This window comes from Aythya fuligula, chromosome 3 (assembly GCF_009819795.1).
Source record: "Aythya fuligula isolate bAytFul2 chromosome 3, bAytFul2.pri, whole genome shotgun sequence".
NCBI classification, from domain to species: Eukaryota; Metazoa; Chordata; class Aves; order Anseriformes; family Anatidae; genus Aythya; species Aythya fuligula.
The window spans coordinates 81671311-81743141 of NC_045561.1; the positions used below are offsets into that span (position 1 = coordinate 81671311).

Sequence of the window (71831 nt, forward strand, 5' to 3'; positions counted from 1 at the left end):
TGAGGCATAGAAGGCATTAAGCACTTCAGCCTTTTCCTCATTTCTTGTCACTAAGTTTCCTCCCGCATCCAGTAAAGGACAGAAATTCTCCTTAATCCTCCTTTTTGTGTTTATGTATTTATAAAAACCACTGCCACCTCTGGAGCTGTTGTGGCAAAACTGAAGACCTTAAAAACTGTTTGCTTTATTCTAGCGTCATCACATTCCTTATTTCCTGTGCTAGGTGCCATTATCTGCAGCTTGCATCCCAGACTTTCTTTAGACCGGAGTCATTACATTATCATCTCACTGCACTTAAATGTCATGTACCTAATGTGCCAGTGACAGACCTGTCCCTTGCATTTATCCCAGAGGCTCTCCCAGTTGCTTCTCTTTAGCTGTATGTGAGTTTCCAATAGCCTGTCACCAGCAAATATGCACCTGGAGGGAATGTTTGCTCCTGAAATCAAGCAGGTAAGCCACCAGCCAGCCTGTTATCCACGTGCCTCACTGTTTGGCACCACATGCCTGAAGCAGAGGTCAGGGCAGCTCACCCCACACCACAGCATTCCAGCTCCTCAGCTCACCCTTCCTCACCCTGGGATCATTCTGTTTATTGATCAAAGCAGTCTTCATTTTTAATCGTTGACTTCAGTTCCAATGTGTTTTTTTATGTCATTTTCCTTTTTTTTTTTCTTTTGACATTCTAATAGTTGCAGCATTCTCATTTAGAAAAAGTTTCCTGAATAGTACGAAGCAGAGCAGACTGCCTGCTTATGTCCTGCTACCATGGCAGAACCATCTCCTAGGAAGAGCAGAAATCACAGAATCACAGAATATCACATGTTGTGGGTGAACGTAAGCACCAGAGTTCCCTGCAAGAGCAGTGCTGACCAATGGCTTCAAGCATTAAGAACATCAACTTGCACCTACTAACATTCACCATCAAGTATTTCTCTACGTGCATTGGTAGATAAGACACAAGGCACATTCGTGAGCCTTAAATATGAGCATTTAAAAGGGTGCAGTGGAGATGTTAGTGGTAATTGAAGTAATGTAGCTTGGGAGACTTTGTTGTTGTTGCTCTGATTTTCTAAACAAATGAAACCTGTCTGGGTCTTGTTAACTGCAGTGAGCCATAAGTCTGAAGGAGGAAGTGTTAAACTCTGCTGTGTTTAGGGAGAGCTACGAAAACATTCAGCCCGGAAGGGTGACTACTGCAGCCAGGCAGGCACAGAGGCACGCAGCTGACATCGGCCTGCCAGAACGGGGTTTCTACAGCAACGTTGGGTGTCTGGGCCTGGGCCAGCAGGCACCACCGCCAGCTGCCTGCAGAACTGGGAGCTCACCCAGCACCAAGGAACTAACCTGAGTTAAAAATAAATAAATCACCTACATATCCACTGAGTCAACCCCCTGCGAAACTACAGCAGTCCAGGCTATACACAACTACGGGCACTGTGAGAGGATGTTTATCTTAGATCTCCCTCTGTTTTTCACACCTCCATTCTCCCAGCCCACTCTCCTCCTTCCCTGCTACCATGTGAGGACAGTGGTTACCGAGGACTTACTTTGGTGACACTGGGTGCAACTCGGTGCTGTCAGCTTAGCCAAAGAGGCAGTCTGCCTTCAGATCGTAGTCCTGCTCCTTGTGCTGAGAGAAGCTGCCTGGAAAATGACTCCTTATGTGCTAATCTTTGCATGGAAAAACCTGTGTGAAGGGACACACCTGAAACCACGCAACCCTGGCAGAGCAGCCAGGTCAGGTGGCCAGGCTGAGATCAGCCCCCTCTGCTGTTTTAGCCCAACACAGTGCTGTGCTGCTTGGCTGTAAAAGGACACTGTGTCCAGGGGTGTACACACACATGCAGAGATAGAGTACTTTTTTTCCATGACAAGTAAAGTGTTTTCCATTACTTCTGTTGTATCCATTACATAGGGTTACCATTTAATGGATCTACAGACTGTAAAAAATCTTGTTTTTACAATGTTCATTTTGTTCAAAGTATTTCACACCCTGCAAGTATATTTATTTATAATTTAATTATTCTATGACTTTGGTCAGATTAAATGTGAATGATTTTATTTCAAAACAAACCTGCTAAACAAACAACAGAATTAACCTCACATAAAAATCAGCCAAATACCACACAAAAAAATCCAGCACACTCACTTGGCACACACAAGTGTATTCAGTCCATTCAGGCTATTAGCCAGCCTTTGCCAGCACCTGCTTACACTTTTGACTCTCCTCACATCAGCATCAGCAACCATTTCAGCTGGGAAACAGGTGTGCCCCTGTGAAACTGCTCATTTTGAGAATTTTTGATATGGATCCACCTGACTGCTTGAAAAAGGTGACCCAGTTATCAATAGTTATGTGGAATGGAAATGTACCACACTGTAAAACTGTGGTCACGAAGATCAAGTAGCCTTCTTCAATTGCAACTTAGGGCACGGCATGCTGACATATTACCGTGTGTGCTGAGCTGACTATCTGATTTGAAGCTGCATTTTTAAGAGGCTTATTTTCTTTTTGAAAGTAAATGATAACTTCAAATTTCAACCTTCTGACTCCAAAGTTTCTGTTAATTTTCTCTGGTTTAGAACAGGGTGTATTCAGAGTTGGAGCTGAATGATCAGTTCTGGAACTGACTTCTGATTAAAAATCATAGAATCATTAAGGTTGGAAAAGACCTCCATGGTCATCTGGTCCAACCATCCCCCCTACCACCAATATCACCCACTAAGCACTGCATGGGGTTGTTGTGACCAAAGTGAAGGACCTGGCACTTAGCCATGATGAACTTCATCCCATTGGCCTCTGCCCATTAACCCAATCTGTCCAGGTCCCTCTGCAGGGTCTTCCTACCCTCCAGCAGATTAACGCTTCCCCCCAGCTTGGTGTCATCTGCAAACTTACTGAGGGTGCACTCGATTCCCTCATCCAAGTCACCAATAAAGATATTAAAGAGGATGGGCCCCAACACAGACCCCTGGGGAACACCACTGGTCGCCAGCTGGATTTCACTCCGTTCACCACCACTCTCTGGGCCCTGCCATCCAGCCACTTTTTAACCCAGCAGAGTGTACCTGTCCAAGCCACAGGCTGCCAGCTTCTCCAGGAGAATACTGTGGGAAACCATGTCAAAGGCCTTGCTGAAGTCTAGGTAGGCTGCGCCAACAGGCTTTCCCTCATCCACCCGGTGGGTTACCTGTTCATAGACAGAGATGAGGTTAGTCAGGCAGGACTTGCCTTTCATGAACCCCTGCTTGCTGGGTCTGCTCCCCAGGTTGTCTTGCACATGCTGTGTGATTGCAGTCAAGATGATCTGTTCCACAACCGTCTCCAGCACTGAGGTCAGGCTGACAGGCTTGTATTTTCCCAGGTCCTCCTTACAACACTTCTTATAGATGGGCGTCACATTGGTAAGTCTCCAGTCATCTGGGACCTCTCCAATTGATTATGACTGCTGATAGATGCTGGAAAGCGGCCCAGAAGTCACATCTCTTTCAGCACCCTCAGGTGGATCCCATCTGGCCCCATGGGCTTGTGACAGTCCGGGTGGAGCAGCAGGTCTCTATTTCCACATGAATCATGGGGGGTTTGTTTTACTCCCCACTGCAGACAGGTCAGGAGGCTGAGTACCCCAAGGATAAGTGGTCTGACTATTAAAGACAGATGTAAAGATGGCATTGAGAACCTCAGCCTTTTCCTTATCCTCAGTAGTCATGTTCCCCACTGCATCCAGTGAGGGATAGAGATTCTCCTTGGCCCTCCTCTTATTGTTAATATATTTGTAAAAACATTTTTTGTATAATAATATAATAATAATAATATATTTGTAGAAACAGCAGTAGGTTGAGCCCATGCCTGGCTTTAGCCTTCCTGATTTTGTCCCTGCACATGCTAGCAACTTCCTTGTACTCTCCCCGTTCAGTCTTGTCAGTCTTCTTCCCCACCAGCTCATCTTACAGCACACGAGGACAGCCATCTCATGTGCCTTGAAGACTTCCTTCTTGAGGAGCATCCAGCCTTCCTGGACCCCTTTGCCCTTCAGGACTGACTCACAAGGGACCCTCCCTACCAGTGTCCTGAACAGTTCAAAATCCTCTTTACTATGGGTCTGTATCCCATACCACTAAAGCCAGTGGACTTTATTTTCTATATCTCTTGTTCCCAGTGGGATAAAGGTCAAGCCTATGACAATCCAAAGCTATCGTATAAAAACAGATACAGAACTGTCTAGCAGAGTAATTTATTTTTGTTGCGAAATTAAGTAAACAAATCAATGTGCAATGGCTATGTTGTTAGTGCAACCTGAGAAACAGAATGCCATTACAATTATGTGTATTAGCATTAACATTAATGTTACGATTAACTAATATTATGATTAATTAGAAACAAGCAGACAAGATCTTAAAGCATCTGCAGTGAAATCATGGTGAAGCTTGCTCTGTGTGTGGGGGGTCCTTTTCATACCATCTCCCGAAGAGCGTTATACTCAAAACTGGCTTAGATGTACCAGTCCGGCTTATCACACGTCCATCACTTAGTACCTAGTTATGGAAAAGCATAGTAAACGGGAACATAAACAAAGTAATATTATTGTATGACAACCACAAAGTAACATTTATTGATGATTGTTGAGAGAAGTCTTAGAAAAAAGTTGAGAGAAGTCTTAGAAAAAAGACAAAGCACGGCATATATGAGTCTTTTACACGGAGCTACCATGTTTGAGGCCATACCAATTCTGTCTTCGGAAAGATTTTACTCTAGGAGAACTGGGGGGAAATATGGGCGGATCTGGGAATTTCCTGACAGCCTGTAAGAGTTCCAGTTATTTGTTCAAGTGATAAGAGAATTGTGAAATGGAGTTGCTGTACTCAGGCCAATTACTGAAACTGAGGACAGTGATATCTCCCAAGTTGCTTCCATGTCTCACAGTGGCTTTTTAACTATTTGTTTTACAGGGCTGATAACTCCCAATGGTATCTTAGTACCTCAAATTCCCCAGGGGCCAGCTGCACTCCACTATACAAGACCTCTGGAAAGACATAGTTAGTGCCAAACGTGCCACTGAGAGAGAACATGTCAAACTTGGTCTGTGCAGTCTCCACCGGCTGTCCACACGTGCTCAGGTCTGTGTTCCTACACTTGAGCAGTGTGCATACCTGTGGTGAGAGGGTATAGAAAAATCAAAGTACCAGTAAGCTTTCAAAAAATCAAGAGTTGGATTTTTAATATTTTGATTGATATTATGATTAAAATTACAGTTAATTAGAAAGAAGCAGACAAGATATAATATTAACAAAAAGTCTAACTGCAAAACTTAAAAGAACCTGACAAATATACTGACAAGCCATTTGGATGCAAAGGTTATATCTGTAATTTAGTTTCTTCTAATTGCACATTAGAGAATAACATCAGCACAATGGCAAAATCCACGTCTCTCTTTTGTGACATGAGCATCCCTATGAAGACACTGAGATCTCTTACATCTTCTCTCCCTTTTGTACACATATATGGAAACCTTGAAGTGTTAGAGCATAGGAGATAACTCAGTCTGGATTTTCATAATTTATAATATACACAGAAAGGCAGGATCAACATCAGTAACAAAGTCAAAATACCTCATGAAGAAAACAAATGTTTTGAGAGGGGCATAAAAATGCTTCCTTCTGAACCACCTCAATTAAATATGGGACAAATGCAAAGGGGCAGCAAAAAGAACATTCTAGCCTGTCCAAATAAGAATAGAAAACCTTTACCTGCAGATAATACTCTCCTTCAACAACATGTAGTCCATCAAAGGCACCTAGAACATAAATGTCATCTTTCTGCTTCTCTGTCATCTTGTAACTCAGGTGGCAACAGAGGTCCTTCTGGCAAATAGCACGATTTCCCTCAGGCTCAGTGAGTTCAGTAAAGGAGAAGAGATCATGATAAATGACACCACTGAAATAGTGGTCATTTGATGGAAGCCATTTGATACTGCTGGCATACAACTTCCAGTTAACGGCAGGAGGATAGCCAGGAGACTGACGTGGATGTGAAATCAGCTCTTTCACAAGTAGGTGACCATTTTCTGTTTCAGTATTATAATAATATGTTCTTGGACCATCTGGGGCATAAATACCACTCCCTGCAAACACACAAAACCAGGAAGCAATCTGAAAGCAAGTGTTTATGGTACAAGGAAGCAGTCTTCACTAACTGAACATGTGCCAGATTTTATTCTAATGTTTACCAGACTCTTCTGAAACTAAATTAAGCCTTCATACACTACAATCCTGATCTAATGCTTTTTGCAATCAGCAGAATGTAGACCAAACTCTGATGTTTCTTGTAAATGACAAGATTAGTACACTATGCTGTTATACAGGATTTAAGAGGTTGAAAATACATATTCCTCGTGAAGAGAGGAAATCATTTCATCAGAAATCAGTATTTCTGATTAAAGTGAATTGTAACGCTGTCAATTCAAAACAATCCTGTAAGGGAAAGAAATCACCAAAAGTCACACTTCTATGCAAGTTATTTACACAGGTGCATCTTTAAATCCCAGAATAAAACCTATCCATAAAGAATATGAATTATCTATCTTAGGATCATCAATGACTGACAACAGTAATGGCCCATATTTGCTTTCATTTGGAAAGTAAAGTTCGAAGATGCTTTTCAGCAACACCAGCATATTTCTCTCAGTTGTTAGAGTTAAAAAATAGCATTAAATTTGCGCTTGACTTCTACCATCTGTTCAGTAAAACTATACATTGAAAACTTCACAAGATCACCAGTCCAGAAGCAGTATTTGCAAGACTTACAAGAGTATTTCTCAGCACTAGGCTTCCACCTAGTGGAGGAAAAGAGTTTGGCCCTTCGCACTAACAAAACACAGATAAACACCAAGGTCTGGGTCAGAAGATGTAGAATCACACGCGTTAAATCTCAGAACTGAGCATTTAACAAACTAAAGGTGTTCCAGCTATCTTAAAATATTTCTGAGCTCTTACATATCGTATTTTGATTTCCTCTTTATCTGTACAAGTTCTATTGTCCTAATCCACTCAGAAGGCGGTGAGGCACTGGCACAAATTGTCCAGAGAGGTTGTGGATTCCCCATCCCCGGATGTGTTCAAGACCAGGTTAGATGAGGCCCTGCACAACCTGATCTCGTGGGTGGCATCCCTGCCCCTGGCAGGGGGGTTTGAACTAGATGATCTTTAAGGTCTCTTCCAACCCGAGCCATTCAATGATTCTGTGATAATCTTGTTGACATGCACATGCATGCCTAAAGCTTATGGGTATTTCAGCCCAGGTCAAATGGACTATGTAGATATAATAAATATAATGTTATCCACATGAACACGGTCAATTAGACCAATATCACATTACCTGTCATATCTAAAGTGGAGTTACGTGTATTTGCCGAAAGAAAGTTGACACCCATTCCCATAGCCCATGCTGAGTGAAACTGGACAGCCGACAAAAGTGGAAGTGTATTAACCCAAGCAGTTGGGAATAGAATTGTGTCAACCTGAAATCTGCTTGCCAGGACCACAGCTGGGTCATGAAAGAGTATGTCTGCACAAGTAAAAATGCCGAAATATCCAAATGATGTATTGAAAGTCACAAATTCTGGATACTTGGGATAATTAAATTGTTTCTCTGTCACAAAAAGGTTATACTGTTTGTGGAAAGAAAGAAAAGAGAAAACAAAAACAAAACATTAGAAATCAAATTATTTGATTCAGAATAATATTCATTACGATACTTATTCACTTAAATACAAATAATGGAAAATATATTCTGTGGACATGTTACTACTTAATTTTTAAAATAATTCTTACCATTGTAAGAGTAGTTAAGCACAAATATTCGTGGTTCTGATTTACACCAGCGAAGGGGATTTGTATTTAGTTAGCAAGAATTTAGGATGTTAAAGTTTTAATATTTCATGCGTCACTTCCTACTGAGAAACAGTAAAAACAGAGGTCTGAGTTTAATTAATTTTATTTAATTACTTGCTATTAATTTCAGAATAGCAGGAGTGAAGGTATCTTAAGGCAGTGACTTTTACTCACCATGTGAAACCTGCTAAATAACGACTCTAATACACATAAGCCTGGGAAGTAGCCTTTGTTCCAAATCTTTAATCACCCGCGGATCATATGCTTCCTAAACTTTGTAGAATTGTTTTACCTTGTGATAACGAGCCACCAGTTTCCCTTCTGAATCAAAGACAACGTTGGTATTGTACTGGTAGTGACCATCAGCTGGGCACTTTGGGTCACTGGAATTACATGGCTTCTTGTCTCCCATATTTGCAACCACATAGATGGAGTTATTCCTTGCCAGGCAGCTCAGTCTTTTCTGCACTGGTGAAGGAGAAAATCTAAGCAGCAGGAAAGGAAGGAAATAAGACATCAAAACCAGTGAATTGGTATAAACGCCAAAAATAAGACTACAGATCACAACAGTAGGTTTAAGTAAGATACTCCTAATACAATATAGTTGTTTTCTGTTATTAAACAGGACACGGTGTTTTTGTTTCAAAATTTAGGATGCTGAAACTCTGGCTTCATCTCACGTCAAAAAACTGAGGAACACAGCAGTTTCCTCACAATGAAAGCGAATCTTTGCACCCTCTAATTCTCCCTTCTGCTGCTGTTGTGCAGCAGAGCACTGATGTGACAGCGACATAAGGGCTAATCTCAGCATCCTGCTCCAGTTCTTGATTCAGCTGCCATCTTGACATTGCTCAGGATTTGTTTCTTCTGCATTGTGTTCCATTACCTTTCACCATATCACAGAATCATGAAACCATCTAGGTTGGAAAAAAAAAACTTGTAGATCATCCAGGACATCTGGTGAGTCCTATCACTAAACCAAGTCCCTTAGTGCCATGTCTGCACGTCTCTTAAATACCACCAGGGATGGGGAGGCCACCACTTCCCTGGGCAGCCTGATCCAATGCCTAAGCACCCACTCTGTGGAGAAATTCTTCCTAATGACCAGTCTAAACCTCCCCTGCTGGAATCTGAGGTTGCTTCCTCATGTTCAAGAGTGTCACCATCTGCACTGTAAACTCCTTTCAGGTAGTTGTAGAGAGCGATGAGGTCTCCCCTCAGCCTCCTCTTCTCCAGACTAAACAACCCCAATTCCCTCAGTTGCTCCTCATAAGTCTCAAAAAATGGTGTGATTTATTAAGGAAAAACTTTGCCTTCCTCCCCTTTACAATGCTGTGATGTTAAGAAGAACTGATTATGCTTTAATTTGATGGAAATAAAATACGTTAACAGAATAAAAAGGCCACCATGTCATACTTCTTGTTCACTTAGGGTCAAGATTAAAAAAATATAAATCTAAAATAGTGCAGAATAAGCTTTGAATAGTAGCAGTTATTTTATTCACAAATATTTGTAATGTTCCTAAATCTCAAACATAGAATCACAGAAACGTTCTACAGCATGCATGGAATGCATTATGAAATAGTAAAATCTGCAAGCATTTTTATTTGTTTTATTTATTTATTTATTTATTTTACTTTTAAATAAATCTTGACTTTCATGAGTATACTACCAAAACCCAAAAGAATTAAAGTGAGAAAGACCTATGGAGAAAAACGACAAAGGAAGCTGTCTGAAGCTACTGATGGCAACTATACGTCTAACCTGCCTTCCTCTCACAGCAGTTGTGTATAATTTTAAATGTCCTGGACCATTAGCACTGCTAAACACAGCTGTTTTTCCCACCAGACCACTCCCCCTCACACAGCAGAGACAATACCTTTCAGGATCAGCACATGGAATCCAGTCCACCTGTGGGTCTGGAATATCTTCAAGATAAGGGTATACCGTCTCTCCCTTGTGAACACCCAGCCATAAATGCCATCTTCAGGAGTCACAACAATGTGGGCACCCTAGTATCAACATACAAAAACAAAGAACATTTCCCTCCCCCCCATATCAATGATGAACATTTAACAAAGCCACGTCTCTAGGTCATAATACCTGTCTGGCTGCTTCTTTGATGGCCACTTCCAAAACATCCATGTTTCTGTCCATCAGCATCAAAGCCTCCTCAGGAGAAGTAGGTTTTTCAGTGTCCTCTGACAAGAGCACGCTGTGCTCATAGACGGCTGCAATGTAGCTGTCCAGGGCCCAGGCCTCAAGAGCAGACAGCATCAAAACCACAGCAGAGGCACGAGCCCTCAAAAGCCCCATACCTGAAGTCTGGAAGTCACCCAAGAGGAGGACAGGGGGAGCAAAGCCAGGGGACTTTAATAGGGAAAGTCTTGCAGAAACTTGGGAATTCCCCGGAGCGACAGAAAGCTGACACCATGCGATGCAATCACGGTGTCCCTAAAGACTCAAACATCAAAGGCCGGAGAGCCACAGGCATTGACCAATCCTGCCCCATGGTTACACCACCGACAGAGAAGTCGCCGCCGTGCTGCAGCTGAACAAACGCATTGCCAGCCAGATTCACCGAGTGTTCAGGCCTGGCATTACTCTAATAAGTTGAAGGCAAGCCCAGGTCACAGGAGGAAGAAAGCCAGAGGAGTTCGGGAAATCTCAGCACAGACATTGCTACGCAAACTGTAGGGTGCAGTTGGGGACTGGTCCTGGGGCCGGTGCTGCTGCATGGGCACTGCAGTGGCTCAGGGCTGCTTGGATCTAGCTGTGTGCTGTTTGGCTACACCTAGCACTTATTCACAGCTTCACAGACTGTGCAGCTGTTAGCAAAGCAAACTGGGTATTGAGACCTGCCATCTGATGAGACAGGCACAGCACAGGCTGTGGGAGTGCTCGGTCTCCCATAGGAGACCCCCCTGCTCTCCTTTAACCATGGTTTCTGGACCCCTAGACAATCATGGCAGGAGAACACGCTTGTGAATTAGTTGATCTGAAGAAAAAAATCTGGAAAACAGGATCCCAATTCAGGTTTTCACCTCCACTGTATACATGAAAGAAGGAAGAGAAAACGTAGTGCCAGAGCAGTTAGTTAAGCCTGACCAATTTCTAGTGGACTGCTGGCAAAGCTCACAAGTTGCAGGACAGCTCATTATTTTCGTTGATATTTATGTTCTGGTAATTCCTGCCACTTAAGTTCTAGCAGCACAGATCAGGTAAGTAAACAAGTAATTCCACAGCAGAGCTAATGAAGTTCATTTCTACAGATTTGCACCTTATGCACTTGGCATTTTCCACCGGTTCTCTCAGCTCCTTCGTACCTGCCTCACCATCAGCACGTGCAGGACTGGCATTTTATACTAGGCTGAGCAGTACACTCTGGATCTCAAAAAGGATACAAAAGGAAACAGAGCTACTGCCAGGATGTTCCTAGAGGAAGGTTGCTCTTTGCACCCTAATGCTTCACAGTTCAGCCAGCTATCAGAGCAAATTTTTGTGCTAAGCATCTAGAGAAGGGCAGATATTTTTTTTCCTCTGTTGGAAAATAGTAGCCCTAACTTCTCATAGATTTACTGTTGCAGATTCATTTAGTACAAATATTCCAGATGGCATTTATTAACAAAACAGATCTCTCACAGACCAAACTAAGTCTTCATATATAATACGACCATGTTTGTACATACACACACCCAGAGTGCACTGTCTCCTTCAGGACTGAAAATCAGTTCTGTGTGGAGATGCTATGTCTTCTCTTCATTACCTTTGCTTCCCATTTTCAGACACTCATATAACGCAACTGCTGGTACACAAAGACTGTTCCTTTCCAAGAAAATTCACAAAACTTAGGAAAAAAGTTGCTTTATTGAAAACAGTATTGTGCTTAAGTGCTTTGCCATTTCAAATGCTGTCTCAACATTTTATGTTATCAGTTAAAGTATTACAAGATTACCATTCTTCTAAAAAATATAGAAAAATCACAGTAGCAAAATAGTAGCTTTATCCAAGAATAATGCACAGAAGCCAGACATTTGAAAATGCACCTCTTCACATACAGTGGTACACTGCATATGGAATACAATTAAAGAGGCCAACAGCTGAGGGTTACTCATCAGTGCAACCAATCCACATGAGGACCTCCAAAAGAAAGGCAGTCATTGTTTAGTGTTTCAAAACAGTGATGCAGCTCCAAGTAAACCACAACTGGCTGTTCACTAGGGGGTCGTGTATCATGACTCCAGAATAACGAAACACTGTTAAGTCCACTCATCTCAGACACTAAGTTAAACCACAACAGTAAATGGAGAACCAAAATAATTTCTGGCTATGTTTCACTAGCCAACAGATGAGTTCTTTCTTCATTATCAACAGGAGGATTTTGCAGGCTGGAACTCGAACTGTTTGCAGAAGGAAAAGAACGGTAGGGAAGAAACAGGTTTAATATTCTCTAGATATTTCTATGCAATACCAACATTATGACATAAAACCCACATATAATGTGGAAAAAGCTACCTGGATCATTTAATTTGGCTCCCTACGATTGCACAGAAACATATACTATTGCTTTCACACACATTTCTACAGACACAGCTCACAGATATCCTCCTGCAGGAACTATAAGTAGGGTTTGCTCTTTAATGTCACAGTCCTGTTGCTTGTATAGAACTGGCATTGCCAGGTTCAGGTCAGCGAGGATTTAGTAAAGCATAAAGACAAAGTATGTAAGCAATATTTTTACTGCTCATTATTAGCTTGAAAGTGAAGAAACAAGGGAAGCACAACTTCCAAAGATTTGCTTTAAATAAAATAAAGAAAAATATCTCTGCATACCTTCGTCTTGTGGCCTCAGCAATATAGAATATTCCAATTGCAAGACCCTTTGAGGAAACAGTCAGTTACAATCACATTAACAACAAACTTATGCAATAGTTCTTAATTGCAATAGGTATAAAAAGCAAAACGTTTGTGATTACTTACACTTAACAGTGCCCATCCTCCTTGGATGGCTGAGGCCCATTCAAAACCCAGCTTTTCATTTAGAAATCCTCCTAAAGTGGGACCCATAAATGCCCTGCAACAAATCAAAATGAAGTGATGGCATCCCAAACAAACAAACACACACACACAGATTATATTCTGTGGACAAGTTTTATTGCACTTTGTGGCCTCCCTGCATTGATTCTCTTCCAAGAAAGCAGTTGTCTGCCACAGACCTGACTTGCCTATAATCCACAGTAAGTATTAATTCTTTGTTTGCCACAGCCCCAATAAACCCTCTCAGTTGCCTCCTCAGCTGGAGATAGGATCCATATCAGAGGGCAGAATGCACTCTTTTCTATATCCAGGATGGCTTAGGGGCTCCATTAAAAACAATGTTCTAACTAAGTGTCTAGACAGACTGTTTCTACCATAAAAGAAATTTAAACCCTTGTCTCTCAAAATTTAAACCTTCCAGACTTCAAGACAGAAGACTGATGGGTACAGGCAGGTAGGAAGGCACACTGCGACAGATGTGGTTCTCATTACTGTGGTCATTACAAAGCTGAGCTTTACGTAACATCCCTGCACCTCTGTCTGTGTAACAATGCCATGAAAGGTTATGCTGCTGTTGTTACTTTATGAAAGATCTTACGCGATATCAACACTTGCTACAGGAAAGGATAAAACTTTGTACAGCTAGAGAGACTTCCTCGAAACAAGCCATAATAAAACCACGTTTAGTAGAAGCAGAAAACTGTGTTTTGCTAAAACTATGCTGCATTTATCTGTACTGAACCCTACACCAAATAAAAAGGACATCTAGCGCTTCAGCTGGCTTACAAAAATGGTGCAAATACATACCATTGAAACCCACAGAGGACTAGAAGGACTGATTGAAAAAGCATCCTGACAGTGACTGCCAAGAGGGGGACTCTTTTCCCACTGAGGGACAACTCAGAGAAGTCACTCAGAAGGTAGCATCTTGCACTCATTTCTAGGGCAACCACTGGGTAAGAATCTCAGACACCCTCTGCTAAGCTAAGCAAACACAGACCCCCAAATAACAGCTGTGGTTGAAAGAGAATAGATAATTCTAACCAGGACAAATGCAGGAGGAAAAAATAAATAAATCAGAGTCCACCCCTGTCTATATTGCACATTAAAAAATCCATTGGCAACAAAACGACCATACAAAAGTGTAAGTTAACATCCACTTAATCACTGAAGCTTTCTGATAAGAAAGTCAATGCATTTCAAAGAAGACAAGGTCAGAGGCCATTACCTTTCTAGGATAAAAAGCTTTGTTTTCACATGTCCACTATGCACCTGTTCAGCAAGAACCTCTTGAACGAAGGTCAATATGACGACTGCGGTGAGCGACTTCTATTTGTAATTAGCACACTTTCGGATAGCAATAGTGGAGAACAAGCAAACACTACTAGTTTATAAAAAGGTGACTGTACACCTACCCAAGGGACCACATGGCACTGAAGAGCCCCGACACCAGCCCCAACAGACTCAGACCTTCTTCAAACCCATTCTCACTGCAGAAAGACAGCCCAGTTAGAGTAGTGCAATACATCGCTGCACCTCACTATATTCTTCTCCTGTAAAGCTTCTCCCTTCTTTTAAATACGCGTAACATGAACAGTTAACAAGCAAAAGCGTACACCATGACTGTTTACCCAATACTTTCTTCTTTCCTGTTTCTCTGGAGGACTGCAGTGCTACTTCTCATCTCTTACGTCTTCTGAGGGAGATTGCTAACAGCACACCATCACTCAGTCCCCATATTTCACATGGCAAGTGTAAAACAATGACAGGTGGCTTTTAAGAAGAAAAGACCTTGTTTCTAGAGGAGCAGTAAATCAAGATCCTTTTAGGTCATTGTTCCCAAGCTAAATCATAGACCTTGTATTTTGAGCAAGTGCAATTCCTCTACGTGCAGCTGTTAACGCAGCCCAAAAATCCATTGAAAGTTGCTGGCTACTAAATAAATCATACGTACATGAAAACACACCCAGGTCATCCCATATGACACAAAGTCAATTCATTGTGCCTGCAGCACAGATGTACACATTTACAAAATTTTATTTGAAATATAATGACCGTGCCTTATCGGGGTGCTCAGTCAGAAAACCTTAGACAAAAGAGTAGAGGAAACATTTAATTGTTACTCGCTGCCTTGGTCTCAAAAGTGGGAAAAGGCCACACCAAAACCTACTTTGCGTTCACCTCTGAAATTACAGCTTGAGCTTCCTACTGTTAGAAACGTGGAAGATGTGTCGGACAGTTACTTACTATGCACACTGCAGTATCTCTGGAAATACTGGGATAGCACTCATGCCAAGGGAAAAGCCAATCAAAACCAGCACTAGGACAAACATCCACAGCTGACTGCAAAAGAGGCATTTAAACAACAGCTGAAGACTCTTTTCAAATGAGGACACCACCTGACTGAAGGCTGTTATATAAGCTCATCATGACTGACCAGAAAACTAAGTTTATTGAAGCCAAAAAGAGTTTTATTGTACATGAACAATAAGGCTTGAAAAATAAAGCTCTATGCTTAAAAAAGACTTTGCAAAAGCTTTTAAAAATCCTCAAGCGTTTCTCTATCAAAGGCAGTTCAATTTAAGAGGAATACACAGAAGTGGACAGACAAGTTTAATTCAGCAGTACATACATCCAAGCTCCAGCCTCAGTTTGTTGCACAAGTAAAGGATTTTGCAGGTAAAATTATGTACTCTAATATAATATACCCAAAGAAAAGAATGTTGAAGAATTTACTGATTTCTTTTTCTCACCAGCTTGGTTTGAAATGCAGAAGTCTAAGAGGAAGACTAGCTTATTTGAAAAGCAGAAGTCTAGGAGGAAGGAGTTGACTAACTGCATATTAGCAAGCCTATCACCACCTTTAACAAAGTATATAACCCAAGACAGGAGGACTAATCAGTTCTTTTCTAAAGGTAGCAGGGTTTTGCCGTGAATTAATTCAAAGATTATGGCAATGCAGAGTTCAGGTGAAACAGACATAGTCTCTACTTGGCTAGCTGAAAACAAAACTACAGCTCAGTAATCTATAAAGAAAGAAGAAAAATCAACAGCACTGCATAGCCACGCAAACAAAACCCACAGTTAATAACTACTGATGAAATTGAGAAAATTGAGAAGTAAGACAGAAAGAGGATTTTGGTTTGCTACAGTGTAAGTGTCAGAGAATGGGGAGGCAAGGAAAATATAAAGCAGTACTTGTTCCACCACATCCATTAACATAAGCAAACAACATAACAAAATGCTGAGGAGGATGCATTTCAAGAAGCTGCCATTTCTACCTTAGCTACGCCTCAATTTTCAGATGCTTCCACTGATTTATGGTTATTATCTCATATTAGAAGTAAAAAACAAACAAAAAACAAAAACAAAAAATAAACAAACAAAAAACACACACCATTTCATGGTCAAAGGTACTAAATTATAGACTTGTAGACAAATATGATTATAATCATGACACCCATCATTAAGACATCACCTACGGAGACAGGTTCAAGAAGAGGCACTTCTGTACCTTTCTATGTGCAGCACAGGAGCAGGTCCTAACATGAAAAAGCACAGGGCTGTTATTAAGCTTCCCGATACCATCAGCCATTTCCTGAGGTGCTGTGAAAGAAAAGAGATATGCAATTTAAAAATGTGAATATTTAACGCAACAATTTTGTCTTTCCTAATAATCCAAGAAGTATTGCTCCTCTAGAGACCACCATTACCCCCGGTTTCTCTACCAGTTCTGAACACCACCAAGAACTACCAAATTCATGTTTCCTCACCACCAATGCAATCACTGCTTAATACGGAGATTTCAGAATACTGAGTAATGGTGCTGCTCTGTCAGCAAAATATTTCAGGTCTTACTCTTCCTTAGTATAAGAAATATAATACAGCACTGCATGCAATTCTCATATACAAAGGCCATTATTAGTTTCTGACAGGTGGTGGCAAAAAAGTCAAGAGAATTGGCACCACCGTTCATGCACACCTTCCAAGTCTGGTTTTCCTTGATAATTAGCAGTGGCTGTCACCCAGACACTTTTAGATCTTGCTCCTCTTCTCAGGAGAAGATAAAATTAGGTGTGGACAACAGCATGAGCAACTGCAAAATGCTTTCCCGTTATCTGTTCCACACTGGCTGGAAACATGACCTTTAAGTTGGCAGTATTTAGCAGACATGCAAGGTCCTGAAACACAAATCCCTTACAGCAGCAGGCCAACGTCCATTGCTTCCATATGGGAAGCCCTCCAGTTCCAACTAAACGTACTGAGTGCACTACTACCACTACACAGGATAGTACTCACTGGCAGTTTGTCACTTATGAAGCCGAGGAGGGGAGAAGACAGGGAGTACGAGAGTGCCAGACCTAGGAATACCAAGCCCACATAACCAGCTGGAAGTTTGAACTACGAGAAGGAAAAAAACACAACAACACACAAGCCATGTATGTTACATTCATTAAAGGGCAATCAAAGAATTATAGTTCACATAACTGCCATCTGTGCATGATTTTATGTATTAATTGATGCCACGCACAGTTTGGCAAGTATTTGAAGTCATCAGCGGAGATCCAGTTTTCTTCCATTTCTGTACATGGAGCAGCAAAGCCTCACGTGACTGAACTCAGATAAGGCCTGACCAAGGCACAAACACCATGCTACGTCCCTACACCAGGGCAACTGGGTTCTAACACTGATAGCTGCCAAATTTGAAGGAGACACTTGACGCACTGAAGTTTAGGTGGATTTAGTCTTTACCTCTCCAATCTTCAGTTTTATTTTCATTTAGAAAAGCATAAACACTGCAGTCATCCACTGCTAATCAGGGCACCTTAGAAGAAAGCAGTGCTGCAAAACACAACTATGGCTTTTCAACCAAAGAAGGATTTTTATGAGATTAAGAGGCTTTTAGCAAATACCCCGAGGCCTCCATTTTCCTAATGCAGCAACATCTCTATATTGAAAAAAAATGCATAACGAATAAAATGCATGCTAGACTCTCAAATTAGGGTTTTAACTACCAGTTACAAGGTATTCCAGGGTGTTTCATGTGGCACAGACTACATAAATATTCACTATTTCCTTGCTATATGCAAGAACACAATAACGACTCTAATTTTGTGGTTAGAGCACTTGCCAAGAAGGCTGCAGTCATTTCACAGCAAGTATCTGCTAGCACAGAGGAGAGAGAAAGCAAACGAGCCATGCCAGCGCACAGTGTTCTACAGTGGGATAATTACAGATCCTGCCTGGGTGTCAGAAGACATACATTCACGTCTCTCTGGGTGCAAGAGGTTAGCACCAAGCCTCCTCCCCATCCTGGATGGGTGCTCTTAGTGCTGAACTAGACCCGGGAAACATAGCAGCAGTACTACAAACTGTGAAATGGTATTCCCTAGAAAAACAATTAATAAGTAAACCACTCAAAAAGCATTGCTTAATTTCAGGCAGGAAGAGAATCATAAACCGTTTACTTGAAATTCATTACCTTAAACAGTATTAGGAAGATAAATAGAATTATATATAAATAAATACAAATATTGAAATTAATTAAAAGCAAATAAAAAACTTGTCTCTGTAATGAGTGCTGAAGAACCCAGCTAGCAGGGTACATAGTTGCAACCAATTTCACTTTGACGTTGTTGTGAGAAGGCCAGGCTGTGATGCCATGCTCCCCAAAACCTAGGTACCCATCAAGAGACACAACACTGCCAATGACTGTTGCAACTTTACAGAAGTTGCTTTCAGAAAGGACAAAAAAGTCCCTAGTTTATAAAAATTGCCCATTCAGAGAATGGCCTCTGCAGTTGAAAGCCAATTAAAAAGGAAAAAGCAAGTATTTTAAAGCCCCCAAATGTACTCAAAGTTACTGAGACCCTGTGGCAACAAATGGCATAAATGGAAACTGATTTATCAGCACTGTGGAAATCAAATCATTTGAAAATCAAATTAATAGCTAATTAAACCAATTCAGTTAGATAAGACAATGTTGTTTGGGATACTAAGCTATAGTTTTTACCACTTATTCACTGCAAGTCAGGACTTTCTTGCATGTTAGCAAGACTTACCTTTTTTAGAATAAACAGAGACATTGTGGGATCCAAAAAGCCCAAGCATGCACTTAGAGAAAATATAGTAAGACACAGAAGTAAGACTTTTGGCAGAAGAATGAGCTTCCAAAAGGACTCCTTGCTAGGGGTTGAATCTGTTTCAGGAGAAAAGGAGGGGAAAAAAAGTCACATTCTTTTCAGCGGCATAAGCTTCAAATGAAATAAATAAAATCAGCATTTCCTCTTTTCTAGTCCTATTAAGCTTGCAATTTAACAAACAAAAGAAAGTCAGTATTAGACTATTATGCTTATTTTATATTCTAAAAACCAAATTTGATAAGTGAATAAAAGAGAAATACACAACTTAGATTCCAACTATTGCATGTATTCCCACTCAACTAGAACAAAAGCACTTACTATTCCTAGGTATGTGAAAATGCAGTTATTTCTCTGCTAGCTCTTTTAAAAGGAAAATCTCATAGACGCATTTCATTTTAAAACAAACAAAAGGGGGGGGGGGGGAATAAAATCTCTTAGTACATCCCTCATAGATGAAATATTCATATTCAACAAGAGAAACATACCCTGAAAATAAAACTATTGTTATTTATACGTTGAGATCTGTTTGAATTTTTAAGCAACTACTTATTCAAATCTCATTCTTTAAGCAACTACTCATTCAGGTCTCCTACATGTTCCATCTGTATTCCAGACAGGAAGCTTCTTTCAGATCTATTAGATGTCATTTCTAAATCAGGCTCTCTTCTTGCTGCTGTTGGTGCTTTAATAGTCAAATGTAATCTCAGAGTATTATGTATAAAACTGAAGTTCATTTACTAGCATCTACTAGCTCAGAGCTAACATTTATTAATGCAGCTTCAAACTGGCCAATAATATCATTATTCTGCATAATTTCAGCACTTAGAAAAAAAAGAAAGCATTAGCATCATCTGGCTAACCATCATAAATTTTCTGTCAATGATGGTATATATGAAGTTAATCTCCAAGACTTTTATATGAAAAAAAAAAAAAAAAAAAGGAAAAAAACACGTATTTTAAAGTTTCTCCTAGAGAAGACTAACAGAATTGGAACCTTTCAATTGCCATCCTCTGCGAAGACTTACCTTTAAGTTAACATTTTGTCCAAACAAGATCACATAAAATCTAATGAAATGTGTATGACATCCAGCACTTCAGTTAAACACCTCACTTATCAATTTTAACATTCTTTCACATTAATTTGATCAGGCATCATTCAGTGCAAATAACCCCCTTTTGTTCTCCCTGCAATTGTTTCCCCGTAAACACTATTAACCCCTCAAACATGTCAAACTCTTTTGTTCTAGGCAAAACCAATCTCAATCTTCAAATAGCTACAACAACCAGATGATACTAAGAAGATACAACCGATGCTTCACAGGCCCTGAAGCTGAGAAGATACAACAAACCAAAAATCTCTCTCAGCTCACTTCCAGAGTTCTTAGTGTTTGTCCATCTTAGAGACAGACATGACATGTTGGATTAATTCCAGGCCAACTGCATGCATTATTTAGCATTAAAACATGGGCCTGATCAGGATCACAAGTTAATTTAACCCTTTGAGCTGGATAAGACTCCAGAAGCTGACAATTTTCTGAAGGAGTGTTATATATATATACATATATATATATATGCACATGTATATATAGACTACATGTAGTCAAGAGAAGAAGGTAAACAAAAGAGGCAGGAAGAAGGGTGCTTACCGTATTTTGGTAGCATGCACATGTTCACAGGTACTAAGACCAACACCACACATCCCAGCGTAATGAAAGGGACCTCGTAACCAAAGGATTGATATAAAAAGCCACCTAAAGGTGGGCCAAGCACTAGTCCAAGCCCTGTAAAAATTTCAAGGCTACCCTAAAGGATGAAAAAGAAAACAGAAAAAGAAGTCAGTATGCTGAGAAATTCCAATGTAACAATAAAAAGCAAACCACTTCTTTGAGGAGCAATATAACATGGTCAGGCTAGTAAAAGAAAGAGGCACCTGATTGCTAAAGGAGATAACAGCCAGTGCAGACTTTAAAAGGTGGGACAGCAAATAGAATTTAAAGTTGTCTGTGGGACAGCAATTATCTCTTCTGCTTCACTGAGGTGAACCACCTGTACCCAAACCCACTGCAGGGTTGGCCATATAGCTATCACCTGTGTGTCCAAGTCCTGAGGTAAAACAAACGCTCTACTGATGGAAGGCATCTGTAGGCCAACCCAGGCTGAAGTCATCATCTCTCCCACTCAGCACGTGGGAAAGTAGAGATGATCCCACAGCCTTTGTGGTGGAGTAGATCTTGAATGAGCCTACACGGATGAGTCATTATTTCATGAGATGAATGCATCAAGTTAAAGGTTTCTCTCCACAACTGACTGGCTGGATTTGCTGACTATGGGGCAGGAAATAACAGTGAAACTGCTGCAGGGAAAACTCAGATTATTAAGTTATAGTCAAAGTAATCTGTTATCTTTTATAAGATACTGACTTTAAAAGAACAATAATGCAACTACATTTAAATTTTGTGTTACAACATCAGTTACCACCACCTGCCTCAACACGGGATTAATCAGTGCTTGGACTGCCCCCTTTTAACAAGTAACACCTGGTGGTAATAGCTGCTCACAGGTAAAGTTTTGGTAACTTACAGGACTCACAAAGATAGCATAGGGATTAATCTACACGTGAATGTTGAATATCTACTTTTACTGACACAAATCAGAGGGGACAAACGCCCCTACAGAGGGTGCAGTCAGTAACAGCCAAGTCCTTTAGCCTAGGGTCCCAGCCTATTCCTTTCCTAGCAGGAAAGGAAATAAGTAGTAACAGCAGTTAACTAGCTAGTCCTCAACATTTCCGGACAGATCTGAGAAATTTTGGTAAGCTTCAACACATGGAGTACCCATAAGTTAACATAATTTCATCCAAATAATGCTTTTACTTGTGTTGTTCTAGAACTAAAATATTTATGATCAGTGAGACTTCAGTTCAAATCTGGCTACGCACCATCTAAGTCCTTCTGAGTTAATGAATTAATGCGAGTGGAGGAGGTGCTGTGGCACTGCATTATTACAGGTAAGGGGAGGACAAGGTACGCCTGATATTCTAATAAAGTGATCCTGTTTGTGTTCTCCAGTGTACGTATCCCTCCCATAGAGGGAGGACGTTGACAGTTGCTGAATTTCCCACTTCAACACGGCTGATGTGGCTGCATTTAGTAACTCCCCAACATGTTCTTTAGGGTACGGATAGATAAAAGGTGGGCTGAAAAACAATACCAAAATGGTAAGGTGTGGAGAAGTGCTCTTCACTTTTCAGCACTATCATGAAGAGCAGTGGGAAGTGAGGATAAAATCCCTCATCTATTCCTTCAGACTTCACGATTTTACCATAGGATGTAACTTGCTGCAACTCATCAGCTTCTCCTTCTGACTCCTGCCTCTGCAATCACTACAAACACAGCTCACAATACCTAGAACTCTCCAACATGTCCCTTCAAGAAAAGTAATTCTACACAAATGAATCTGAAGAGGTTTTACTCTCATGTAGAACAACACTTCATGGTATATAATACGGCAAATGGACTATCAGTTTAAAGTGTGGACTATCAATTTAAAGTCTTTTGGTATTACTCTGTCTTGATTTTGTCTTGAATCAAGGTAGCTACCAGGCCACCAGCTGTGTCACATTTCTAATTGTATTCCTAAGGAGACCTTCGTTACAACACACTTTTCACTTATGTATCATTTTTACTGTGCTACCATTTGCGTGAATTATATTTATTTTGAAGTCTGGGTATTAGATAGATAACCTATGTAGCTAGGTAGTGTTTTAATAGCCTGGTTTCAACCAATAACTACTACCATTGATTCAGCCAGCCGTCTTCAAAACATATGCAGCATGCACTGCTTTGATTATTTATATTCAGCTGAAGTTATGCTAAGGTCTAAACTTGTTTTAGGATTATAATTCTGGATTATGAAGAAAAACTACGTGACAACTTCGAATACGCTTGCATAGGAAACAGCATATTTTATCCTCCTGGTTTTAGGCTGCCTATAGCAAATTCACTGTATTGTGGGAACTCAGCTGTAACACCACTTTTGGAACTTACCATGACAGTAGCTATATTATTAGGAAATGCCTTTGCAAGGATTGAAAATGATGCTGTCATTGCTGCTGCAAAACCTACTGCATCCATCGCTCTTACCAAAAAGCAAAAACCAATGAACAATGGACCATTTGGCACCTTGTCCAGTATTCTGTGAAGAAAAAAAAAAAAGTTAATACAGACCTCTCCAGATGCAGGAAGTCATCCACTAAAGGATCTGAAACGTAACTTCTTACTAAAGAGCACAGTTACAAGACACCCAATACTGCCTATTGCTACATCATTTTAAATCATATTACTAAAGTCATTCAAACTATCAAACCATTTCAGACAGCCTTCTCCTTTACCCCGTCTTTGGTGTTGGAAAAGGGAATGAAAAAGGGTAGTGCCCTCCCAAACCAAGAAAAAGATCAGTACCACCTTCTGTTGTATTTCATCGCTTTTCCAAGCAACTATGCAAGGAGTCTGATGTATTGAATTACAGCTACCTAATAAGAGCTTATTTAGTTTTTAATAAAGTTTTTATTTTGCTAAAATGAGTGGCTTAGCCTCACTGGCTGACAGGTGAATCTTGTCATCTGTGTTCAGTGCTGCTTTATTAAGAAAGCAACAATTAAAACACTAAGTAGTTCCTTTACTGCTGGACTTTGACAGATTTCTTACAGTTCATTAACTGTGGAAGTTATTTTTATATAGAGAAACTTTCCCCTTGGCTTTCAAAGTACTACACAAGCCTTTAAACCTACTGAAATGGAGAAGAGTTCACTGCACTATACAAAGCAGAGATAAAAAGTAAAGATGCCAAAAGCTAAGTGACCTAAGCAAAACCTAAATGATGCTCAAGTATTTCCTGTTGTGTTTTGAAAACATATTTTCATATGAATTAAGGTAATTAGAAGACAAATGTAAAAAAATATATATATTTTTACTCACCCAAACAGAATTGTCACACATCCTGAAACAAACATCCCTGCTACAAACATGAATTTTGCACCAATCTGCGTAAGCTGTAAATTAAATATCATTTCCACATTATTATTTCAAGCCTATTTCAAATATTCCTCAAAGCTATTGTTAAGAAGTCAAAACATTTTTGGCATTTTATAGCCTAACTAAAAGATCTGGAGACAATTCTCCCGGCTGTGTGCCTTCGCGCAACACTGAACCTAAAAATATTCTAACTGGTTAAGTGACTTAACCCAGTTTTCAGAATGGTAAGACAATGGTGCAGTTAACTATTTCACAGCTGCATGCTGCAGCTTCTTCAGGGCAGTGGATTGCAGCAGCATTCCTCATTACAAGGAAGAAGTAATACATTCCCCCTCCAGTACTGTCAGCAGTGCCAAGTCAGCAATACCTGTCACGTATATGGCTCAAGCCAATGGAAGCCAATTTTAAAGCAAATTTATTGAGGCAGGAAGTTTTGGAATAGGGGACATGGTAAATTCAGGCCTCCCCATTTATTGCCAGAAAAACAGCCCCATCTTCCTCCACTTCAGACTCCATCACTAGAGAGCGAAAGATGATGAGAGGCATGCCATAAAACTAACTTAATCCAGTAACAAAGTACACCTGAGGTTCTAATTCCATGCTGTAACATCCCCTAAGGAAAGCAGGTATTTCAGATGTTTTTTTCGTGTTCAGGCCTGGACAGAGTCCCCTGTGTTTCAGACATTATTACTGAAACCTGAATTCTGCCAAGTTTCACTGAAACACTTAAGTTTTCTGCCTGCTGGACTGTCCACCTCTGTTGATAAAGACTTGTTCACTTCACCTGCCTTCAAGTGAGGACAGATCTCACTCGCTCTCTCTCTTGTGAAGTATTCAGTGAGGTTGTGCCGTAGCTGAATGCCATCATAAGCACCCACAATGGACTTACCAATGGCACTTGTGTGGCACCTTGATGAGCCACCTCATCATCAGGAACAAACCTTTCACCATGGGGTGAAAGGAGACTGCCCAGCCAAAGAAGTTCTTATATAATTTATCTATAATCGCTCCAGACAGAAAAAAATCCTGAATCTGCATGAAAATTGAAGCTGAAAAAAATGGAGATGTCTATCTCAGGTTGTGATTGGATGAAGTGGAAGGTGAAAATGAGTTAAGCAGCAGTCATAATAGGAGGAAACGTTAAGAAAAAGGCAACACACCAGAAAAGAAGAAGGGTGCAGCAGACTAAAGGAAAAAGAAAACCTTAAGAACACAGTCAAATCAAACAAAGTATATAAATATGTGCAATAAGTAAAATGTGGGCTGGGGGTAAGAGAGGTAAATTAAAGGAGAACTGATGAGCAGATTATTCTGAAGCAAACAAAACAGTTAACCAGAGAAAAAAAAAGTTGCATGTCAGCCATCCTATGTTGCCTTCAAAAACTGTAGAAGAGCAATTTTGAAATTGTGCTGACAAGATCTAGGTCAAATTCAGACTGACTGGCCAGACTCCAATTACTGCAGACAACCTTCCAAGAGTACTACTGAATAGACACCTCTTTTCTCACCCTTAGAGAACTATCTTCATGTAGCAACCTGTGTCATCACAGAAATAAGTCACAGCTGCAATTATACTTACATAATTTCCCAAGATTAAAGAAGTCGAGAAATTGACCAAAGCAAAACATCCAAAAATCAGGCCAACAATCGTGTTACTGGCACCTTTTTTTTCTGCCTGCAAAAAAAGATCACAACCAGTAAAGATGGAGACAAATTCCTCAGGTGAATAACATTCATGCTTTGCGCACATTCTTTTTATCTCTATCAGTGCAGTTACAAACCAATTTCCTTTCTCAAAGGCAGTAGGTGCTCACAGGGTAACACCGCAACAATTCAAAGACACCTTCCACTTCTATTTAAGCTATACGTGATCAAAGGAAAAGTAACATTAATTCTGCAATGAATGGAAACACTCTGTGGTTTGCTGTACTACCGACCAGGTGAACAGACTTCATACTGATCGCTCCAGCTGGTGTGCAGTGGAGCTACCTACAAAGATTTGATCCCTCACACAACGGGAAGGCGGTGAACACAGAAGTCTGTTAACTTTACTGTATCGTGTCTACCCTTCATCATCTTTGCTGTCCTCATCGAAAGGGTCTGGAGGGCAAGATGTATGAGGAGCAGCTGAGGTCCCTTGGTTTGTTCAGCCCTGAGCAGAGCAGGCTGAGGGGAGGCCTCATGGCGGCCTGCAGCTCCCTCATGAGTGGTGCGGAGGAGCAGGCGCTGAGCTCTGCTCTCTGGGGACAGCGACAGGACCCGAGGGAACGGCACAGAGCTGGGACAGGGGAGGGTCAGGCTGGGGGTTAGGGAAAGGTCTGCACCCAGAGGGTGGTCAGGCACTGGGACAGGCTCCCCAGGGCAGTGGTCATGGCACTGAGCCTGCCGGAGTTCAAAAAGCACTTGGAAAACGCTCTCAGACAATAAGGTCTGATTTCTGTAGGGTCTTGTGTGCAGCCATGAGTTGGACTCAATGATCGTTGTGGGTCCCTTCCTAGTAGTGATAATCTGTGATAAAAAGTGCCAGGCAAGTTTTTGACTTAGACAGCTGGTACAGCACACTTAGGTACACGCAGTACATTGGAATATTTACAGTAAAAATAACGTTAACATTTTTGTTAATAACAGGGAACAACTTGACCATGAGAAAAATGAACTTCTGTTGCAAACGCATAATGGCAGTTTTTTTCATCCCATATTTAAGCATTGCATTCACTCAACATGAACAGCGACTGTATTTTTTCCTGCAGCTACCAGGTCAGTAAGTTTAACACAGCGAATGATGGCCAAGCATGAGTTAACAACGAGGGTGGGTGATATGAATTAAAAGTCCTTGAGCGATTAAGGTACCGAAATGCAAGTCAGGACACAGCTCAAGTTTTAATCTCAACTCTACCACCAAACTGTTATGCAACACTGGGCAAAAAAAAAATATATTTCATTTCTATCTCTAATCTATCCTGTCTGTATAACCCACAGTGATTTGTGATTTACCGTACTAAGAGCTAGATGTCAACTAGCAGACCTGACTCTCAGAGCTGAGAGGGCAGAGAAGCTACCCTCACAGAGGTGACTGCAGGAAATGGCTGCTGAGCAGAAGCCCTATCAGAAAGACAGAGCACACATGAAACCAAGCAAATACACCCTCTCGTATCGTTACTCTGCTGTCTCCTTTACGGTCATGGGGACGATGAAATTAGTCCATGGCCAGGATCCAGGTCGCTGTTACACGCGCTCTGAGCTATTCTGGACAGCATCAAGCTGCCACCGCGAATTCCCGTAACTGAAGAGTAAAACTCTGCTTGTCCACAGCTATAAAGGTCCCGTGGTGGCCACGATCCCTTTAAAAGAAGTTTCAGCATGCAAAAAAATAAATAAATAAATAAATAAAAATCTAAAGAATAGCAGGCTACATTGTTTACCTCCGCAGGGAAAAAAGGTCCCAGGATTGAATAGCAGATCATCGAGCTGAAGTTTATGGAAGCTGTTGCAACCATGGTGAATAGCTGCTCTCTGGTGAGCCTCCTCGACTCCTCGCCAAGCGTGCTGTCTTCTTAAAACGCGAAATGGCATGCGGATGCGTTGTAAGAGCCGAGAGGACAGCACAGTTTGCAAAGCAGGGCTGACAATCCTGCTCGCAACCCCCATTCCGACCCCTCGCGAAGGCAGGCGCAGGGGCAGCACCTGCCGGCAGGGCACACAGCAGCCCCGCTCGGGCTGCCCGGTCCCGTCCCGTCCCGTCCCGTCCCGTCCCGCACCCCCCCCCCCGCAGCGCCCCTCGCCCCCACCTGGCGGCCGCGGCGGCCCCGCGCCGTCCGAGCCCCGGCTGCCCATGGCGAGCCCCCGCCGCCTCCCCGGCAGGCAGCGGCCACCGGCCGGGCGCCGCCGCTCGGGCAAGGCGAGGCCGGGACAGAGCCGCGGCCCCGGCGGCCGCCGCCACTGAGCATGCTCCGGCCGCGGGGCGCCTCCTGCCCGCCCTGCCCTGCTGTAAGCGCCCCGCCGTGCCTGCGGGTCTCGGTGCTGTAAGCGGCACCGGGATGAAGGGTGGATGGGCTCCAGGGACTCCGCTTCGCTACAGCTGGCTGAGCTGGTTGCAGTTCCTGAAAACCCAACCGCTGTGGCCCAGCTTTGCTCTCGAAGACTCTTCAGGTGTGACTGGCAGCTACTGGAGGGCTGCTAATTCGCCTTGTAAGCACGAGCATGAATCCATGACAAAGGGCAATCGGCATTGCTGCTTGGGAGCGGTGGGGCAAGCAAGGTGGCTAATCACCCGCACAGCCTATAGCAGGGTATGGGAACAGTATAAGAGTAGCAGAAGAGCTGAACAGCAATATTGGCACAACATTTAGTGCCTGTCAGCTGGCCAGGAGTAAATTCAGGCTGGAGCTGAGGAAGAAGCAACACAAACGACACAAGTCCCTATTAGAAAGGGGGAGAGGGGGGAAATGAGGAAGGATATCAAGAGTGAGCTGTTATTATCAAACCATAATAAAAGGCAGAAAATGTATTGCTTCAGGAGAAAAATCGGTAATTACTCTTAAAAGCACTATTTTAAGTATGTCATCAGAACTCCATCTAGTCACCAGTTATAATATTAAGACGCGTAATGGGGTATTTCAGGGCAAATATTTCCATTTATGTAACTTCAGAATCCCACACACAGCAACAGGAAGAAAACAATTGCTTTCTTATCACAAGGTTAGGAAAAACTATTTATCAGTCCCAAAGAATGACAGTCATGAGTTCCTTTGCTGAGCCATATTTTGATTATATATTTTGTGGCATATATTACAGCTGTGAAGTTAAAAAAAATCCCTGAGAACTACCTTGATTTTGTCCTGTCTGCCTCCATAAAAAGCCATAAAAATAAAAAATTTTCACAGATGCTGCCCCTTGAGCAGCCTTACCCTCCCCAAAAAGGAAGAACACTTGACGTTGATCCTGATTTCAACAAAAGGATAATAAGAAAGTATTCATGTATGCAAAGCATGATGCATAAATAGAGATAATAAAAGAAACTTCTAAAGAGAAATTAAAACTGTGCAGAAAAACTTTTCATTTTTTGGCTAAACAACCATGTTCAGGCGGTGAAATAGTTTTCATTCCAACTACTTGCTCTTTTCAGTGCAGATGCACATTCAGCAGTATAATTACTTTCCAGACCTTGTCTTCCTCTCATTAATAATTACATGCAAGTAACGAATAATCCAGTAAAGCCTGTGGAATCAGATTTCCACAAAGTCCATGTGTGCAACAGAAGGACATAGTATGGGATGTAGCAGTGATGTACTGTGATCAGCACGAGCTATGGCTCACATAATGAAACGGGGCTATGAACTCTCAGTGCATGCATACAGTTTTCATTGTTGTGAGAAGAAAATGGTTGGCAGAAAGCTTGTTAATTCTGTATTTTAAAAAAAGGAAACTACAAAACCAGATATGAATATTTATTAGCCTTTGAACAGATAGTTGTTACCAGTCTGTCACAAAAGCCTGTCAAGTCTTACAAGAAGACTTATTTTTTAAAAGCACACAAGCCTTGTTTATGTCATGTCTGCAGCAACTTTAAAAATATATTTCAGATTCAAATCATATGTAGAATTCAAGCCTTGGAGCAATACTACAAATAGAGTCTACCTCCATTGCCAATTCTGCAAGATAAAAACATACTAAGAAAATTGCTTTAAGAACACTTTTCCATGTGGAAATCCAGGATATTCTGAAATGCTTAGCACATTTGGGAATATGTATCTTATATTATTTTACACTATATTTGCAGATATCTTAGACACACTTTGACCTTACAATCCAGAAATCACTTAGTGCTTATTTGCATCATATTTGTATTTTTTTCCTGAAGTCATAGTGGCGCATGTAGGTAGTTGGAAAGTTTACAATTGATGTAAGGTAACCATGTGATAGCCCCATCCTTTGAGAGTCCAGCACAGAATCTGTGGAAGGCAACAAAAAAAACCAGCAAACTTTTTCTTATTCAGTTGTCACGATACCACAGAATTTTCTTCCATTGGAGTTGAAATGCCATAGCTTGTCCTCTTTCTGAACCCCTAGAATTGTCTCACCATACTTTCTACAGGCACTTAAAACTTGCTATATGCATCTTTTGTACTTTAGAGTAGTGGCGCTTGGTTGGCTGTTCTGAACTATTTATTACCTGGAGGTGCTTGGAAATACTCATCTCACCCATCTGGGCTGGGGAGCAAGACTTCAGCTGGAGATAGGGTGAGAAATGAGTAAAAGTAACTTGCCCTCTACAAGTTGAGGGCATCTATCTATGATGCAGAATGTTTTTCTGGACCATGTGACCAGGAAATAAGATAATTTAGGAAGAAGAGGGTAGAATATGTGCTAATGTTATTTACAGGAAGGCTTCCAGCTTGATGTTCCGCAAGACTGAGAAATTATGTTTTGGAATGAGATAATTTTGTCTTGTGACACTAGAAATTTATTATAGTGCTGCCTGTGCTTTGCATTTCTAGAAACAGACTTAATAAGGAAGTAAGTTTGGCAAAGATTGTTGAAATTCAGAGCTGATTGTTCAGAGTCTGGTGGTGTTGTGGACCTTTCTTGGGAGTTTTCAAAAGCTGACCCTTTGAGTGCCTGGCTGCCTCACTGTCCTGTGCACTGTCTGAGCCCCTCATTACTCAGTTCTTGGCAGTTAAGTTAAGCTATCATGAGAGTCTGGCATTCTGAAGAAAAGATGGGTTGTGGTTTCCAGGGTGAGCACAAGGTGAGATTAGAGGCTACCAAAGCAAGAGACCAGGAGAGAAACAGACAAAGAAAAAGCAGCAGGAAGAGGACAGCTGAGACACAGTGAATAATTATATACTCGCTGCAGTACCACTCCTTTGAAAAAGCCCCTCCAGGTTCAGTTGCCATTTTGATCATACAGGGTAAAAAGAAGGCGGCTGCTGCTGTGGAAAGGGGGACAGCCAGAGGTGTCAAGGAATTGAATGGGAAACACGGAGGGTAGCAGCTATAAGAGAAGAATTTTAAAATACAAGCAGTGAGATAGTGAGTCGGAATGGGTTGCCCTGAGCAGCTAGCTGGTGAGAACCCAAATTCTTGAACATCACGTGACAGCACCTTGTACATACTCTTACGCTCCTCCTGAAGTCATTTTGCGTGGCAAGGTTTTGGTGGTGGGGGGCTGCAGGGGAGGCCTCTCTGAGAAGAATCCAGCAGCAGCCCCGTGTTAGATAAGGGCCAGTTCCAGATGGCTCCAAAGGGACCCACCACTTGCCAGAGCAGAGCCAATAGGCAATTTTGTTTGTGCCTCTGTGAGAGCAGATTTAAGAAAGGCAAAACAAACAAACAAAAAACTGCAGTTATGCAACAGCTATGAGTGAGGAGCAAGAACCAGCTCTGCAGCCCCCCAGTCAGTGCAGCAGGAGAGCAGGAGGTGCTCCAGGCAGGCAGCAGCAGTTCCCGAGAGGTCCCTGGTGGAGCAGGCTGTCCCCCTGCAGCCCATGGGTCCCACATGGAGCAGATCTCCACGCTGCAGCCCCCCCATGGGTGGAGGAGCCCCCGGTGGAGCAGGTGGATGTGGCCTGGAGGAGGCTGCGGCCCATGGAGAGCCCCCGCAGGAGCAGGCCCTGGGCCGGAGCTGCAGCCCGTGGGGGACCTGTGCTGCTTGGGAGGAGGAGGTGGAAGAGGGTGGATAGGAGGAAGGTACTGGTTGATTGTTCTTTTTAGTTACTGCTGTAACTTGTTAGTAACAGGTAATAAATTATAGTAATCTCCCTGTGCTGAGTCTATTTTCCTGTGATGATAATTGTTGAGTGATCTTCCTGTCCTTATCTCTACCATCGAGTCCTTTTCCATCGTATTTTCTGTCCCTTTCCCTTTGAGGAGGGGGAATGAGAGAGTGCTTGTGGTGGAGCTCAGCTGCCCAGCTGGGTAAAACCACCACAACTCCTTGTAGGAAACTGGACAGAATGGTAGAGCAGGTGGAGTGCCAACAGTGTGCTGTGCCCACATGAATGCTGAGTTCACATTAACACACTGTACAGTGGCGTGGACTTTCAAGCTGGATCGTATATTTTCTTTAATTATTATATACATATACCTAGTGTGCTATGCCAACATTGCAACAGAGTTCAGTGCCAATGAGCACCTCCCCTCTACATATAGATAACACAACAGGTTTGTTGCCTTGCAACTGTTCTAGGAAAACTGTTCTTACATATTTGACCTCCAGGGACTATAATTTCCCTGTGATCGTGACCTTTGCTGTAACAGGGATCTTTCAGATGTGCATACTTCCATCTCGTGGAGAGAAAATATATTGCATGTACCCAACAATCCTAACGTGCCTTTTGGCAGACTTCTTGTGTCTATGATGATACTGAGGGAGGGAATGGTTTATTGTTGCACTCAGTACAAAACCTTTTTAGATTGAGAATCTTTGGGGCTGTTTAAGGGGAGCAGGAGGACTGAGGGGTAGATATAGGGAACAACATCACCCTGGGGAGAGGGAAACAGGGTGGGCATTATCATTTGTGTGTGTTTGCGTGCTTTCTGGGGTTTGGCCAACACGAAGCGACACGTTCCCACTGATAAAACCACTTCTTGCAGAAGAAGAAGGGAGAGGGCACGGCCAAATGCCCCCAGGAGCTGCTAAAGGGGAACGTCTCGAAGCTGCAGCGGAGAAGTTCAGAGTTTCAAGCCGTCAGTGGCAACAATTCGGGGCGATCACGTAAACCTCGGTGGCTGGCAGCGTGAGGAGCGGGCAGCGTTGCTCCTCACAGCCCTGCGCTTGGCACCTCAGGGCATGGGGAGCAGCGCAGCCCCCCACCACCCTCTGGTTACTTTTCGTCAGGCACCGCCGCGGGCAGCCCCCGGCCGCGCGCGCGCCGGGGTCCTCGGCGGCTATAAGAGCGCGAGGCGGAAGCCCCGCCCCCTCTTCGGCGTGCGGCTGTCGGCGGCGGCGGGTGAGCGTGAGCGTGGCGCTGGCGGCGGCGGGGCCTGCCGGGCTCCATCCCCGCGGCCGGCCGGGCATCGCGGGCGGGGGGCGCCGGGCGGGGGCTGCGGGGAGGCCGCCGGCACTCACGGCGCCGGTTTGTGTCTGTATTTGCAGCAGGAAGCCGGGCGGGAGCGGCACCCACCGAGAGGGCCATGGCCGAGGAAGGGTGAGCGGGGCTGGGGCTGGGTTGGGGGGCGGGAGGGACGGAGGCCGCCTGGGCCGCGCCGGGCCTGAGCGCCCCGTGCCGCGCTGCTCTGCCTCGGCCGGCTGCTGGGGCTGCTGCACAGGCGGGCCCCGGTGTGCTGCCGCCACCGCCTTCCTGCGCTGGGTGTGAGCTCCGGCTGGCAGGGGGCTGTGCGCATGGCTTTCCCCAGTCTTTGTAAGGGGCGTGTAAGCTGGCTGGCACGTTGCTGGGGTTTCTTGAAATTTATCCTAACTGCTTCTATTTCTTACTTTCTTACTCTGAATTACCTCTTCTTCGGTTTGCTCTTCTGCTGTAATTTTTTTAATGGTTGGATACTTGCAGGTGAACGGGAAGCTTCCGCTTAAAAGCGTGAAGATTTTGGCATGGACAGAGCAATAATGTCTGTCTTCTGTTTAGCATTACTGCTGGAGGTGTAATGGACGTTAACACCGCCCTCCAAGAAGTGCTGAAGACCGCACTTATCCATGATGGCCTAGCTCGTGGGATTCGTGAAGCAGCTAAAGCCTTGGACAAGTAAGTGTCTAGTATTTCCTCTCTAATCTGTGGTGAATAGGGAAAATGGGTAGAGTATATTGTGAAGAAGTATTCTAAATAAGTACAGTGCTTTTTTAGTCCAGTTTTTTGTAGTTGAATGTTTTGGCATAACCGTGTTTTTTTTTTGTAGTGTTTTTTTTAAATGCCTTTAGTTATCTTAACATAATGAGATAAAACTCAATGACTTGAGGATAGAAGCACTTAGTGTACTAGGTTTTGTATTTTTGCAGTCCCAGGACCATCAAATTTTCATGTAGATTGATTTTGTAAAGATAATGGATTGACTGTATGAAGCTGTGGAAATCTGAGGCCTAGTGATTTTGTGTTTTAGGAAATGGTGATCTTCTCAACATTGATAAAAATTTGAATTGGGAGGATTAATGCATATGTCAGACTTGCCTTGAAAACTTGATTTAGTTCTCATAAAAAAGATCTTGCCTTTATTTTTTTCCTAGCTTTGCTTTGTTCATTGTAGCTGTAAATAATTGTTTTGGTACTATATCAAAATGATATTAAATCTGTCATTCATATGTCAATTGTAGAATACAGTTACAGTTTCTGGTAGCATGAAGTAGGCTGTGCATCTGCATAGGCACAACCTTCTAATAATAGCCTTAATGTTGAAGTAAAGCTACAGTGTTTGAGTGATGACTCCACAAATTGTCGGATACCCCTTCACTCCTCTTATGAGTGATAACAGTGGTCTGACAAACCTGTATGCGAAAAGCTCCAAGAGAAAGTACTAACTGAGAGAAATGGAACTTACTGGCTGAAAAGTAGTTGGTAAGAGTTCTTTTAAGATGCAAACTTATGTAATGTGAGTTCAGGGGATGATGTATGTGCAAGGTTTAAGTGTGTTTGTGTGTGATGGTTCTTGCTGTGAAGCTGTTTCTGAAAGTTTCTGAAACATTCTGGTGAAGCTTGTTGTGAAGAAGGCTGTAGAGAACATAAGATTTATTTGCTGTGGTCAAATTAAATTAAGCATAGAAGACCTATACAGCTCTCTTTGTTGTCAGGTATCCCTTTGATATTCTTAACATTGTACTGCAGTATACAAAGATCCTAATTAGAATTGGGGCCCTGTCATAACAGCTTCTTTGGACGTAAGTAAAAAAAAGATTGTTCTGAAGAGCTTATAACAACTTGACATAGAAATTGATTCTTTTTTGATAATTATAATCCTAATGTTAAATTATTGCAATATGAGGTAAAGAGTGAAAAGCAACTTGTAACTTTGTTGCTTTCTAATAAAGACAGTAGTTGTTTATGTGACTCCAGTGTCTTTCCAGTCATTACATCTTTTTCCAGTGACTGAGATTTAACTTAGTGGGTTTCTAGAAGCTTCTGAAACTGAAATAGAATCTGATAATAAAGCTAACAATGCATAAGTACTGTGTTGTGTTTGAGAAACAACATGTGCTACAAATTATATCAGAAGTACTTTTAGTATTTCAAAAGAAGCATATCAAGACTAAAAATCATTACAAATGCATGTGCTGAGTTCTGTTTGTTATGGTTTTAATTACTAAAGAATTTGAAGCTACATTTGTCTGTCTACTTTTTTTCAGACGCCAAGCCCATCTTTGTGTCCTGGCTTCAAATTGTGATGAACCCATGTACGTGAAGCTAGTTGAAGCACTCTGTGCAGAACACCAGATCAACCTGATAAAGGTGAGTGTCCAAAATTCAGACAAGTCTGTAATGGATACTGTGCTAACAATCTAAGCTACTTCTTTCATATAAAGAGCTGAACCTTGAAACACTGTGCTGTTCTGTATATGGCTTATCTGAGCAATTTCTGAAAGCAGCAGTGACTTTTCAGTTCTGTGTGGTTCTTGTGTGAGCAACGCTAAAACCACAGACATAAAAATGGCTAAGGATTTGTATCATGTATCTTATAAAGTTGAAGTGAGCTTTTGTCCTGTATACTGAGATACAGAATTAATCAGTGGTGATGGAGTGTCGGAAGAGTCTTAAACGTGACTTCGTGTTGAAATTAGAAAACGTAGGAGCTGTACAGTGATGAGACTTTGGCTCCCTCTACTGATATTTATGAGGAAAGCAGCCATACGTTACCCAATACTTCTGAGAGTACAGCAGCTTTTCTGTTGAACCCAGTTATGTTAGAAATTGCCAGTTCTAATGTGATGCAATATTTTACACAGGTTGATGACAACAAAAAGCTGGGCGAATGGGTAGGACTTTGCAAGATCGACAGAGAAGGAAAGCCTCGCAAAGTGGTGGGCTGCAGCTGTGTGGTGGTTAAAGTAAGATACTTGCTTATTTTTTCTGCAAGTGAACAGTAAATATAAGGATGCTTTTGTGGCCCCTTGACAAGAGGAAAACTAAGAAAAACTTACCAGAAGAGAATCTTAAAGAGTAAAATCCAGTTAATAATGTCTGCTCAACTTGAAAGTGTTTTGCAGAGCATATTGTAAAATAATGCTGGTAAAGTAAAGCCACAGTACGAGCCTTGAAGACTTTGTTGTCTTTGAGGTCCCAAGAGATGGCTACATCTTCACCATAAGCAGTAATGACTTATGCATGTATTTACATATTTCTTGTTACTGTTTCACAATCTGATTTTATTTGGCTTTCTTTAAGCAGAAATGAAAAGTCTGCATGCATCTGTACTAATGGTTATGTTTAGATCAAGTAGAATAGTCCTTGAATAACTAAGGGAAAGCAGCTGGTGATGTGATTTCTTTTGAGATTACTTTTTTGGAAGGGTGTATTTGGGGAGTACCTTGAGAAACATTGTCAGAGAATCAATTGTCCTGTTGTCCTTTTAAAAGTAAAATATGAACTCTAGAGTGGATCTGTATGTTAATAATGGGTTGTTCTGTGTTACAGGACTATGGCAAGGAATCTCAGGCCAAAGATGTCATCGAAGAGTACTTCAAGTGCAAGAAATGAAAAATAAACTTTGAGCCTGACAAGAGTGTGTGGGTTTAATGTGTTTAATGGGTCTGTGGAATAATTCTTTGGATTGTAAAGGATAACATGAGATTTAAGGACTTAAAGGTCTTGGAATAGTTCTTAAATATTTTAACTGCTTCGTAAAAAGATGGTGGGAATCCCTGCCACTCCTCTTCCATGATGATGCCTTTAATATTCATAACATAAAGGTTAGGGAACTTGACACAGCTTCTGATTTGCATAAGTGCTGACAGATGATTGTGATCTCTGCGTGCATGTGGTCTGACAGTGCTTATGCCTCTACTTCTGCATGGGTTCCAGACTACTATGTGTGGGGAAGTCTGAAGTACTGCTGCATCTGTGATGAAAATTTGGCTCCCTCTACTGAAATAAGTGAGGAGAACTGCCTTAATTGTTACCCAAATCTTCTGAGATGTTGCAGGAATTCTTTAAATACCTTGTTTGTTTGTTTGTTTTTTCATGAGACTAACTTGGCACTAGGTGTATTTTCCTTCCCTCAGTTTTGAAGTAAATAGTGGGTGGAATTACTTTTGTGTTAGTAGGATTGACATGCACTTGCAGGTGTGCAGGAGTTCTTGGCAGTCAGGGTAGCCAAATTTTTCAGATCACTGCTCAAAGAAGGCAGTGCTTAACTGTGACTTGTCCAGTGTCTTGGTTTCACTGACAGTGGTAAGGTACAGAACTCATTTGTCAGTTTTCCATTTATGGAAATGAGGCAGGATTGGAACAGGTTTAAGATCACCTCTCTCCTGCGAGTTTTGGATGTCTTGCATTTTCTGCAAAGAGCAGCTCTTAAGTGGGCTCAAGGATTTGCTCCGTTACACTGGTGAGTAGGGCATGAGTATAGTGACAATGTGGGGCTGGGCACCTGTACAAGTGAGGAGGCTGGAATGCATATCTACCTCTTGGGCTGTTGAACTTAAATTTTCATTATTGCTTGTAGCCCCTTTTACTTCTTATCCCCAGCCATTTGTGTAGTGAAGAGGCAGGCATCTAGATGCTGGGCTCAACAAGTGTATTCACTTTACTGCAGCTCTCACTAAAGGTTTATCTTATGTGGTGCTTTGCTATTTTGTTTGCAATGACACTCTTGGACAACTTCCCAGTAGCTAGATTTGGGTGACCTGATTTCTGAGAGGTTTCTGTGGTAGCCTTTCAAGTTTTCTTACATGTTCCAAGACTGGTTAAAAGCAAGAAGCATATTTATTGCTTAAGTTAGGTACCTTAACTCTGGTCTGCAGCTTCGCAGTAAAGGTGTTAAATGCAACTTCGTGATGCTTTCATACATGCCAATCATGTTGCAAGTAGAGGTACAAATTGGGTAAATTGGTAACAAGTTACAGTTGGTATCAACAAGTGTATGAATATTACCTTTTTTTTTTTTGCATATAATTGAAATTAAATTCTGTTGTAGGTAAGAGCCTTGGTTGCAGATCTCATTGGATCACTAAAGGCTTCTAAATGGTGTAACTTGTATGAATATGCCTTTTTAAATAGAGTTTAAAGACTGCAAAACTTTGTCAGTTTAGTTTGGCTAATAAGCCTTTAGTATATCACTTGTACGTAGGCACATACCAAAGTAGACTTCCTATGCCCTGTTTTAAGGGACTGCATCTTCCACGGATTTAGGTTTTTCTGAAAATGCGTGAAATACTTAGGCATCTTTGTCCTTGGCATTTTTATAATGTTCCCTGCTACATGCTAGAGAAAACTATATAAAATGTTACTGCTGGTGGCAGTCCAGTTACATTTATGGTTTGCTTTGCCTTGGTCCTGTGCTCAATCATAGCTAAATCTACAGTGGGATTTGGAATCCCAAACTGGAGCTTGGTACCTGGGTTCAATGGCCTGTGTGCTGCAGAGATTGATGCTTCTGTACCAGAATATATATATATACATATAGGAATAGTAAGTCCTGCCCAGTCCTTGTATCTTTGGACTGGGAGCAACTGATGTGCAATCCAGTAAGCTCCTCTGGGGCAGTGGGTGAAGATTCATCAAGATAAAATCCATGGACTCGTGTGCTCAAATCTGAGAAGTCTTTGAGCCTGTGCAAGCTAACTGAACACTTCCAGATGTTTGTGTTTTGGCTAAAACAATTTTTTTTAACAACACTTCTAACATGACAGGAGAATGAAAGGGAGCGATACCTGATTAAGATAGACTTTGCCCTAGACTACAAAGGGAGTTTAAACAAGTAAGTCATGTAGAAATATTTACCTTCTGCACATATACAATCACGTGAGGTTCCTCTACCCTGCTTAAAGTTTTGGAGCTTTTTGGTAGAATTGTGGTTGTTTTAGCAGGGGCAAATGATGTTAGGATTTATCTTCTTATGCCATTCTAAGTGAAACAAATTCACTGGAGGCCAACTCAACATTAAATTTCTGTTTGTACAACTTAAAAACTGATGGGATCTTTCAGTGTGAAGCACATGTACCAATCCACATTGAAGCTTTGGATGGGACTATTAATTTGCATTTGGAGGAGAAAAATGCAAGGATAGCACTGAGAAGAGGAAGTGCCAAGGTGAATTGTAATACTGAAGTGATTGATCTTGAAGAACTCTCTGAGATAAGTTAAAGCTGATAACCTTTTCCTTTAATAAAATTACACAGAAGTTGTCTGAATGTTAATTGCCTTCATACACTCAAGATGCGGTAGTCTGTTGTGTAATACCTGAAGTTTTTCCCATTTGTGCTTCTGCTAACATCTTTTATGGAGAAAAATAATTCAAAGTATGTGTTCACTGCTAGATGGCAGTATCATTGCTCGATTTTCTGTCTGGCTATTATAAAAACATCCAAGTGGTAGTGCATTTCGGGAACAAAACCCTAGTCAGAGTTAAGGCCTACATGTGGAAGATTCTGTCCGTAAGGATGGATAACTTCCAGCAATGTGAGATTTCTTAACTTGGGTTGTATTTGTGTAGGAAGAAGCTAGGAAAGCTTTGAAGAAACATCACTGAAGGTGTGAAGTACAGACACCTAGATAGTGTTGGCAATAGCCTATGGGGGATTCAAAATAAAAATATTGTGACTGGGAAAGCTCATTTTGTTTTGGAGCCAATTTGCATGTCAAGCTGGTCAGTACTGGTTCTGTGTCCTGTACATGCCTCTTGGTCTTAGATAAACTCTTGAGCATCTGGATACTCGACCATCCCATGCACTGCATTTGCACAGCTCCTGCTGTGTTGAAGTTGTGGGTTTGGCTGTGGTTCTTGTTGGGGAGCCAATTCCATTTGCCATCCATACTTTCCCATGGCGATGCCCCTGCTTTACTATCTCAGTCCCATAGAGTCAGGCATAATGGTAGTGATCTGCTGCCGTGTGCAAGTTTGGTTAGGGGGGAAGTAGGTGTCCTTGTAATGTAGTGGGAGCCCGAGTGCTCACTGGGAGGGATTTGTTGCCAGGACAACTCATTCACAGCAGGAGCTCCCAGTGTAATATGCTGCTGAGTTTTACACAAAATATCATGGAGATAGGAAAGATGGATGGATGGGCATGGCTTTGTCAGCAAGTTGCTGTGCTGTGCACCCGCATTTGAGGGCTCCACCCTTTCCTTTGGACAGCATTGTTTATTCTGCCTGCTCTGCCAAGGGAAAAGTACATATGCCAATCTTATATAATGCTGAAAGTATGTTATGGCTGGGGAGCATTAATTCCACATGCAGAAAAATGTATTTGGTATTAAAACACACTGTCCTTAACACTTTCTGTTACACACAGGTGCAAAACACATTTTCTTGTTTAATGTTGCTAATTTAGAATTGCTTACACCATCTTGGTTCTGTTGCACTGTAGGACTTATCCCAGCTGTCTGCCCCTGCCCCCATTGTGTCTGCTGTGCTAAGGCTGGTGCAGACAATGTGCTTCGCTTTCTGAAGGCCTTACCAAGATCTCCCATCCAGTGCTGAAAAGGATCTCTGAGCATAGATCTGTTGGTCAGTTTTGCCCTCTACACTGGAACGGATGTGTTTGGGGTTTGAAATCTCAGGAGGATTTTTAACTTTGTGTTTGGCCATTGAACCGGATACTGGGTGGTAGACAAGCCCAGCGCTGTGGCTTGATTTACATAGCCTGAAGGAAAACGAGAGTGGCAAATTTTCTCAAAGGTTATAGGCAATTAGTTTTAGACAGTTAAGTAAAGACGGTTAATTTTAGACTTTATTTTTTTTTCCCCAGGCATTGGTCAGCAAGCAAATGTTTATTTTTAGGATCTTATAACCCAATTGAACACATGATGTAATTAGTATGCTGTCGTATGTAACAATCCTACAGAGTCATTTTCTCATGCATTGGCATTATTTCTGAATGAAGGTCCACCAGTGGAATATCCTAAATCCGTGTTGATTGCTTCACGTAGCTGCTGGAATCGATAATTCCATAATTTTATGGAAGTAAAACAAGACCTTTGAACTTTCCAGCATTGGTAACTCTCCTTCCTTCTTTCAATCCCCAAAGTGTCTGGGTCACGTAGTATTATATGAACTGGTGAGAACTAATTTGCGAGTAACCTTGACTTGCAGGAGCATTTATTTCCCCTGCTCTTCCAGTTCAAAAGCAGCTATGGAGACTTTATAGTATTTAAGCAAAAGTATTTAAAATATTTTCACTGGGACTTGTGCCACCAGTACAGTATTACATAAAATGGGGATGTTTTATATAAGGAAAATAATCACATTTTCCTAAAATTTACAAATTGATATAATTTTATTTGTACATGATTGGTTTATTAAAAAGAAATCCTGATATTTCATATTGCTGAAAGATTACTAGGTACAAAGCAGAGTTATACAAAAATAAGTGGAGCAAATCAACCTAGATTTTGTTTTGCCTAAGTGATTGGAAGTTATTTTTAAACTCTTATTAGTTTTCTAGCTCAGTAAATATCAGGACTCTGTTCATCTTTGCTGTAGCCTTATTGAAATTATCATCATAAGTTTTACTGTTTGAAGCACATCAGTAGACTACTTTATACCTTAATACTCTTGTAAAAATACCAATGAATAGGTGGTCAGATATTCTTTTCTAACAGCAATGAAATAATAGGCATTTAGGCCAGTGTCTGGTATGCGAAGTTCCTGCCCTGTAAAATTTTACAATCAAGTTATGAAACTGAAAAAATATATTTTATGCTGACATACAGACAAATGTTTATTAAAGCAAATTTCCTGATTTTTTTGCTCCAAAAAGTTATAATTCCAGTATGCTTCAATTTTTTCCTTTTTTTTTTTTCATTCCCTATTCAAATGGTTCTAAGATACTTTCCACAGTGAAAGACTTCAAATTCTAGTTATATATATATAAAAAAAAAAAAAAAAAAAAAAAAAAGCTTTGTATTTTGAGGACAGAGTTGAAAAAAGCCATGCCCCCTAAGTAACCTTTTATATTGATTATACTGTTAGCAGCCAGTGTGTTGGATAACATAATGCAGATACTTAGGACAGGTTTAGGAAGGCAAATGGGGAAAAATACTGAAATGTTTCTAATTTTAAGAGTATGTGTTTAAGGGAATGGAGGTCATGTGCTGTAGAACTCATCCACAACAAATGAAACACCCTCAGATACCACATATGAAAGGTGTTTGTATATCAATATAAGATATGGTAAATATATATATAAAAATATATATTTTTTTCCTTCCATCCACTTGAGTGGACAATATTCAAGTAACACTCTTCAGCATTGCTTCTTTCAGGGTAGAAAAATAAAATGTTTGTCAGCACACATATAAGATACTTTCATGTGCATGGAATTTAGCAAGCTGCTATACTTTTTAATACATATAAATTCAATTCCCACTTCTGCAGTGACTGACTTTTACCCTTCAATTTCATGTGCATGTTTTATATCCAAATCAGAATCTCAGATTAATCTGACTCTTTCCTCATGGCTACCTAGCCATCTGTTTCAAACTCATCATGACATCTTTTAATATTTCCTCTTAACACTAGCCTGTCTTGATCCTTTTCTGATCATTGCAAACAGTAGTGTCATTTTTTTCTGGTCTTCAAGCCTATGGGATGCCATCTGTATTTCAGTTTTGCCATAGTTCTTCACATTCCTGACTCCTTGTTTGCAGTTTAACGTACAATTTCTCTCACCACCTTGGAGCAATCTCCCCATCTTTGTGTATCTCCAGGTGGGCCTTCTCGATGTGAGCCATGGCATGAACCCGTTCCTGTGATGCATAAGGTGCTCATCATGCATTTCTCAGGGCCTTTTCTAATACAGGCTTACTTCATTTATTTGTTGCTTAGACTGCAAAGCAATTGTTGGAATGCTGTTCAATAAAGTGTCAATAAGTAAATAATTTTTTAATATGCTCAGCATCACATTTGTGACAAGCTCCTTTTAAGTGCATGCAAGGTTACTTTGCTCTTCTTTCCCAGGTCTTCACAAAAGGTTTCTGCTTTCATGATGTCTACATAGAAGGATGACAAGGGCTAAACCTCTTCAGAAATGGGGAGTACTAACTAAAGGATTCATATTCTTTGGTGAATTGGTCTGCCTCAATCTGTTCTCCCAGACTACTTAAGGATAGAGATGGATTTGTTAACCGCTTGTGTAGTGAGTCTAAAAGGATTCATATACAATCACGGAGGAATTTTGCACTGGGGGGATGTATCCTGAGCAGGTATATTTCTGTTGGGAACATCCAGGCCCAATCGTTTCCCTTCCCTTCCCTTCCCATGTACTCCCTGCTTCCATGAAGGAAGGTGCCCACTTACAGCTTAGTATCCCCTGTTCCCCAGAATGCCAGCATCTGCAGGCAAGCTGTTCACAACCTGTAGCCTCTTCATAAGGCACCTTTTGGAGAGGAGGCAAGCAGCACACTGGTAATAGAGTAACACAGACCTATAGACAAAAGCAGTATTTCTTTCAGCTCCATTTATGTGTATATATCTCTATTAAAAAAAAAAAAAAAAAAAAGTCCTGGATGGCCACACATACTGCAACAACTGAAAACAATTCCTCACTGCAAATTCATAAGAAGGCTGAAGCAATATGAAGGAACATTTTGTTCTGAAGTGAGTTGGAAAATATTTCCTTTTCAGCTTGTGATTACATGCTAGTTGCACAATTCCGATCTCTTTTGTTGCTATTAGTTCATTGCATCAGTTACATTTGCACTAGCTAATGCATCTGTCCTGGGAACCTTAAATGTTTTTATCTTTTGAACTAATAAAATCTGGGCAACAGAGTGTAGAGAATGTCACATTATCCTGATTGTGCTATAATTTTTAGTTAAGAGAAATTATCTCTGAATCCCAGTAACAGTTTGGGCCTAATGTTATTGTTTGAGGCTGCCAAAAATGTGCAAGTTTGTTTTTAAATGGAGCATCTAATTGAGATTTGGATTTAGATCAGCAGTCTGAACAACTGTCACCCCTTACTTTCCAGCTTTCAGCTGGTGGTAGCAAAAGGGGGTAAAAGATTCTCTCAACTAGTAAGCAAACTAGTCCTCCACAGGCTGCTTTATATGTATATATAAAAAATAAAAAATAAAAAAGCCACCTATGGTTTTGTGGTAAAAAGTGGTGACAGTAGATTTGACCTCTGACGTTGTGCTCCTATGCAGAGGTAGGCAAATCACTTGGAAATGTTCAGAAAGGGTGATGCGTGTTTATTTTCTGTGTGCCCCAGCTTGCCTGAGCCTTGCTCTATAGAACTGCCATACATTCACAACCACTTAAACCTTGCTTTAAGCATAGGAAGTTACTTTATTTCTGAAAAATAAAGCATACAGGAGTCTCAGATGAATGAATCTGAAGGCAGTTAGACCCATCAGTTACTGTGGTACTATGGCAAACCCGTGTACGCACGGTGCCCCAACAACCAACTTGGGCATATTTAACACGGACAGCATCAGTTGGGTTGCCATTTTTTTTCATTATTTTTGTAAACGGTCGCCTCTGGGTGTTTAACCAAGCACTGTTTTGGAGCCGCAGCCCGTGGGGCGCAGAGGGCGAAGGCCCCGCTCGCGGCCCTCCCGCCATGGCGGCGCGGCGCTGCCCGGCTGCGCCACAAGATGGCGGCAGCGCTGCGGCCATGGGGCGTCCGCGGCCCGGAGAGTTATAGGAGCAGGTGCTGCCGTGATCCCGGCGAGCCGGCTACATAGGAAACAAATGGGGGACTGAAACTCTTTAATGCCTTTGAATGCTGTCGATTTTTATGCATATTTTCCAGCATTGTAGCCTTGTAAAATCCAAATGAGTCAGATGTTTCGACTTTTACGGCGTGTAGAAATGTGTTTGCATAAACCAAAGGGCTTTGTTGTACAGCTGTGGCTCTAATCTGTTTTTCTCGGAGCTATAACGCACAGAGCGAGCGGTATTGTCTGCTTGCTTGCTTTCACAGAGACATCTTATTTAATGAATTAGCCAGAAAATTTGCAGAAGTTTTGGGGATATGTTTGAGTAGTCAACTGTTTAGAAAATTGCTTTGTACATTGGCTAGCTAAGTAGCGCTGTATGGGCCTAGAAAACACCAGTGTCAAACGAAGCATTTAACTGATTACACAGACTTAAGAGCCAGGATAGGTGAAAGCATTGTTTTTTTTTTTTTTTTTTCCCTGCTCCCTCAAGTATCTGATGTATTACAGCGTTCAAAGCATTTCAGTATGCTTATATTGTATTCACACATATGCAATGTATTTGAAACATTCCTACCAAGGAGATTGTGGTAAAAACTGTAACATGCAGCTTGCTGGGTTTCATTGTAAAGTAATATAATCTCCACATGTGCGAAGGCCAATGCAATATTTTATTTTTTGCTTACCCCAGGGAATGTGATATTAAATTTATCAGCTGAAGTACTTGAATGAGAACTCATAAATATTTTTTGAGGTGCATCAGTGGTGTACATGGGGAGGGAGAAGACATGCGGCATTGGGTGAGGAGGAAGTAGTTCATACTTCTCATTCTCTGCTGTCACATAGCAGCTATGCGTTGGTCTTCATATGGAGTACTGGTAAATTTTCTCAGTGATTGAAAACAAGTTTTAAATTGGGGAGAATTTGTTAGTCACTGATTTTTACTGATAATTGAGATGTTCACAGTGCATACAGTGCTCTGTCTGTCTTGGAAGTAGAGGGGAGAGCTACTCAAAAGAGAGGTATCATTCTGAAAACATTTCAGAAGCATGGGGGAGACTGTTGGACTGTTCTTTTTATCCAATGCACTGTAATTGTAGACAACCTAGCTGAGTGTAGTACTGTAAATCTAGGAGTCTGTGAACTCCATTAATGGAGTTATCTTCCAGGGCTTAAGCATGTATCTCTGCATAGTATTATCCCATGTTGTGTTAGTCTAGTAACTTGTCTGGACTTAATTTGGGTGTCTCCAAAACAACTTTGTGGTTATTTAGAATAATCCAAGCCATGCTGAGTTAGCAGCTCTTTTGTCATCATTGGCTCAATGTTCAGCTGCAGCCAAATTTACCCATATCAGGAGGGTACTGAGAACACAACCAAAGACATTGTTTTGCCACTGTAGAAAATCTTTGTAAACCCACATCTTGAGTGCTGCATGTAGTTGATCTCCACACTTTGAGAAGAGTGTAATAAAGACATGAGAAAAAAAAAAAAAAAAAAAAAAGCAAGCTTTTGGGGACATCTAAAGTTATTAAGGGGATGTGACAGCAGGCATATGCTCTCACTTCAATTTGGAGAGTAAGGTTGAACAGGGTTGGGGTTGATTTACTAAATCAAGAAGGCAGTGCAGAAGATGAGTGCTAAACTTATGTACCAGGTCATATACCATTTTGGGGATGTGAATTGAAACTGATAGGAGACAGTTTAAAATGGGTTTTTAAAAAGTGTCTTTCTTCAAAGCATTTGGTAAACTTGTGCAACTTACTGTTGCAAGAAATTACGAAGTCCACACATATCAAGAAATTCAAAATGACAAATTAATGGATAAAAGGTGCAAATCAGATACTTTTGGCAATAGGTAAGGATGTTACTTATGATGTCCCTAATCTAACAGCAGGAGGAGTATGAAGATTAGACCTCAGATAGTCTTGTTCTGTCTGCTCTCCCTGAGCAACTTCTGCAACAACCACTGTGTGAGACAAAACAGGGCAAGGGGATCATTGGCCTCATCCTGTGGGGCATTCCTGATAGGAAAGGATATGGCAGACATGCTCCTAGGAATACTAAAAGAACCAGATAGGTGCCAAAGTCTCTTGTTCCACCATCACAGCCATTAAAGGTTAGAAAAAGATTTAATAGTACTTCCAGAGAACAAGCAAAGAGGGGTGGCTACTTCAGTCCTCTGGAAGTCAAGAAGTTTGGGTGGCTAGAATGTTTTTACTAGACTTTTCCAGGATCCTGCTTCATTAGCATCTGGCTCAAAAATTAAGACTAACAGGGGCTGTAGGTGTTTCAGGGTAGTAGTCACTGAAGTGAAGGAAGCAACAAGCACTTTTACTGTTACTTTGAGAAGACTAGAACTGAGAATGTACCTAATCCAGTTCACTTTCTACATGTTTGTAGGTGATCAGATTAAAATGCTTTTAAGCTTTTTGACCGCTGAGGTTGCTCAGGTCTTGCAGTGGACTTTGCCATCTTGGGAATTACATAACTGTGATGCACTTCACTTGGAACCTGTTGTCAATCCAGCTCAGAAACTGAAGTTGCTGCAGGGTTGAATTTGGCACATGCTGTCTGTTGCCCTGCAAGAATATTGCCTTTGTGCACCAGGACAGGTTGCTTCCAAAAGGACCTGTAAGTCATTTCTGCTGCTGCTCTATAGGATCTCTAATGACCCAGGCCTGCCTATATTAGACAGTAGCTCATCTCTCCCCACAATATTTCAGCCATCAGAAAAGGTGAGCTGGCACTTTTTTGGTGTCATAGTGAGGGAGCTCTTGGCACTTCAGAAGGCGTTTCTCCCTTTGATCTAAAATAGCCCATGCACATTGACTTAGCTGGCATACTGCAAAGTTCACCCATTCTCTTAAGTTTTTCTGAGAGGAACAGAATTTTGAAGGTGGTGAAAGGGTGAGTGGGGGCAAAGATTTATTTGTTTTTTTTCGTTCGCTTAGCCACCACATAGCTGTTGTTGGCTTGCGATCTAAGGAGTGAAGTTAAATTTGTAATTTGTAAGGACTGTATTTTGAAATATTTGCCGGTTGCTCCAGATAATAAAATAGGGATTTTTGCCCAGAGGAGAAGAAATGAAAATAAATAAATATGGATCCTTTTCACCTAATTTACGATCTGCAAATATGGTTCCTCCTCAGCCTGCATGATTAACTCTCTTCAGTCAAGAGTGACCATCTTGATTACATCTTCTAACAATAAAAAGCCATGAAAACATTTTTTTTCAGAAGAGAAAAGAAATCCAATAATATCAGATGATTATAGTGTAGATTGTTTTGCCATTTGTACTGTGTTTTTAATGATTTTACAGCCAATATATTAATTATAATACTTCACCTTTCACATCACTGTCAAATTTGGTAGAGACAATTTAATGGAAATTGCCCTTACCCATACCAACTGTGAACACAGTAAAGCTGGTAAGCTGTTTTGTATGGGCAGCCTATAATCTGGTACTACTTTTTCCAACAAATGCTGGTTATGTTATAGCTGCTTTGTTTTTTGACCATGTGGATGTATCAGGAAGGATTACAAAGATTTGTTTGTTTAAAATGTTGCATTTGATTAACATTTTTGAAGCCCAGTATTCTTCTTTTAGAAATACTTTATGGTTTAAGTGCTTGTGGAAGACGGCTAACTCCCAAAGGAAAGGGTGCAGCAGTTCTGTGTTAAGGTCTCTGTTCAAACTTATTATCCCAGCCTCAGCAATGTGTTTTCACTAAGCGACGAGCATGATAAGCTGAAGAAGAGGGTGTGTAGTTTAGGCATTTGGCAGTGCTTCCACTGGAGCTGCTGTGCTGGGGTAGTGGTGGAGGTTCATGAAGTGAGGTGTTCTTTCGAGTCTATCATGTCTCAGCTACTTTACAATCTCCGGAGGGTCCCAGGCAGAGTTTCTATGAGCTGTGCCTTGGTGTTCACCAGATAGTACATGTGCTGCAGATGTTTTAGGCTGATCACCTGAAGTTTGTGATAACTACAACACGTGGTACGTTTTGGATGATCTCAATAGTAAGTCTAGTATCTTATTTCTGAGGCATTTTTGTTGCATGAAGCAATAAATTCAATTCTGTCATCATTAGGCAGGTGTTTATATGTACTGCAAGACTTTAATCTCTCTCCAGGGAACAAAATACTTTAGGGGCCCATTCTACTACTTGGCGTTTGCTTTCCATCTCTGGCATATTTCTGTTTCTCTCCATGCCAGGAGAGCAAGCATGGTTTAATAGTTATGATGCTGGCCTTGGATTCTTTCCCAGTTCTGCCAGTGATTACTGTGAAACCTAGAGCAAATCTGTCCATCAGCTCACCAACCTCAGACTGGAGGTAACATGGCTTTTTTTTTTTTTTTTCCTGCTGAGTGCTACATCTGCTTAGCCTGGAAGCTCTTCAGGTCATAGGCTACTTCGTGATAAGTATATGTGTCATAGATCCTTGTCCTGGATAGGCCTCTACACAAAGCCACAGTCTATCAGTAACAATGGAAGAGAAGTTTAACCTGGGGAATACTTGGTGAAGAGTCCCCCAAAATACAAATGACTTATTGGTATTCTGTATTTTGATGGTCATGTGATGTGCCACCTAGAGATAGATTTTTGTGGCGTGACTGCTGTAATATTTGGGCTTGGAGACTGTCAGTGTGTACTGACATTATTTTCCTAAAACGGTTTATGCAGGTGGTGAGTTGATTTGTAACTGGATCATGAATTAATTTTGTTCAGACCTACCCAATTCTCATCCATGCAATGTCTCTAGTTCCTATAGGAAGTCGCAGTGGTCCCTTCTCTCCATCTTCTGAGGGACTGACTCTTTCTGTCTGCAGTGGTTCCCCAGTCTGAAGGCAGTTTGCAGCATCTGAGTGGCCTGGAAGGCCTGGAGTCCACTGCTGGCTAGTTGTTGAGCAATCATTACTGAAATTCTGTGCTGAACCTTGGTGAAAATGACATGGGTAGACATGAGAAAACTCATCAAACAAAGAACTGAGGTGGAGGGAAATGCCTTGAAGCTGCTTTGAGTAGAGGGCTTAGAAGCCCACTAGCTCTTATTGTCAGAAAATGACCTCAGGGATGAAAAGAACAGCATTTTAAAAAGCTGAAAGACAAAAAGCATTTTTAAAGTGTTGGATCCTGGGAGAAAACTAACAAGAATTCAGCAGGTTCTCGCAAGATAATTTTGGTATGCTATATAGATTTGAAACAGCCCAGCCATAAAGGCAATGCTAAAACAATTATCTCAAGGAATTGTGGTCAACTGAAAAAAATAAATAAACATTTCCAAGTAAACTTCCTGTACTTAGAAGATAGCATGGTAGGATAACATTAAGGCAAACAGACTATGAGAAGCCCAAACAAATCCTTACAGCTTTAAACATGAGCTAATTTGTTGTATGCATTAAATCAAGACAGCAACTACCACTTGCACCAAGCAGTTAGATTAATGTGTTCTCTTAATCATAGCTATAGTTAAAAAAAAAATGCATGAGGTTAAGATGATATTTGTTTTACTCTTGAAAACATTTACAAATTCATCATCTTATAAAATGTATTTTAGTCTAGTACTTCAGAAATCTGTGCTGATAAAAAGGTGAATTTTCTATATTGTTATTTTGCAACTTGTAGTTTGTTTATTTAAGGAAAAATACATTATATCTGAATTTCTGTTTCGCAGAGAGACTGGACAAATCTAATTGTTTCCTTTCCTCAATCCAGCTCTGCCTTTATTCACACACATACAAGTATGCATGTGTACATATACACACTCCAAGAGGATGGCACAGTTTCCCTACAGGGAGAGGTAATGTACCTGCAGATATTTGTGTTATCTCTACACATATATTTCTTGACTTTAATAATAATGATGACAGAATTCCACGCTCATTTGTACTTAAAAAGTGCTTAAGAATTTTTAAATGTACGTTACTTTACTGGGTAAAGTTTATTCTAGCAAATGAATGTTCATTTTATTAGCTGTTTCCTGTGTTAGGAAGTTTCTTTAACAGCAGTTTTTACTGATCTTTTTTACAAAGTTACCCAACCCTCTCAGTCTCTGTATGGAGGGAGTGTCCCTACCCCTGCCCCGCTGCAGGTAGACCTGTGCAGCCAGGAATGGTGACATCCTGGGCCAGGAGAGATCTTGATCTGTAGTTTAATGGACGCAATCCTGAACTGGGACTGGGGGAAAGAAACTTACTCCTTGATGCCGAAGTAAACTCTTGGGTCTTTGCTTTTGTTCTTTAATGACTCTGTAGTAAAATGCTGAAGCAGACCATGGGACTTAATGGCGAAATTGGTTTTCCCTTTCCTCTGGTAAGTGGCCCAATCTCTCCCCTCTTGTCTCTGCTTATGACTTCAAGGCTGGTTTAGCAAAGCTATGTACCTGCAAGTACAGCTATCACCCATGTCTCTCTTTACTCTCAGTGGAAAAAAAAAGTAAAAATGTGATCATTCAGTCTCATCTTAAAGTAGCTATTTAAAATGGTGGGTGAACTGAAGCGCCTATGTCTCGGGAACTGTGAAGGGAGCTTCTGATGACCAACTCAAACATCTGCCTTGTACCTTTGGTGCACAGGCTCTTGTTATGCTGTGAACAAAGCTAGCTGAAGCCAGAGCAGAATCCACCATTTAAGTAGCCCTGCTTTAATATGAAAAAGCCTCAGTTAGGTAGCCTTTATTTATTTTTTTTATTTCATGTGTTTCCTGCTAGAGTCTGAGTAGTCACCACTAATACTAAACCGTTGCCACTAATACTAAACACTTCAGATTTGTTGAGAATGGGGAGAATCTCTCACCTAAAAACAAACAAAAAACTAATCCAAACCAACCATTAGGAAAAAAACACACACACACACACACAAAACAACAACACAAATTCTCACAGAGAAAGAAGCACATTGTGCTCTGTTAGTGGACTGTATGTGAGGGAAGGCATTGGAAGCAGATCAAAGGCAGGGTCAGAGCTTAAAAACAGTGCGCACAGCACCAAATAGCCACTTTACCCTGACCACAACCACCTAAAAACTCTTCAAAGTTGCAGTTTTGTGCTCAGTAGAACTCAAATTGCAACCTGTGAGACTGCAAACCCACGTGGAAAGTAGGTTATGATGAGTCAGTTAAACAAATCCCAGCAAATGTAAGCACACAGATCAACTGACCCTGCTTTTAAAGCAAGATGGATCAAGTACAGGTAGACGGCTGGGCCCTTCATCCTCACTGTTTTTGGTGGAAGGTGATATGCAGACTCTTAAATCTGGCTTCAAGATTCATTAGTCCTTGAAAGAAAATGATTAGCGATGGAGAGTTCTAATACAGCAGAAGATCCTTGTCACCTCTGCCACAGCACCTTCATTCAGGATGGTATATTTAAAAAAGTAAAGTTTTCCTTCCCTCTGAAATCTTGGAAAGACATACAGGACATGCCATTTCACCCCATTTTGTTAGAAGGAACCAGAACTCTGTGCCCACCTTTTGTACAGGACAGCTACTAGGCCTTGGAGCCGAAGCCTTGCTTTATGTAACATGGGCAAAACCACAAATGCATATTTCTGTAGAAAAAAAAAATGCACAGTACTGCTTTCACTGAATTTAGGAAGCAAAATGGCCCTACAGAATGCAGAACAGATCAGATCTTAACTCTTTTTAACTCTCTTAACTCTCTTTAACTCTCTTTTTTTTTTCCCCAGTATGTTTGGGGAACAATATCTCTAATTATTTATTATCCATCTTCAAACTGCATAAGGCTTTCTTAACAAAGCCCATTAGATGTTTCCAAGCTCCACTGTGACCTAAAAGTTGGACAAAGCTGGGTTTCGCGCTGGTTTGGCACTCTTAATTGTCTTAGTGGAGAGCCAGGGAGCCAAAATGCAGGACAGCAAAAAAAAAACAAGGCAGCTTGACAGGGATGGTTCATCTGGATGGTGGGGGTCAAAATAATTCAGCAACTGAGATACTCCAGATCGGTGCTGAGATCTGTGGGTAGATGCAGCTCTGATCTAAACGGTGAGCCCCATAAAGGAACTAATGGGAGTGGGGAAAGAGGGGGCTTGTTGTGTGGCTGTACCTCTTTCATCTGCCAGTCCCTTCTAGATGTGCTTGGCCATGCCAGCCCTAAATCTCCCAAAAATTCTGGTAGAAGTGCCTATGGAATAACTCTGCCCTTCTGTATGAGTTACACAGTCTTAATGTGCTTACTGATTAATTTGTTCTGGAGTGTCCTATTTGTCAGTCTTGAGGTAAACAAATTATTAGGAGCTGTATTACAGCAGTGGTGCTGTACATAAAGCTTGGAGCATTACTGAATTGGCTGTGGTAGAGATGCTGAAATGTAAGTAGGAAAAGAAGAAGGAAAAACAGAAAATAGTAAGATCCAAGGAGATAAAACACGCTGTACAACTGGCAGAGCTGAGGCTAGGGAAAGTAGGTCCTCTCGTACTCTGTTCACTGCCCCTGGACCTGGGCTGCTAAGATTTTCTTAAATGTCTGAAATAGTCTTAAAAGGGTTCATATCTCCCTAATCCTCTTGGTGTTACTTGAAATGGTTTACCAGTGGTGTATTTACAAGGTTACATGCTCTGTCATCCCAGGATGAAACTAAAGCTTCAAAAATGAATACCAAAAATCTTTCATTTGTCTTCCATTAATACCAAAACTATCTTCTTTCTCTGGCTTTTGTCAGAGCAGAGGGTCAGTTCTGAACTTCAGTTTATGCAATCACAACCAAGATAACTACTAAGAACACTTGTACACGTAGGAACAGTCTCAGAGTGCAACCCAGTGAAATTCACAACAGGGCTATGCCTTTCCTTAGAGCAGGAAATCACTCAGCTGACAGTATTATAAAACATGACCATTATTAAGTGATTTTCCAGTAATTTTTCAGTGCTCAGCAGAAAACATTATCATAACTGATATACACTAATTTTCTCTTGTTTATGTGTGTATGTAGTTTAAATTCCATTAAAGCGCAATTACATTTACGAAAGGGATTCTGTAGAAATGACCTGGTAGTCTTCCAAATTTATTCTTTCAATGACTCCAGATCAAATTTGCCTACTTTAAGCAACATGTGTTAAAACTGACAGTCTTGCAGATTCTGCCTGGAATCAAGTTGTGTTCTTTCTGTGTTGCATTAGTAATGAGGATGACTTAATTACTTGGCTGACAATGTTATTATTGATGCCGACAGGTAACCTTGTGGGAAAGGGACCACTGGAACAAGAAGTTGTAACAACTGCAGCCTTTAGTAAATAGTTAATTTAGTAAATGGAAGACAGCAGTGTAAAACTGAGGCTGGGTGGACATGCAAGCTTCAACATTTGCTAGGCAGGAAGCTCCATGCTGTCCTCACATTCTTTAAGAGTGGAAAAGTTTGATTATGGTTAGTACAGGAATAATAAGTGGAAATAATAGTTGTAGAAGTGGTTTAGTGATGGGACTCACTAAGTTGACAGTTGGACTTGATGATCTCGAAGGTCTCTTCCAGCCTAAGTGACTCTGTGATTCTGTGATGTGCAAGACAGAAGCATGCAGCCATGTCTTAGGGTCTTTCCATCTTCCTCTCCCAGGAGTCATTGTAATTGTAAGATGTTACCAGAAGGAAAATCTGTGTTGGTTAGTCAAGTGAGGAGATGTATCTGGATGACGAAGACAGCATTGAGTGGGAAGGTGACATTCTGAAGTTTTTCTGATTGTTGTGATATTTTAAGACTGAGAGTTTAGTACACATGTTGAATGAGAGAATTTAAGTGTCTTAAATCACTAAGAAGCTCACTTCATTGGTGGTTGTCTTCTGTTTCCTTTTACCTTGGCTCTAGAGGACTTCTATAAGAGCAACCTGCAACCCTAAATCCCACTCCAGATTTTTTTTTGTGTTACTGTTGGCCATTGCCCAGGATCCATCAGAAGGCTGCTTCATCACACATCACTGCTGTATCACTTCAGCCCCCGCCGCTCCCCCATCAATGCTGGAATCATTTACTGGCCATTGTGTGGCTTCCCCAGAAGTAGTAGGTCTGTCTGCATTCAAACATTTTGCATATACAGCTTTGTCAGCTAAGAGCATGGGGAGAAAAGAAAAGAAACATACCAGTAATTAGATCGGCAGTTCTGGTTAATGTTCTTATAACAGGAAAAGCTCTACTGAGAGGTACAACTTATGTCATTTGGGTAGCTGCTATAAACACTGCTAGCAAAAGTCTCCTGCCGATATACACCACATCTCCACTAGAAGAGTTTGTAGTGAAAATGAGGTCTGCGAATACTTCATACTACAGAGAAGGTCCTATCCGTGGTGTGGGAGCACTGTTAGAATGAAAGATAGGATTCAGGTTTTCTAGTCCAGAGTGGAGTCTGAAGCTACATGGAATTAGGATAAATTGGCAAGTTTACCCCAAAGTCTCCTAATACTTTAAATAGGAGCTTGTCCTATAAAGCAGACACTTGTTGAATGTTCTCTCTGTCTGGAAGCTTTGTACCACCTGCAGAGCCTCCAGCGTGTGATCCAGAGCACATAGATTCAGGTGGAAGAGCTTCCACTGACTGTAGGCAGTCTGGCCCTCTGGTTTCTTTCCCTCATCTCGCTGAACAGGGGTGCTGCAAGTCCCCTGCCCTCACCCAACACGCTGGAGGGGCTGCAGCTGAGCTGGGGGAGCAGCATGGGGTCATCTGAGTCTGGCATGCTGGTGCTAGGTGAGCAGCAGCTCTGTGAAATCACTGGTGGGATGGGGATGAAGGCCTTTGCAATGGCTCATACAAACAGAAAAGTTCTTAGCAGAAATATCACCTATCTGGTTTAGAACAACCTGGACCTTGCAGGACTCATCAATGCCGTCACTGTGAACTAGATGGTAATAAGTGGAGCGAGGCCATGCTAGAAACCCGGCAATGTGACCTATTTTTGTTTTTTAAATCCATCTAAACTGGGAATAAAGTGCAGAAGAATTAAAGCACCTGATCACAGGGGTTTCGTGGCTTTAAAAGCAGACATGAGGGAAATGTGTGTTAACATAAGCTTCATTTTAAAGGAAATGGATGCACAGTTGATCTATTAATTATAGTCAAATTAAAGGAAAATTTTATTTCATATTTTAAACAATCCCTGGGAGTACCACTGCTATCACAGTTAACATTTAGAATGAAAAAAAAAAAAAAAGTGAAACCACAGTTTTCATTGTTTATCTGATTTTGTGTGTATCTGTTTAACTCAGTTTAGACTATGAAATTACTAGACTTGTCTGGTTCACTTTCCTTTATGGGCAGTGCAATGTTCTGGTTTTCATATACCATAAAAGTAGTGATGCCACAAAATTACAAGGGAAATTCTTCAGTCCCTCAGTATAGATATAGTTAAATCCAACTAAACTATTTTCATTGCCTAGGATGAGGAATCTTAAATAAAATAAACAAGGCACTCAGCTAATAATATAAAGATCATTTTTAACGCCATATTATCAGACCATTGATGAGAATTTTCAGTTTCATACTTAAATTCAAACCTTTTCTTTAATAAAATATACAGTTATTTTCATATGGTATAATGTCTACAACCAACTGTACATAACAGGACTGTAATCCTGTTGAGCTGCTGTAATGGCATGAGCCACAAAAGCAAAACCTGAGTGGTTTATCAATGTCAACAAACTCCCAGATGGAATTACAGTCTTATGCGCACTGCTCAGTTGTATGCTATTCATTATAACATACGACAAAAATTATGCTTCTATTAAAAATACACAGATGAGAATATGTGTTGTTGAAGGGGACTTGTTTAAATAGCAGAAGTAATCCATCGGTGCAAAGCAGAGTCATTTTCAGTGCAGGATGTGGCCTGTTGCATAGTACCTTTTCAGGCATATTTACAGGATGATGGGGACTTGATTCAAGCTCTGGAAAGAATACAGTGCTTCAGGCTCAGTAGCATGTTTCTGGTTATGTCTCCTCAGCTGCAATTTTCTCATGTTGTCTGCCTCAGGGAAATCTGGCCATCTCCGGAGAAAGTGTGAGCTGGAGCACGGCACTGAGAATCTCTGTGAAATAAACCACGAGAAACACCAGCCAGGGAAGTCCTTTGGGACCCATCAGGACTTCCTAACAGAGCGGTGCTACTTCTAGGATGTATTAAGAGTCATTATTTTGTAAAATTTCAAAACAAATCCAATGACATAGATCCCAAAGTTTGATTTGCTGTCTATGCAGTCGTGTTTGTCATCTTTTTAGAAAAGCCCCAGTGTAAAGAAAATCTTTTTTTCCTGGCTTGAAATGAAATTACAACTGGAAAGCAGAGTGATGAGAGGAACATGGAGTTCAACTGTCACATGTAAAAGTGTTTTCTGAGTTGGACCTAGTTTGGGAACCCTCAAAATATTTAAAGGAATCTTTAGTACTTCCAACACACACTGTGAAATAATTAAAATAGATGGACTTGCCAATATTTATGATATTTCCAAGGGTAATGGCTGCCCAGGCAAGGAGGAGGGCTAGCAGCAGAAGCCATGTACCCTGTGACAGTGATTGGCCCAGGACAATCACTGTGACAGTGATTGGTACCAGGAGGGACATCAGCTCTGTGGATGACCATGAGGGTCCAGCAGTTCACTCCAGGGAGTGAGCCACGCAGAGATGGGCTCTGCAGTGAGAACAGCCTGCTTGTGTGGGTTTAGTTCCTCAGAGCAATGGGTGGCAGTAGCTGGGCAGAGTCAGCTTGACGTGGGGGATAAATCCCAGCTGCTTCCAAATATCATGGAAATGAGGTTCCTTTGCAAGATGGCAAGAGATTTTAAGAGCAAAGATTAGGAAATCAGCTCGAGCTGAGAGGAAATACTTTCATCAGGTTAATCTTGGGTTTTCTTTGCTTTAGTAAAGCAGAGTTTAGAGATTTCATTCTGGTGCCTCCTGAGAGCTTGTCCCCTAGAGTCTTTCACAAGTTTTCCTCATGCAAATATCCAAACTGAATGCTTCCCCCCCACTTCCTCTTTCCCCCCGGAAAAAAACTCAGAATTTTTACAGGTTTTCCTGTATTATATTTTTGCAAGTATATTTAATTATATTATATATTTTTAATTGTACGCTATTATATTTTTGTATTTTTCTATATTAAGTATTATATGTTGTATCTTTCATTGTATTTGTATTCAGTAATTTCATGACATGTTGGTAGAAATGTGATTCAGGCTAGTGGAAACATCACCACAACATGTAATAGCTGTAACACCTTGCATTCTGCTTTTAGAGTCAAAAGGGCCAGCTTTGAACTGACTGAAATATCAAATCCTCTTTTCGATAGCAAAATGTCTCCTCTTCCTCTTCTAATGAAACCCTCTGACATCCTTCCAAACAAGCACTCTTGTGGCTAATGGGAACAAGCATAAAAGCATAAAACCACAAATGAAATTTAAAACGAAATCTCAATTTGCAGAACAACATTACCTGTTTTCCAAGACAAATGCCAGAGAAGCAGCATATTTTAGAGAACTGTTGTTATTATAATTCGGAAGTCAAGGGGGGAAAAAAAAGAGGATTTTAAAAGCTTTCTGCATGTATGACTTTGTTATGCTCAGCAATTTTCACATGGGGACTAAAAGCAAGAATAAAACCAGGTGTGACACAGCACCCTGCCCCAGCTCAATGATGCCTTCCGAAATCATTTGGTCTGTCTGCAGTTGGGTGGGTAACTCTTGAGAGAGCTAGAAGTAGCAGGTGAGAGGGTTAAATAAGCTTCTTAAACAACTTCCATCCTGCCACTGCCCTGTTTTAAAATCCCTGAATTACTCACCGGCAGAACTGTTTATTTCATTATTAAAATGAGGCTGCAGAGCTCTCCCTTCTCCCACCCACGCATGATGTTCATGGAAGGAGAACTACTCCCACGTGATTACAAGGTTTGCTATTAAGTGTGAACTTCATATTTAATTGTAATTGCTAGCAAAATATAATTTAACAGCAAAGTATGCTGAATTTGTAACAAAGTACCCCTTTTATTTGAGCAGGAATATGGATGCTGCCCAAATGTATCCGCATGGTTCCAATTAAGGGGAGGAATGTTTAATGTAAAACTCAACTTGATGAAAATAACTGAAGTTTCTGACAAACCAATAAATTGGAGTCTAGAAAGCTCTGCGTATACAGTACAGTCAGGGAGGGGCAACACCCGCTGGGTCATCAATTTTGGTGAAGTCTTCCTGTTCGTTTATACTAAAATAATACTATGTAGGTAATTCAATTTCTCCCCAGCTGTAAACATAGGGTGGAATGCTGTATGTTGATCTGGCTGAGGATGGAGGGGGGCCGGGGCTCACTTGTTAGCCCCTGTGCAATTTCCAGGCTGAAACTGTGAGAAACTAAAACTGGGAGTGCTTTTTCTTTGTTTCCTTTTAAATCTATTTATTTATTTATTTATTTATTTATTTATTTATGTTTCTCTTTAAATGGTAGCACATCAGCAGCAGTGAAGAAGTCCTACCAAATACCTGCTCAGAAGAGTTGAGCATTGGTTGAAGGAGAGCTGCTCATAAAGCTAGCTTTCTGTAGGATCTCCTGAGGATCAGGGCAGGCTGCGGGGAGACTTCCAGCCAGCAAGGTCTGCTCCTCCCAGCCTTTTGCTAACAGTAGGTCCAACCTCGAGGTTGTGTTTAAGCTCAAGGTAGTGCTGGGATCAAATTGTAGCCTTAGATACAGCTATATAAAAATGGATGCACCCCATTAACTTCAGAGCATGGCTGTTTATTTAACAGAGTGTTGGTATTTTTTTTTTCCCCCCACTAGAATTGCTGAATTATAAATGTAAAGGTGTGGTGGTTAATCGGTCACATACACGAAGCAGGAAACCTGTGGTGTACTTATTGTTCTGGCAGCCTGAAGGTTGCATGTGAAACACAGCCCTTCTTGGGAGACCTGCCTTCAGGAGCAGAGAGGCTCAGGGCTGTGAAAGCAGCATGAATCCCAGGGAGACCAGAGCCAGGGGATACGGGCCACATCCTCCTGATGGGAGCTGTGGCAGATGGTAAATGAAGTAGTTGCTCAGCTCATCTACCTCAAGAAGCAGGGAGGATAGGCTAGGGGAGGTGAGACCTTGGGGAGTTTAAAATGACCTCGGAGAGTGTAAAACAAAGGCAATAAAGTATTTACCTTTTCACTTACCAGCCTGCCGTGGCCTACCTACGCCTTGTTATTTCTCATTGCACAATTCCCCTTACACACTCATTGTCGCTTGCCTTGCCTGCTGGAAGTGTGGGCTCCCCAGCACTGCTTTCAGTACATACCACAGCAGCGCCAGGCCCCAGCTGGGCCACCATGCACTCTGGTGCTCACCTACCTCCCCACCATGACAAACAGCTTTGAAAGGCAAAAGTAGAGCTGCCTAATTATGTTGCCTTTTCCTCCCTTCTGATGGAGAAATCCACTTATGCTTTAAATGCAGCAGCCCAGGTTACTCCTCCCCAGGCCAATGTAAGCACAGACTTTAAAACAGGACTTTAAGTATCCACGTTTGCTAGAAATGTTTGGCTCCTCAGTCCTGTGACCAGAGCAAATTATTCACTTGAGCAGAACACGATGGGCTTTTATGTCCCATTGCGAGAAATACAATCCATACAACGTTGAGGACATGGTTAGGTAGCTGACCTTGGAGGGACAGCTTGAAGTTATTGTTAGCTACCTCGTGCTCTTTCCTTCCATTTTCTGCCTGCTCTCTTGATGCAACTCCATTACAGTCAGCATTTGAGTGTCCTGTTTAAGGGTGAAAGTGTTATTTTTGCCATTTTTTTCCTGTAACTTTACAAATTCAAAATGCTCTCAGGTAATTTTGAAATATGGTGACAGAAATATGGGCTGAATAATCAGCAGTGACTCAGAGGATCTAATATGTATTTTAAGCTATCAGGATATATTGTTCTATTTTCCCAGAAGCTTAATAATGAATAACCATAAACCTGGCATGCTTATATTAATCTCTGTAGGATATTACAGTTTGCACTCGAGACCTGAAGCATTTTTTCAATGAGAGCACCAGTTGGTTTGTGCCTTTATCATTTCTTCTAACCCAGACAGGTCAGTCCATAAAACAGATGGTATTTCTCACTGCCCAGAGACTGCAGGTAGGAGACAATGCAGGGACATAAAAGACCATGTTTGTATTTTCTATTGTTGAAATACTATCAACAAGTTAGGTGTACATAAGATATGACACTTCAGAAGACACTTTTTGTTGGTATACTAGAACTTTAAATTGTCTATTTAATAGACTATTAAATTTTAATTAATAGTTTGACATTTTTGTACTCTCTTTGTCTCATGAATATAAACTTTACATGGTGCTAGATAATCTCTTTTTAGGCTCCCTTTTCCCATGAATGATTAGATCTGATGATCTTAAAAGGTCCCTTCCAATCTGGGCTCTTCTATCATTCTATGATCCTAAACTTATGCAATTGGGCAAAATGTTGCTTGATAACCAGAAGCAAATTTAAAAAATCAGCATTTGGTCTTACACACATCTGTAGAGGTACTGGAGGGGAATGGTTACGTTTGGGACTTTATTTATAGGTGTCCCCGATCATGGGAACCTTGTTCTTGGCTGCAGGAGCTGCTGACCGTAGGAAGCACAAGGGCAGAAGATCCTGTGAGATTTTGTGGTTCAAAGCCACCTCAAAAAGTCACCAGCCATATCCTTTCCTCCAATGATGAACTGGAAATGAGTCCCTGTGCTGTGAGTATTTGCTTGCTTTAGAGTAGCTTCGTATCAGCTGTAGCTGCATTGCTTCTCTGTCTGCCAGACCAGCTAATACCTTGGTAATGCAGTCATGCAGCTTGTTCTGCAGCTAAGTTTGTATTTGCATGTTCTCCTTACTCCCTGATATTGAAGATTAAACATATCTCTTGTGCTTTTCCAAAGCCTTTACATAAATCTTTCATGTCAGTGCACACAAGAGCAAATCCCGCTCTGCTGTCTGTGTGGCTGCTCCCCAGTACAGTTCTGCTTCTAAAGATATGCGTGGCATTCGTGGACCTGGCGCCGCTGCAAGCAGGCTGAGGACAGATGTTAGCTGAAGTGAATCTAGTGCTTAAAATGTCAGTAGATTTTGTGCTCTTAAAAGTGATGGACTAATGCTCTTTGGCTTGCAGCTGGAAGAATGTCAGTTTCTCCAAGCAGTTTTGCCAAATTTGCTTAGTCTTGGCCCATATTCCTTCTTCTGTAGAGGCTTTAGACAGACTAGACAAAATATCGAAGAACATCCAGTTGGGAATAATTTGACCCTGGGATGATGATGACCCAAAAAATAAATCTTCCTCACTTTTGGTTTTTATCATTCCTTTTTCTCTAGTGCTAGTATCTGCTGGCCACGGAGAGAATCTTTTAACCTGTGAACCAAGATGACAACGGCAGACCTGTGGTCTTGTTTTGTCAGCGGGGAAAAGTCAGAGCAGCTGAAAGAGTAGAAGGAGCTGAAAGAGTTTAACTGCAGAAGACAGTTTAGCATTGCTATTTATGTGATCCTCAGGGTGCAGATGTTCTGCTGGGTATTTCCATCACTGTGACAAGCAGGCAGCATTTTGTTCTTATCAGGATTTCCAAATGTCTGGTATATTGGAGCAGAAGAAACTGTATCTTTCTGGAGCTTATTTTTTATGGAATGTGTTATGAAAAGGGGTCCTTAGGAAATAGCAAGTCACCAGAATGTTTATTAAAATGACCTTAAGGTCAGATTCTGCCACTGTTAATCACAACAGTTGTACCTTACTCCGTGAGCTTTCCCATTGGATTCAGTGGGATTACTTAAGGAATTTGGGTACTACCTGATGGGACCAAAGTGGCAGAGAGGCTGGCCTTAATAATTGTAGCAGCTGTAATGTAACATTCCTTTGTTTTTACCTTACATTTTAGCTATTTAAAAATATGTTGCATGAAAATTATTTTCTTTTGAAGATTCCTTCTTCAAAAATACAAAATTTTATGTAACAAAGATATTCTATCATTTTAATCAATATTTTAATATATTTATTGGTGTAGTGTGAATTCACCTTTCCTGAGAATATGCTTCTGGTTTAGAACCTCCCCCTCTTTTTTTGTTCTAAAGCATTGCATAATAGGAAAAAGAAAATAATTTTTCTCTGAAATCTCCTTGAAATTCTGCAGGTTTCACAAAGATAGTTTCTAGGGTTTGTATTTCTGTTTTAAGTCACTTCTACCAAGTAGCCTGATTTAGAAGCGGACAATACCTCCTACTCTTTCTGACATTATGAATATTGAACTTGACTTGGTATTCTAACAGCTGCATGAAACGAATGGGGATGTTACATAATTCTGTATATAAATGGGAAACTCACCTACAAAGAACCCCACAAAGAACCTACAAAGAGCTTCCACAAAATAAAGAGATGAGCACTTATTTACACACTTTTATGCAGTGAGAGAAAGGGATGCAAGATTTTTTTTTTTTTCCTTCTCTTCACTGGAGAAGAAAATAAATTTGGCTTAGGTTTCGCTCTAATAAATAGGTTCCTTTCAGACAGTCACACCAACCACTTCCTAGGGTGTTTGTGAGAACATTCTTAACTTTGAGTGTTAGTTCAGGTTGTTGAACTTGAACTCTAGCTCTTGAGCACTGCAAGAAGGTATTTTACTAATAAAAGCTTTCAATTTTCAAAATAATAAAGGTATTCTTTTTATATTTTATTTTATTTTATTTTATTTTATTTTATTTTATTTTATTTTATTTTATTTTATTTTATTTTATTTTATTTTATTTATTTATTTTTTATTTTAATGCTAAAGCCAGTAAATTTAAAATGGTCAAATACAGTATAATTCTATGACACACCTAGTAATGTAGACTGCAGCATAGAATTCTATGCCTTTACATCAAAGGGTTTAGGCTCTGTGCTATGCTCAAGAGTAAACTTAACCCTGTCTAGTCTAACTGTGAAATAGTTCATGTCAGTTGTTGAAACTACAATTTTTAAAAGGGCCTTAATAAAGATTCGACTGTATTTAGGAATGTACTATGCAAACTTAATCCAGAATAATCAAATGTCAGTATGCAAGTCAGAAAATTCATAGTTTCATACTGTTTTCCCATGTCCTGTTGATCTGACTACGTTACTGAGATGTTTCCTGTTAAATGCTTTGTGATGGAAACAACCATGATTATAGAAATTAGAAATTAGTGTTTAAAATACGTGTAAGTTTGAATGATGTCACATGAAGAATCAGGATATTTTTTGCTTCTTTCCATGAGCCAAAGTGTGCTTTAAGAGTACGTATATAAATGTCAGTGATTCTTACAAGTTTTGCAGATATAAGGGTGAAAAATCTGTTCCAGTGTTTAGTTAAGCAAGAATAATTATTTCTTATTTGTTATTATTTTTTTTTTTCAGTGTAAAATGTATTCCTTAAATAGAAGGAGAGCCAAAGGAATTTCATGTTATTTTTGAACATAGATTAGTCAATGTGAACCATTAACAGTCAACCTCTGTGCTGAAAATACTACTGAACTATTTGGACAATATTTCTGAAGAATTACTGCATTCAAAGGAGAATGCGATTCATATTGCACCTAAAAGCAAAAAGGAGATGGCTGATTACATTTATCAGTTCCAGAGGGGGAACATTCTGCATCATCCATTCTGGTTTTGACACTACAAGATTGTTCTTTACCGCTAGCTGTAAATGTTTTTGTCCAACACAGTATTAATAGCTCAAAAGCTGAAGGCTACATTACTCTCCTACATTACTCTCCTAGAAAATTCTTTTATACACCAATATCTCAGTCCCTGAGAAGTATTTTTTCCCCCAACATTGGTTCTACTGTTCTGCTTTCTTATCCGCTGATACAACATTATGTATTTTTATATGTAATTTCTCTCACTGAAGATCTTTTAAGTACTTTTTCCTCTGAAATTATGAGTACTCAAGTTATATGTAGGTTATGCTGTAGCTTTCTTGCTTGCATGTGGTCCTAGTGATGCTACACCTGCAGATTTGACTGTCCAGTCTTAGGATGGTGTCTGGAGAACATAATCACAGGTCAGGATCCCACGGTGCTTGGTGCTGTGCCTGCATAAACCAGGACACCATGACTGCTCTGAGGAGTTTGCAGACTGAGCACAAGATAAGGAGACAGATACCAATGTGGGGAACACAGGAAGAGCACAGAAATGCTGTCAGACATAATGCCTAGAGACAGTACTTAGGAAAGGCCCATCTTCAGCCAAACTTTGTGCAGTGCTGCTCACTGAGGTGCCTGCAGGCATGCTTTCCTTCCCTTGGGTCATCTGTGCTGGACTTCTGTGTAAGGGCCCTAGGGAAGATTAGAAGAAACCACCTGCAAAAAACTTTTCTTGGCATATAGGGTTAAGCCTTGAGACATTTCCTAGGACAGAGAAGTCTTTTGGCTTCTGTGTATGTATAAGGTTATTTAGTCTCTTTTTCCTCAGGCAGACAATCCCTGAGTTTCTCATTTCATGGTTTGAGTTGGCTGGAAGCAAGACGAGTTTATTGTATTTAAATTTATTTATGTTATACTTGTGACTATTTTATTTCTTAATATTTTTAAATGTCATAAATATTCCAAGTGCTGAGAGCTGAATCATTGCAAACCAGTGCCCAAGAAGTAATCTGTCCAAGAAGTGGTCTGTCCCCTCAGCCAGAAAGGCACAGGACCAGAGGGGTCTCCTTCAGGGGACGGGAGGAAACCTGTGAGCAGGACTTGGGTGTGCAGGTATCCCACTTGAGGTACAAGTGGGTTTGTGGGCTCTAGAAATGCAGTAAAATGACTAGCTGGTAACAGGACGACACTTGGTTTGTGACCTTTGCAGAAGAGGGAACCTGTCTGTTACACACCAGTGTAGGCCTGGCAGGGAATTCCCCAGTCCCAGTGTTCTCTGGGCCACCATGAGGCCCCTGCCCTCAGCACCAAGCAGGAGACAGGGGCCCTACTTCAGCTTACCTTCCTGAGAGGAGTCACGTTTGCCTTTGGAGGGAGCTTGGCATCCCCATTGCATATCCTGCTTTGGTGGCTTCACACTGTCCTTGTCCTAATCTATCTACCTTGTTATATTCACTCCTATATTTCCCGTATTTGCTACAAAATCAGGTTTAGGGCTTGTGCTGAGCTGTCTGGCTATAGCAACCCCTCGGTTCCTGCTAGTGTCAATTCCTTCCAGGGTGCCACAAGAATATACTACTCCCACATTGCTGTCTGCAGCCCACACCCTTGTTCCTAAACATATATATATATTTGCTTGTGGGCATTTAAAATGTCTCCTTTTACAGAAGGGGTGCAGTCAATCTAGGGGCAAAATGCTCCTCTATAAGAGATGTTCTGAGTTACAAATCCATTGGAAAGTATTACATCTTTCTGGGTCTTTAAAATACAGAAGAGAATGATTTATTTTTCTATTTCAGCGCTTTTTACATACTCTAACCTCTGCCATCTCATTCTACATTATGTTTGCTTTTCCTCTTATTATGCTTATTTTTATTGCCGGCCTGATCAGGTGAACATCTTTGGCTTTCTCTATCAATTTTCCACACTTTGTAGTGTGTATTGCTTACTGTCCTGGATTTGTTATTTATTACTGTATTTCTTTTTTTTTTTTTTCTTCCTCTTTGCCACTGAGTCAAAATGCTTTTGTAGCCAGAGTTGTCATTCTCAACTGAGCAATGGTAGTCTCGTGTCTTTATAATTTAATAAATCATTTTTTATTTTTTTTTTCAGAAGCACTTCCATGTTTTACCATCTATTCTTTTCCTCTCAGTTTTGCCTGTGGTATTCTTTACTTTTGAAAATTAATATTCTTGATGGACAAAAACTAAGTTTGTGAAATGTTATCTGGTTCTGAGACAACACATTTTTAGCCCAGGAACTGACTTAACTTTTTTCACCAGAATACAACTCAAAATGAAGGCTAATACCAGTGCTGAACTTTCAGCCTGTAAATAATTTTTAAAATAAACCTACGCTATCACAGAAAATGCTGCTTATATGGGGAAGGAAGAAAGCTTTTGCACGTGGAAAGTTTGGGGATTTCAGAACAGTTCAGATGGTAATTTTCCATTAGCCTTCTTAGGTGTCATTAATTGCTGGCACGTGTAATGCTAATATCTCCTTACAAACCAGGAGAGTGATGCTTCTGAAGAGGAACTCAACCCCTAATGCAAAATTCATTGTCATCAAACTGGTATCAGTGGGATTTAGATGAGTAAATATTTCAAAGTGTATGTTTGAAGTTTGCATGCATATGTCAGAAATCTGCCATTGGTATCTTTTTCTGTTTGGATTTCTTCTACCCATGGTTGGAAAAATGAAAACAAGCTTGATATTATGCTCAAGTTTCATCCCAAACGCCGATATCCTCCTGCCTTTGGTTTTTACTCGCCTAGTGTTTAATATCAATCGAATTATATGTTTTTGTAGTTATTGTTGGTGGTGGTGGTGGTGGTGTGGTGTTTTTTTCTTTTTTTTTTTTTTTTTTTTTCCTTCAGTATATGGTAGTATATGGTAATATCACCAGTATTAGAAAACACAGCACTATGATAATTATAATTGTAGTAAATTAGAAACAAAAAAAGATTTTGAAGATGTTTGTTCGCTCATTACATTTGTGCTTAATCTCATATTCAGGAAAGCATTTCTACGGAAAAGGAGGTTTACAGCTTAACAGCAGTCACAGGTCTGCACCACACTAAGTCACATTTCAGATAGAGCGAAATTTAGGCAAGCACATAGGTATTTTTCAAAACGGAGGCTTCAAGCATAGGTGCAAAAAGGGGATGTTGCAAGAAACCAAGGTAAGGACTGTGTGCTGGTGTTGGGTTGTACCCATGGATGTGTCTCTGGTGTAGTTCCACATAGTCCCACAGATTCCATTCTGACAGCACCATCATGAAAAACTCAGCTAGCAATACGACAAGCAAGAGGGAGGAAAAATAAAGCAAAAGTTTTTCTTACCAGTCATCCGGGACACGTTTGGCAGAATGTAAGGCAGTGGTTCAGAAAACTGGGAAGTCAAGCTAGAGATGCAGTTTGTAACACCATATTTTCCAACAAACGTTTCCATATTTTTCAGCTGGATTGCCGTTGAGAAGATTTTGATTAGTTATTAATCAAACTTATTTACAAAATTCAATGTCTGTAGTTAATTTATGAGTAGTTCTTGGCACACTTCAAACAGCTGTAATGGCTGTACAGTGTATATGGTGTATTTCTGTTTCCTGACTGGGTGAGGGGAATGAGATTTCCACTTCAAATATTTTTTGTAGGACTTCAAAATTTGCTTTTCCCGAGTATTTAAAAATATTTTGAATACTGTTTCCATGAGCATTCCTGTTTTTGCAAACACAAAGTCAACACAGTTGAAATGAAGAGTTTAAATTTTTAAGGGAAAAATAAAGCATTTCTTTTTTAGTGCAATCCTCCCACCTGACCTGAAAGTCACTTTAATCCTAGTTCTAAGGTTTCATAGGGAAGTACACAGCCACAGGCACGTTCACACATTACTTGTGTTCATGGAAGCATTAATTGAATTTCCAAAGTCCTGTCTCAGCACATGCTCCCTGCAGTGGGAAGGATTCTTTAAAAGTCTCTCTTGCTGTTGGATCCCAAATCCTTGTGACAAATGGTGTCATGTAGGAGAAGGAGGAAGGAAATGTCTAATGTTCAAGTTGATGACCACTTATGGGAATGATACTGTAGCATAAGAGGATTTTTGTTGGACAAAGGGAAAAACATAGTGATGGGGCTAATTACAAGAAGAAAAAAGAATCATGCAGTGGAGTTCAAAAGCATTTTTACTTTGGGTTCCTGAAAGAGGAAATACTTTTCCTATACCATAAGTAATACTACCAGCAAGAGATAGCCCTTGAGTATTTCTGATATTTTTTTAGTCATTGGCTGACATATGAACAGAGGCAACAACTTCACCTTTGGCACAGAAGTCTCACAAAAATGCACAGGGAAACGCCACCCTACAGCTTTCATTAAAGGTGGCTTTTCTAAAATGCCTGCGATGCAGATATCCATACCCTGCTAAATACAGACTGCACCTGCATTCACTTCTGCAGCAGGATAGGATGTGCTTGCTGGACACAGATCAGGTTAGATCTCCTCTCTGTCATGCTCCTGTCAGTCACTGCACATACGGACACAGAGGGAAACCTGGCACTGCAGCATTTAATTGAACTGAACCAGCATTTCTTCTTGCTATTTGCCAGTAGTGGTCAAGATGACCTTTCTGACCAGTGTATTTAGGTCTTGGCATCAGTCTGACTCCATAGCCCATGCACAGGACTAAAGGGATCTAAAGCTCAAACTCAGCTTGGCTAGGTTTCTGGGGATTTTACAATTGAATTTTTCTTTTGTTTGTGCAACATTTCCAAGAAATACTTCAATATATATATATATTAGCATAGCTGTCTGTCAATTTTCACGGCAAAAAAAGTATTTGGAAACCGGAGAATAGTAATAGTAGAGTTGTTTTTAAAGGAATCACCCTACACCATTCTAGGCCAAAAGCTTTTATTAAAGTTTTATGAAAATCCTCCCTGTTTTTTACATTCCAGTTGAGTCTATTAGCTTTGCAGGTTTTGATGATCTAGCAGGTATAAGCACTTCTCACATTAAATGCAGTGTTGACAAAGGAAATTCACTAGCAAAGGTTTCATTAACTGGGGATTATACTGAAACCTTTTCCCAGAATTGCCAATAAATGGAGCCCTAATCCAAAATTTGGCTTTAAATTCAAGTGCAACTAATATAATTTTGTGTTTGGTTTAAAATTACCTGTGGTTATTTTCTCATTTTTGCAATCTATAGCATTATGTCATCTGGACTCTCAAGCAGCATTGTACCTATGATGAAAAAGCAAGTTTAAATCCCAAGTATGAAAGAAACTCCAATTTAACTTGAGTTCTGAAGGAGACAAATGAGCCTGATCCTGTGAAGCTGGAGGGTTAACTAGTGGAAATGATGCTGCAAGAAATGGACATGTTGCTCCGCCAGGGCAGGTCCTGAGGTGAAGGTCATGAGGTGACATATTGATGGGGCGTCAGCACTGCTTGGGGGTGAGGACATGTCCTCCCCATGTTGGTCAAAGCTTACTGTAGGGAGAAGAAGAGACAGGCCGGAAGCAGGAGGGTGCCTATGGTGCTGAGAGTTTTAAATCCTCCAGAGCGAGCAGGATCTTCAAGTCAGGGGAAATCTGGTGCCATCATGGGCAATGGGAGTTTTGCTTCTGACGTAAGTGGATTGGGGATCTTGTCAACCTTGGTACAAAATAATATAATACCCTCCTTCTAATCTCTCCTGCAGCACTGAAGTTACCTGACAGGATCTCCTGGGTTACTCTTGCTGGTCATGCTGAGAGGTAACAGAAGCTCCTTGAACCAAGAAAGTCCTGTCTCTAAAAAAAAAAAATAAAAAATAATAATAATAAAAAAATTAAAAAAGGAATTCATAAATTTACACACTCTGGGTGCATGGGGGAGTCATATGCAGTGTTTCTGTTTGTGCAATACACTGTCCCTTTTTCTCCCTGTTTCTAGGGAAAAAGTTGCAATGTCAAGTTAGGGGGTTACAATTAGGGAGGCAGTTGTGCTGTGGTCCTGTTTTCTGAGGAGGAGATCCCTGGCCTGGAAAGGCAATGAGAGCTGCATCCAAATCTCCTAAACTCGGTGGGAATCTCTCCAAAGATCTCATAGGCTCAGGGTTTACAACACAGTCTGTTAAGATGAAGTTTTTGAAACTACCTGAGGGAGCTGAGTATAGCTTTCTATTAAAATTAATGGGAATTGGATATTTAAATTCCTTAGACATCTTTGAAAGTCTTACCTCTAAGTAGCATATAAAGATCTAATGTAACTTCCATTGCACCTAATTTACAGTTTATAGTTAAGATGATGTAAACCCTGGGTTTGTTTCAAAATGAAGTTCATTTATTTACAGCTCCCAGAGCTAAGCCACTGTTTAGCATTCTATGAAAAAGAAGCAAATGTTTTGTAGCAGCAGACATTGTGGTCACAGTTAGTGTTTAGACTTGCATTTTACCCAAGACAAGGAGATTGAAGTATCTCATGAAGAGAACTGAGGTGAACTCATAAATCTGAAGTCTCTTTGGTGATCTTTTTTAAAAGGAGCTGGAACTCATATCACCTTAGGCTTCCTTAATGGTTTCACATAAACAATGAAGTGCCTCAGGAAAATCACAAACTCTTCTGTCAACAGACAGCTTCATTTTCCCTCCCATATTAGGGTGGTCTGAAGCTATCAGCAGCTGATCTGACAGAGTAAATCTGAAACAAATTGCTGTTGCTCTAATCCGTCCTTGGCATGAGGTTCTACACAGGAGAGAAACCAAGTATTGTTGCATAACTAAATTGGTTTGGCTTGTGGTTGGCTTGTGCATTGGAGAGTGCTAGGTTCCCTGCAATTCCTATCTGTCTTCCTATCTTTCTTTTTTCTTTCTTCCCATATTTCTTTCTGTCTTTTTATCTATCTGACATTTCTTGGGATATATTTCCTCACCCTCAGAATAATGTAAGAGAAGCCCTCTCCCAGCATCCCCTGATTTTAAGGTTGATCCATGGGTGTGAAATAAAGTTCTTAGTTTCATCTACTAGAGATTTTCATGTTGACGTTTGAGAAATGTGGTAAGATTTTTTGATGGTTTATATTTTTCATGAGACTACTATTTTATTTGAGGTTAAAATTTGATTGGAAAAAGCTATTAGTCATGACAGCAGCGTTGAGTAACTTGGTAGAAGTAATGCACAACTGCTTGAAGTCCTGGAAAGTCTGTAACGGAGGTGACCAGCACAGTATTGCTAGCTCCCAGCAGCCTCTGCTTCCCCTTGGCACTGATAGATCCTGTTTGGTAAGCAAGAGCAGCTCTACATTACTCCCAAATACTTTAATGGGAAGATATGGTTCGGATGCTGTTTATTGCCATTTCTTGGACTGGATGTCAAAGGCT

At 40.8% G+C, this 71831-nt stretch overlaps 2 protein-coding genes, 4 non-coding genes and 1 pseudogene across 6 annotated transcripts; 5 read left to right on the forward strand and 2 right to left on the reverse strand.

The window, feature by feature from the left end:
• Positions 1-4419: 4419 nt before the first annotated feature.
• Positions 4420-10065, reverse strand: LOC116487491 (annotated as a pseudogene).
• A 1676-nt stretch (positions 10066-11741) lies between these two features.
• Positions 11742-27950, reverse strand: SLC18B1 (solute carrier family 18 member B1). Its single transcript, XM_032185763.1, has 14 exons — positions 27895-27950; positions 27529-27659; positions 25686-25781; positions 24050-24123; positions 23120-23267; positions 20720-20876; positions 18993-19129; positions 17230-17331; positions 16445-16536; positions 15178-15273; positions 14346-14420; positions 12874-12967; positions 12727-12773; positions 11742-12293 (listed from the first exon to the last, which is right to left on the reverse strand). The coding sequence occupies exons 1-14, from the start codon at positions 27938-27940 to the stop codon at positions 12221-12223; spliced, it is 1368 nt and encodes a 455-aa protein (XP_032041654.1). The 5' UTR covers positions 27941-27950; the 3' UTR covers positions 11742-12220.
• Positions 27951-33009: 5059 nt separating this feature from the next.
• On the forward strand, positions 33010-39388 carry RPS12 (ribosomal protein S12). The gene is made up of 6 exons (XM_032184952.1): positions 33010-33057; positions 33204-33255; positions 33691-33807; positions 35397-35499; positions 35994-36095; positions 36682-39388. The coding sequence occupies exons 2-6, from the start codon at positions 33242-33244 to the stop codon at positions 36742-36744; spliced, it is 399 nt and encodes a 132-aa protein (XP_032040843.1). The 5' UTR covers positions 33010-33057; positions 33204-33241; the 3' UTR covers positions 36745-39388.
• LOC116488375 lies at positions 34467-34541 on the forward strand. The gene has a single exon (XR_004253163.1). It is a non-coding gene; the product is annotated as a small nucleolar RNA SNORD101 (small nucleolar RNA).
• Positions 35840-35926, forward strand: LOC116488386. Its single transcript, XR_004253174.1, has one exon. It is a non-coding gene; the product is annotated as a small nucleolar RNA SNORD100 (small nucleolar RNA).
• LOC116488385 lies at positions 36212-36346 on the forward strand. The gene has a single exon (XR_004253173.1). It is a non-coding gene; the product is annotated as a small nucleolar RNA SNORA33 (small nucleolar RNA).
• LOC116488387 lies at positions 37101-37185 on the forward strand. Its single transcript, XR_004253175.1, has one exon. It is a non-coding gene; the product is annotated as a small nucleolar RNA SNORD100 (small nucleolar RNA).
• Positions 39389-71831: the final 32443 nt, after the last annotated feature.

Coding starts and splice junctions, on each gene's coding strand:
- RPS12 (XM_032184952.1), top strand. Junction 33,808..35,396: donor GCAGCTAAAGCCTTGGACAA/GTAAGTGTCTAG, acceptor ACTTTTTTTCAG/ACGCCAAGCCCATCTTTGTG. Junction 35,500..35,993: donor ACCAGATCAACCTGATAAAG/GTGAGTGTCCAA, acceptor TATTTTACACAG/GTTGATGACAACAAAAAGCT.
- SLC18B1 (XM_032185763.1), bottom strand. CDS start 27,940: ATGGGCAGCCGGGGCTCGGACGGCGCGGGGCCGCCGCGGCCGCCAG. Junction 23,268..24,049: donor TGTGTGACAATTCTGTTTGG/GTGAGTAAAAAT, acceptor TTTTCTTCACAG/AATACTGGACAAGGTGCCAA. Junction 14,421..15,177: donor GAGATACTGCAGTGTGCATA/GTAAGTAACTGT, acceptor GTCTTTCTGCAG/TGAGAATGGGTTTGAAGAAG.